The 72,089-nt window shown below is 34.5% G+C and overlaps 2 protein-coding genes across 2 annotated transcripts; one reads left to right on the top strand and one right to left on the bottom strand.

Annotated features, from left to right (window-relative positions):
- The first annotated feature begins 21,744 nt into the window (after nt 1-21,744).
- On the top strand, nt 21,745-46,944 carry LOC150095274 (putative 3',5'-cyclic phosphodiesterase pde-5). Its single transcript, XM_090410635.1, has 21 exons — nt 21,745-21,955; nt 22,062-22,099; nt 22,177-22,338; nt 22,742-22,779; nt 23,397-23,499; nt 23,902-23,960; nt 24,843-24,894; nt 29,060-29,202; nt 29,720-29,812; nt 31,040-31,108; nt 31,468-31,582; nt 31,692-31,831; nt 32,512-32,598; nt 33,477-33,627; nt 33,946-34,101; nt 34,185-34,235; nt 39,491-39,612; nt 42,470-42,581; nt 42,671-42,751; nt 44,931-45,019; nt 46,801-46,944. The coding sequence occupies exons 1-21, from the start codon at nt 21,745-21,747 to the stop codon at nt 46,868-46,870; spliced, it is 2,142 nt and encodes a 713-aa protein (XP_090266761.1). The 3' UTR covers nt 46,871-46,944.
- A 3,953-nt stretch (nt 46,945-50,897) lies between these two features.
- Nucleotides 50,898-71,616, bottom strand: LOC150095273 (acid-sensing ion channel 4-A-like). Its single transcript, XM_090410634.1, has 8 exons — nt 71,225-71,616; nt 69,818-69,884; nt 69,436-69,587; nt 67,975-68,090; nt 67,731-67,891; nt 58,899-58,991; nt 54,923-55,049; nt 50,898-50,914 (listed from the first exon to the last, which is right to left on the bottom strand). The coding sequence occupies exons 1-8, from the start codon at nt 71,614-71,616 to the stop codon at nt 50,898-50,900; spliced, it is 1,125 nt and encodes a 374-aa protein (XP_090266760.1).
- Nucleotides 71,617-72,089: the final 473 nt, after the last annotated feature.

Below are 72,089 nucleotides of genomic sequence, written 5' to 3'. Positions count from 1 at the left end.
AATATTTTTAATAAAGCAATTTTTTAATATGTAAATTTATTTATTAATGAATTGGTTACTGATTAGGAAAAAAATAATTTTTTTATTTTGTATATGCAGCACCCCCACTTAAAATTTTCACAGGCCGCTACATGTCTAGACAGACATTGGAGAAGAAACAGTCTCTCTCTCTCTCTCTCTCTCTTTCCCTCCCTCCATATGTGCGCTATTTCTCTAGAGCGTTCAATTAATTTGCATATCGGAGACTCTAGATTAAAAGCTCTGCGCAGCAATATTAAAATATACTAAAAGCAGCATAAGATGAGTAGACGGCATTCATTGATTTCCATATTGCGATATTCTGCAACGCTATAAGCCACAGTGTTAAACACTTACTTTTGCCCATTATTATCTTCATCTTTGGTGTTGTTGTTATCGATTTTTATAGACACTGTACTGGCTGAATATTGATGAAGATCCTCAGAGTTTTCTATTATTTTGTAATATAATGGCAGCGAGATTATTATTATTATTATTATTTTACGGTATCTCCATGGAGTCTGGAGACTCACTGTGGAAGACCCAAATCATACACACAAATCCTATCACAGCTCTCCTTGAATCCACTCATCATCAAAGAACCAACCAATTCTGGCAAATCATTCCACTCACTCACCACTTTCCATGCAAAAAATCTGGTCCGCATACCCCTACTGACCCCACTCTTACACAACTTCCACGGTTGGCCCCTAGTTCTCTGACTATTTGTCATATATTGAAAAATTTCACTTGCATAAATTTTATAAAATCCCTTTAATATCTTAAAAGTTTCTATCATATTCCCTCTCCATCAAACTTTGTAACTCACAAGCCTTCAACCAATCTTCATAAGGAGTATTCCACAGACTTGTCACCATCTTGGTCACTCGTCTTTGAATCTTTTCGACCACCTCCTGGACCCAAGAAATCCAGGTAACCAAATCTGTGAGCAATAGTCAAGATGTGACCGAATGATATCCCTATAAAGAGGGATAACTCCTTCCTTATCTTTACTTGTTAGCGTGTTTTTCAACATCCAAATAATTCGGTGAACTATTATATCAACTTTTGCAATACGCCCTCCGAACTTTGTCCGCCATTATCCCCAAGTCCCTGGTCTTATCAATTTCCTGCAGTCCACTACCATCAACATTATACACCATATGCAATCTTTACAACCCGAAGTGCATAACATTGCATTTTGTAACATTAAATTGACAATCATTATCCTTTGCCCACAATGACAATTTATTTAAATAATCCTGCATATGTACACCACCTTTATCAACCATTGCTCTCCAGAGTTTTGCATCACCAGTAAACGACTAAATATCTTCTCTTAAATCTCTCCTTATGTTATTGATATACAAATTAAAAAGTAGTGGCCCTAGTACTGAACCCTGAGGTACTCCACTAGTCACTATCATTCTCCTAGACTCCGATCCATCATATACTACTGTCTCATGTCTGTCCGTCAGCCACCCACTATTCATGCTACTATCCTATATCCTCTTTTGAATTATATCATGCTCATATAATTCTGATATAATGTTAATGACTGGAAACTTTTTGAGGATTGGAATATCCCATTTTTTCCCTTATTAGTTTGTTATCCGCTAATCTTCGAGAACTAGAAGCATTGTTTTCTGCCAATACTAAGCTAGTTATTCTTGGAAATCGAGAACTCGCTTTACTGTCATTGAGTTTTCTTGGACGAATAGATGTGGGCAGCATTTTGTTGCCCCACTTTGTTGATTTATTTATTAACGTCTTAACAGCGAAATTAAACCAGCAATTATGTGATACGAACGGAAATCTACTTACACACCTCATTCGTACACATCTCATCGACTAGCTGCCTACCAGCTTCTTCCCTAAGTGGAAAAAGCTGCTATTATCTTTTTCAATGTACAGAACGATAAAATTAATTAATATCCTTAAGAAAGACGATATTATTGTTAATATCTCCCTAGATGATAATCTAGGGATCAATAATGCCGAAGATTAAATCAGTTGTAATACGTTCTTGGTACTGATTACCAGGCACTGGTAATCATAGGCACTGCGGAACTGCAGCACCCCCAATTTTTCTCGATATATAAATATATTTATTTATCCTTGGTTCTAATATTTAATTTTATCATCAACAATCCTATACAATTCTCTTATTTTGTACAAAAAATAATAAAAATCCATCTTGTAGCACTTAGGAGGGCAAAGGACGCTAGCAGCATTGTGTTTACCACAGTGTCATATTACTACGCACATCATAGTGAGATGCGAGCTATTAGCGTAATGCGGCACTGTCCGTCGCGCAGTTCCACTGTTGTTTATACGCAGTTTGCGTCAGTAGTAGAATGTTCGTAGTGCTTACCGTGTTTACTCCGTCTTTTTAAATATTTGGACATAACAAACATTTGTTATAGTTTTTATTTTAGAACATTATTGGGGTTATTGACAATTTTGATATCAGAATTTTTAAGTAATTTTGAATTATACTAAACTGCATAATTTTATCGATAATAAACAATATTTTTTCATGTTTAATTTTTTTTTAAATTTTTACCATAATTTTGATTTTTTATCCAAATATATATATATATATATAACAATGAGGTAGCTATTTCACCGAATATTTCATTGCTGTTGGTAGTAAACTGAAAAGAAATACAATTAGATAAATTATCGTTTTCAATTAATAAGTGCTTGCAATGATATTTTCATATTTATGTCAAGTATTGTAATGTTACCTTGACATTTAAATAAATTATGATACCTTCAAATTTAGAAAAGTTTTCCGCATTGTGTGTGAGAGTGCGAAGGCACGCCAATAAGACACTACGAAGGCGACATTTCATGAATTGAAATGTCAAGCAAAATTAAACCCAAATAGAAAAGAAAGAAATCTGATTAACTTTCCTTTCGGAGCATTCCCTTGTGATAATAAGATAATACCAATATCATTCCATTGCTTGAGTGACATTTAAACTATGGCTCCTGAAAAAATAACTTAATTGGCAAAGTTTGGATTCGGCAAATAAGCTGTGCTGCAAGAAATTATAAAACGTACCGAATAGTATAAGTTTAATATAAAATTAAAATAAATATAAATTTTAATATAAAATTTAAAATTAAAGTTGATCCGGCACGTGAGTGCTGCACGCGGTTCAGTTGAGTTTGGGTCTTTGTTGGTTTGTTTTGAATTATGGCCAAAGCAACTAAATCTACTCGTAAAAAAACAGGCCAGTATATTATGTCGATTAATAGCATGCAGGGGCGAATGCTGGTCTTGAAATTCTCGCTTGCTCTTGTTATCATTCAGGGAGTGAGAGGTGTGATTGAAGTCTGATTAGCGGAATAATGAATTACTGACCATTTAAAACTATATATTTAGGAATTTATGTACATTTAATCATACAAATACAACATTTATTTTACAAATGATATTCTATCTTTTTCAATTTAGCTACTTGAATACAAATTCTACTGTACGGTTCTTCTTTATGAACTGGTCAATAACATCGTCATAAAAAGTTGGTTGTAACTTGATTTTCACGAGCAACACGCACACTTGTAAAGGCTGGTTGAAGCTAACTGGCTTAAAGCTACTTTCACTGTGTATGGCCTTATGTTTGAGCAACAGAGTGAGACGACGTGAAATGGCTATGTGCGCGCATGAAATCACATACTGCAGCAAGGACCTGAAAGCTCCTACAACCGAGCAACCCAAGGTAGCTTTGACTAGACGAGCAAGCATCGGCCTTCGATACACAACGCAAAGCTCAATTATTGCCGCGCAAGCTTAAGACGTTTTCTCTCTACAAAAATAAAAGCCTAAATGGAATGCTTATAAATGCATGCATTTGTTAACAAATAAATATTACTTCTTTCTCAATTAAAGAACTTGCGCTGCAAGCATAGCAAACATGGAGAATTCGCCCCTGATAGCATGTGTTCTTTAGGCGGTTCAGTTATTTTGTGGGAACTAAGAAAAGAGATTGTCAGGATTTTTATTTCATTAATACCTGGAATCGAATACCTTCTAGAATGATACGCACATGGCTGGGAAAGGGACAATATTTCTCGTAATTTTTAAATCCTTTCGAGACTAAGATTTCTAACTTAGAAGAGTTGAGACAAATAATTAACTTCTAATTTTCTCATCTTCGTAATAATGTGTTGCAGTGGTCTACTCATCACAGAACCTGTTGGAGTTGTAAATACGCAGTTTTCCTTTTTGCAGGGGAGGGGGTGTATTATATGAGACCTATGAACCCTGTTTTTCGGTCTCCCAGGAATTTTTTTTTTTTTTTTTGGTGTGGGGGGGGGGGGTTGGTGGTTTCAAATTAAGAATGGAAAACAATCCGCAGTTTTTGATCTTGCTATTTATGCCACTGTAAATAATGTGCCGCCATTCAAGTACAAATAAATACAACCCCGGAAGTGATTGTGTTGTTCAACAGAGAAGGTTTTAGTAACACTATATTTCAGTACGAGTATCGTTTACTCGATTAATAGCGTATTCCAATAATAAAATAACTTATTGTCGTTCCACCATACATGAGGTCTTTCCTCCTCTCATCACTTGCATAAGAAAGAGACCAAAGTTCAAACTTCACCTTTGACGTGAGAGATTTTTTTTACAGGCCTTTATCAGAGAGACTGTGAAGTAGCCAGTCTTTGCTGGACACGGAAATTTGTTTTCGGCGATTCATTTCTAGTTTTGCAAAATGCAGTGCAGGTTCATTTTTCAGTAATTATTCGAGATGAAAGGAGATCTTTAGTGTTATTTTAAGGCTTATTTAGATACGGTTAAGATTATGAGGAAAGCGTTCTCAGTACTGTGCATGTCTTTGAGCTGGTATTGGTTTGGATGAACTATCCCTCGGGAGGGAAATAACATGAGTTCCCAGGAGAAAAATGTTTGCCACGACTGCAATGGATTAAGCCGCTTTCAGTTGAAAAGCCCTTATAAATGTTACTCCTTTTTTTTACCTGCGTTTCGGGGGTGGGGGACTTCTTACTGCTTGACACTTAAAGCAGAGATAACCCTCCAGATTAGTAGTTTGAACACTGGTGTTCAAGTTTAAAAATAATGGATTCAACCATTTGGCCTCTATTGAATATTATACTTAATTAAATAAATAAATATTTTAACGCGTCTTTATTCTCCAAAGGGAGAAGGAAGATCACCTCTAACCCTAAGTTATCTTTTTTTTTTTTTGAAATTAGCTGTCACTAGTAGTTCAGTTCAGGACTTGAACTGAACTACTACTGAACTACTTGATAGTCCAGTTTTCTGAATTGCTGAGTAAAAATCCGAATTTCCGAGAAAAAAAAAATATACGTTTTTTTTTTTTTTTGTGCTAAAGGTCGAACTCGGGAGCTGGCTGAGAAAGGGAAGAAGAAAGGTTTCTCTAGCTAGCGACTAGAATCTAACTTATAATTGGCTGCCTGACACAATACGGAAACTGAAGCATTATCAGAAGGCTACGTACCTGAACATATTTAACCCAAGAAGCTCTGAAACGATGTGCTAAATAAATGGCAAATGAAATACTATATGAGCTCATTGTTTGAGTAAGATTTGGAGGAGTTGGCTATGGTAAAGCGATAAGTAAGACCTTGAAGCGAGTGCATTATGTCTCTTAATGTGTGTATTCTTCGACCGGTTTGTTTGTCCATTTTTGCAGGAAAACCTGAGTTTACGGAATGACAATTTTTGATAATTCCACATGCTTCTGTAAGATTGAAGAATAGTGTATCTACTTAAAATAGAGCATCTTTATTTTGTGCCACTCTTCTTTTATAATAAATACTTGTATATAATTTATTGATTATCAGTAGATATGAGTATTATATTACCTGATGTGGTAGATTTTGATCATCATCGTTACCATGTTGTTGAAGGGGAAACGGTCGCAAACAATTTGCGATTTTGAGAGCAGGTCGCTGAAAGCAAACATTGGATAGAAAGATTATCTAGATAATGGGCATCTTGATATGGTTTGTGTTAGAAGAGAGATGAGCTCTGTCGAGTCGTGGGAAGTAGACACATAAAGTAGTATCAGATGTATAAAAACAGATTGAATTGAGGCTAGATTTTTTTTTTTTTTCTCTTCTTATTTCGTGACAGTTATCCTAGGCCGAGCTCTTGTTCGAAAGAAAATTGGTTCGCGTGTCTGCGAATGTCTTCTCCTTCTTTGGCAATGACGTCATATCTTCTTGCAGTTGCTATGGTTACTGCACATAACAACCTTTCCCTCATCTGTTGCTGGCACTAACAGGAGTTGTCGAATGTAGTGGGATGCGAAGAGGAAGTCGCAGGCCACGAGCGTGTGTTTCGTGCAAGTAGAAACTTCTCATCTCAGGTAAGATAAGTTCGCACTAGTTTTCATTTTATTAACCTCGCCGATAGAATACGACGCCCTAAAAACCAACACTTCTTTAAGAATGATTCATATGACATTTCGAATCAGGAATATGACAAACGTATGACGACTTCAACACATTTCCTGCACTAAAATTATTCCCAATTCCAGAAAAAGAAACTCTTCAACATTTATTGCTTTATTCATTCAATTTTTTATTTGCATGTAGCACTAGGTGTCAGTGACATGTGTGGGATGAGTTTTGCCGTCTGCAGATTTGTTCTGTATTCCAACTGCAGGACACTTCCTCCTCACATATACGGATCTTGTACTATTTCATTAACGATAAAAAGCCTAATTACAGCAGAACGATGCCTCCACCAAGTCAAGTCCTTTCATCATGAAATACTTGATGGAAACACACTTGGGTTCAAATTTATCGTATAACAGGAAGAATTTTGTAAGCATTTTAGGGAAAACTAAATTATCCAAGCTTTCAATGAACGACAGTTTCTTCCTCTTTCAGTGAAACGGATTTATCCTCTCACAAAATACAGATTGACTTGGGAATCATCACCTCATGTAGCATCACTTCAGAACAGTGATGCTTCATGAGCATAGTTGCTACAGTCAAGCAACAAAGCAGTATGGACTGCAATTGTCCTGATTTAGTACAGTGCTCTGATTTATAATACAGTTGTCTCTTCTTAATTATCAAAATATGTGCACTTTCGAAAGCGAGGAAGTATTACTGTATTATTATGCACAAAAGCATTATTATCATTCGATCCATAGCCATGAGGAAACTATGAACCAAATGCCCACATCGTACACAGCTGTAGTACACTTCTCTATAACGAATGGTTATATGGGGAGGGCTGGAAAGTTCGAATAAATACCTAGAACAAAAATGATCTTCAAGCAACTGATGATCACAAGAAAGAACATACTACTAGCAAAGTTATGAAGATAATATAATATGTTCTTATATCCTCATATGTTCTTTCTTGTGATTATATCAGTTGCTTTAAGATCATTTTTGTTCTAGGTGTTTATCAGAACTTTCCAGCCCCCCCCCCCCTTGTATAACAAACTATATAACTGAACGAACCATTATACAATAAAGTGTATAATCGTTCCTTCATAATTACGTAATACCTTTTTTGGGAAGGAATAATGATTAAATTACATTTTTTGATAACATGTCAAATAACAGAAACCTTTTCTCTCATTTTGTGGTATTAAAATTTCACGTGATTGTTTTTCTAGCACAGCTTGTTAACATATAAAATACATTGAACAATAATCATATAATCAAGGAATAATTACTTTTGTTTTGTTCTGCATTTTTTAAGTGTATTATTAAATGAATATTCATCTTCCTTCTCATCCATGTAAGGCAGCAAAATAATTTTCTAGTACTGATTACCCCCAACTAGCTTATTTAAATTTTTGTAGTTCACCTGTGTTCTTGATATTTGCTTTCCGTCTTTCATTTTCTTCTCTACCAATGTCTCAATCTTTATTAAAGTATAATTTTTCACGAATTTTCCAACATCATAATCATTTTTAGATTTTTGATGTTCATAATGTCTAAAGCAGTGGTTTTTAACCGGTGTTCCACGAACTGGTTACAAGTGTTACCAGTTTTCCGTCGATGAAAGATGTCACGACACAGTTCTGAGTGTAATTGGCTACTCTAAATAAAAGTGTCGAGGGAATTATTTCCGTTATAACAGAGAACAATTAACAATATTGGAAGAAAAGATTTCAAGTTACTTTCCTTCCTTAAATACACACAATTATGACTGGATACGAAATCCATTTGGCACCGTTAATACATCGAGTTGTGAATTTTCGTTACAAGAAGAAGAAGAACAATTAGTTACCTTGTCAACGGATCGTACTCTAAAAATGAAATTCTCTGAAATAACCCTCGAGGAATTTAGGATTTCTAGCCAAGTCCAATTCCCAGCTCTCTCCACAAGGGCACTGAAAATTTTGTTACAGTTCAACATCCTATTTGTGTGAGCTCGGTTTCTCAGTATTAACCAATATAAAAACTAAAAAGCATGAACAACTTATTAATATAGACAAAGAGATGAGGGTGGCTATATCACATATTAGACCTGATATTGCTGAAATCTGCTAAAGCCGACAAACTCAAGTATTGAATTAAAATCAGCTCCAGTTTTATAAAAGGCAAATCCATGCATATGTTTATTGTTAGTTTTATGACCCTAATGGTGTTCCCCAAATTTTCTTATAATCAAAAGTGTTCCGTGACTTTGAAAAAGTTAAGAACCACTGGTCTAAACCAGTGCACTCTAATGCTTAACAAGAAAATGTGTAATTAGAAACACATAAGAAATCACGATATAAAACCTTATTATTATTGTTGTTGTTATTTAGGTCTTTACCATACTCTGCCACCTTAAATAGACAAAACGTTATAGCATACCTACATACTAAACTCCTCATTGCAACGAAACTTTTCCAAGTAAAGGACATGATTCCATATAACTCATAAATCACGGTATTTGTGAATCACTACTCAGGTACGGTATACATCGTACGGTATACAGCTGTATACCGTACAAATCTGTACGGTATACAGCTGTATACCATACAGATTTAGAAACATTACATAGAAAAATTGTTTCAACAGTGATTTGGAGGCTTCACATACAACATCCAATAACCGAATCCTTTATGGCGACGCACAAAATCCTGCGCATTAAAAACCTGAAACACTAAGTAATGTTGCTAAGAAATTTCTTCAACGGCACCTATCATAACAACAAAGACACATCGCATAACACGACCCACCACAACTCTACATCCCTAGAACCTTAAACAACTCATACAGTTCTGCAGTGAGATCACATCTCATACCCACACTAGTCAACAACATACCGCAAAAACGAAAACACAGATAATTACAGAACATTAAAACACGAACTGTGGAAGCTATACCAACACAGTTAATATAGAATTAACACCTACGTACACTTCATAAATCACAAAACTGCAGCATCCTAACGTCTACATTCCACTTATAAAAAGTACCAAACAACATAAAAAGGGTATGCTAATCCCACTCTCTTCATAAAAGCTAACCCTAACTTCGAAGTCGATGGAATTAGCCCTCCTCAGACGTCATAATCACCATTGTCATAGTTGTTATTAATACTGCTATTATTCACTTAGCACTGACACTGAACTTTTCGAACAGACAATGTGATAACCGTGAAACTGAAAATATCCTGAATGATAATAATAATAATCCCTCTGTGAAATGTATATTTATTCATTGCATATAGCGTAAGCAAGATGATAATAAAGATAATGGTTTTTAAATAGGATTATGATTATAAAAAATATTTGTTTGCACATATGTGCAATGTTTAAATTGTACGTATATATACGCCCTAGCCTACCGGCAAGGACGTATATATACGTCCAAGTTGCCATGGATGCGAAGTGCATATTAAAATTGTAATACCATTGATATAACATTGAAATATATGATGGGTACGAAGCGTACGAGGATGCGTATTTAATCCATAATGGCCGGTAAGGTGGATAGTACGTATGAATCGCGAAGATTAAATAACTATTAAAAAAACTATTATTAATACTATTAATAATAATTACATGTATTAATCCTACTTACTGTAACAAAAACGAAGTATTTATCAATGAAACTTTTGTATCATGGTGTTTAAAAAATTTTAACTATTCTTGAAGACAATAAGATTATTATTATTATTATTATTATTATTATTATTATTATTATTGTTATTAAAATTATTACAGATATTATGTGAAAATACGTATGATAATGATAATTATGAGGCAATATGTATGTAATCTATGTATGTACTCGTACTTTATGTGCACATGTATATATTTGATTGATTTGAAAAAAATTATTATTGTTGTGGTGGTGGTGGTCTTGCAGCAGCAACAACACTTAAACAAAAAGAGAGTGGGAAATAAAAGTGAAAAAAAAAATAGCGTTAAATAATTTTTGGACGAGACTATATTCTATCTGATTTCTTGCACGTCGGACTTTCACAATTTTAATTATTGCAATCAATGGTGGTTGAGTAATACTTTTCAAGAAATGACCTTTCTTACATGGAAGTCTTTGACTGACCCATTTTAAGGATCCTATAAAACAGTAAAAATGATCGAAACGAGATATGTACTCGCCACTTACGTCCATTAACCCCTGCTTCCTTGTTCACTTTCGAATGCCGACTAATCGGGGAACAAATATGGAAATAATAAGTAAATAAATAATTGCATTTGACTCTCTCAAAACTAATATAATCACATCTTTATCATGTTTAGGGTCTGTGTTTATCAGAACACAACCGAAAACTGAGAAACTGGTTCACTGATATGCCACCGTCTCGCACCAGTCACCCTAACAATCGAAGACTTCCGCCAATTCTGAGTGTCAATAGTCATTCCTCGCCAAACATACAAGCCCTTCGCTCTCCTCAGCATCAGGTGACCAGTCCTTCTAGCCGTTACCATAGAAACTGCTGCAACCCCAAAAGAGGTGTGTCGTCAGGTGGAGGAGTGCATTCTGACTCGTTTACTATTATTCCAAGGACACCAAAACTTAGCGGTAAATATCCTCAAAGAATGTTGTTATTTTTAAGTCTATCGTGCATGTATGTTCCAGTTAAATTACATAATGCCATTATTCTGTAATAGTGAGGGTCCTTTCAGTACGTATTAGATCTGTAAACATAGACTAGTTCTTTCAGGAATATAGCTGGGTGTGTTCGGTGTATACGTCTCACCTTAGCTAGACGGTATTAAATGTGTTATGAATATGCTATGGGAGGTTTGCGACACGTGCGATTGCATAATATATAATGCAACTGCATAATATCTTATTATATAAATATCTAAATAATGCGCAATGTAATATTTAAATAATTGCACTGCATACATTTATGTAATGAATAATGTCTTTGGGCATTGTGTTTAATAAGTATTTACTGTGATTTGAACAATTTTCTATAGGAAAGTATAAATTACCCCTTGGTTTAGTTTTTAATTAGGGAATAGACTACTCAAGGCAACTTCCTCGTTTTCTCAACCTACCGTTATTCTATAAAATATCATTTGTATATTTACGGTCATGTCACTGCATCCCCGTCGAAAGAATGATACGTGTCCTTGGTGGAAAGCACCTGCGTTTAATTCCCAAAGACGCAAAAAACATTTATATTTTTTTTCTTTCCTTTTAATAGAAGAGGAGTTTCCATTTTCATATGTCATTTGGGAATGGAAGGAAATTTCCTCCATCCCGAAATGAAAAGACGGAATTAAAACTCAGATTTCATCGCTCCTTTCATCGTAAAAGAGGCAGACCTGATTTGGAACTTGATGCGCACACGCATCCATAGATAGAGCACACTCTATCTAGGGTTAACTGCTCTATTTTAGAAAAAAAAAAAGGCATTTATTCTAATTCTGACAGGATAGCCTGTGTGACCCCAAAAAAGGTCATTGTAGTCTAATACATTAATTGAAGGGAAGACACGTTATTTTATATCGATCGCACATGAGAGCTGTATTTGATGCATTTTAGCACAATGTAGTTGATAATACAACATGCAATATGCTTGTCTAAGTGAAACAGTTTTCTCTTTGTAATATTATTTGATAACAATCTGGAATGCTAATGAAGAGCTACATTTAAACTAGTGACGCATATCCTCTGGCTGAATTAACGACCTGAGTTCACATTTAAAGGATATGTGAAACATTTTTAAGTGTTTTTAATTGCGGTGTGTGTGAGCGCGTACGCATAAATTTATGGGGATACATGATAACCCCTATTTGAAGAAATGAAAGTACCACTAAGTGACTTTTCCTTCTACGACTATGGTCTAAATTTATTTAATTTGGGCCATAATTTAATTGTTTTTTTTTCTTAACTTTAAATTTGTTACTGCTCAAATCATGAGGCTTAAAATTATATATTATTATTATTAAGAGAGACCTGCAAGGAGGCGGGAACTCATCGAGGGAGGCCATACTATTCGCATCAGCTGTCACACCTGTTCTTGAATTCATTCACGCTACTTGCACACACAACATCCAAAGGCAATCCATTCCAATCACCACTACTCTATGAGAGAAAAATATAGCCTTGGCGCTCTTCTCGACAGCATTCATTCTCATCTTCCATAAAATTAAAAATTCCATCTACTTAAATTCTGTATAACCTTTTTAGAAGTTTGTAAGTCTCAATCATATCAGTCCTTTTTCTCCTGTTTGCTGATATCTGCAGTCTACAAATTCTCAATCTGTCTTTATAATCTGTATTCCACAATCTTTTTTAACACTCTCCTTTGTACTCTGTATCAGAATCACCACGGAAACCGGGAGACCAGACCTGCGCACAATAGTCCAAGTGAGGTCTTATCAAGGCCTTGTAAAGAGGCAAAATGACTTCCTTATTTTTACATGTCAAGGTTCGTTTCAGCATTGCAATTATTCTCTTAGTTGTATTTATAATTTTTACTATATGACCCTTGAATTTCAACTTCCTGTATACTAACATTCCAAGATCCCTTGCCTGATGAGTTTCTTCAAGCAAGCATAATCCCACCAATATAACACTACATTGGACATTTAACCAAATGAAAGAGACGTGATGTTAGTTCGATAAGTTTTGGATCGAAGACTGTATGGGTGTTGACCAGTGACTGCTCTTGTAGTTACATGATTGGAAAAAAGCGGAGGAATGGTATTAGCCAATTTGGTAGAATAATATCCATGAACTGGCCTATTAAAACGCGTCTCTGAGAAAGTGACTGCCTGCAGTCACTGAGATGCCGAGTCATTTATTAAACGGATTGCCTTCTTCTTCTTTTCCATCTAAGACGGGTTGAGTCTTCTCTTGAGCAGGATCTTCCAGTCTTCTCTATTCCTTGCTGTTAGAAAAAGTTCCTTATATGCATCCCGAGATGTTCTTTATTAATTTCAGCCAGGTAATTCTTAGTCTTCCGGGTCTTTTTTTTTCAGTTGGAAAAGTATTGATTAGGACGTTAGGAAGTCTGTCTGCGTCCATGCGTACAGTGTGGCCAAACCATCTCAGTTGTTGTTTTCAATTGCTTTTCTATTATTGTATTTTTATACAATAATTCTTGTCTGACTATGCTGTTTGTTTTCTTTTCTATCCAACTTGTTCTATTTATTTTTCTTAAGCATTTCATTTCAAATGCCAGCAGTTTTTTCCTCCTCGCTTTTCTTAACTGCCCACGCTTCTGCTCCATAGATGACTGTTGGGATAATTATTGATTCATATAATTTGATTTTGGCTTGCTTAGATATCGTGTTTGTTTTCCAGATTTTCTGTAATTTTCTCATGGTGGTCCATCCTATCGCTATTCTGTGTTTGATTGTTTTGAGTTCATCTAATTTTTCTGTTTGATCCAAGATATATGAAGTTGTCTACTTGCTCTATTTGTTCTCCATTTAGGGTGGCTGAGATGGTAGTTCTGTTCCTCCCTATTTTCATCACTTTTGTCTTTTGTATATTTATTGTCATGTCATATGTCATATGTTTTACAGGTTTCGTTTAGCTTGTTTATCAACCTATATACTATAGTACATCTATGCCTATATACCTCTATGCTTATATATACTATAGTACCATTTGGGGTGCTTGCAATAAGGACGAGATCATCCGCATATTTGATATTATTTATGTTTAAACTATTGACATTGATTCCAGGCTCATTGATTATTGCCTTCTTTACAACTTCATCTAGATATATGTTGAATAGGCATGGGGATAATGGGCATCCTTGCATTATTCCTTTTTCGATCTCTATGGGTTCTGTTGTGAGTGTGTCCTTTTTAATTATTGCATTTGTAGAGTGATATTTTATCAGGAACTGTATTATATATTTTTATACTGCTTTTTCTAGCTACACTTTACGAAGTATTTCTCTGTTGATGCTATGGAAAGCTTGTTTAGAGTCCACAAAACAACAATATAGTTCAATAAATTAAGGGGATATATGAGACAACATCAAGAATAATGAGGGATCTTACTCCACCTTTGCATCGAATTGCCTTAGTGTGGTACTACCAAGTGGTCACTTACGCTTGGATTAGCCGATAGTTCGTCGGCATGAAATGCTTAGATCGTAGTTTTCGATCTTAGAGTTTCGCATACTGGCTGAAAAACAATAAGGGATTTTTATCCCCTTAATTTATCAACTTCGCCAGAAAAAAATAGCCGTTTGGATTTTCTTCTTAACAATATAGTTCTTTATGGTCTTCACAGCTGAGATCAGTTAGTTAGTGCAATGTGAACATCTGGTCTATTGTTGAATAGTTTACTCGGAAACCAGCTTCTTCTATGCCTATCAGTTCTTCATAGGTGTTTTTTAATCTATTTTGTATAATTCGTACGAATATTGTATGGGTGGGAGAGTAAATTGATTGGTCTTCTGTAATTTCTGCAGGTCTGTTCTGTATCCTTTCTTGTATATTGGGATGATCTTTCCAGTTCTCCAGTCATCTGGGATCTCTCCTGTTTGTAATATTTTACTGAATAGGGTTGTTAAATATTCTATTGATGTGCTGCCTCCATATGTCAGTAGGGACAATATTGGTGCTTTATTGTTTTTCATTTGTTTTATTGCGTGTCTAACTTCTTCTTGTAAAATTTTTGGGTGGTCATTATTTTCTTCTATTGGTGGTATTGTAGTTTTGTTTCCTTGGTGAAAGATAGTCTTAAAATGGTTTGACCAGATTTTTCTTATATTTCCAATATTCCCGTTTCAGTCATCTTGTTGTTTATCATTGTTACTGCTTTTGCTGAGAATTCCTTTGTAATTTCTCTTATAGTGTCATGGAAGACTCTTAGGTTGTTTTGTTGGTATGCTTCTTGGCATTTCTTAGCTTTTCCTTCTAACCATTTTTCTTTGGCATTTTTTGCATAGGTTATGAACTTTATTTTTTAGTGCTCTGTATTTTTCTCTATTCTCTTCATTGTTTTGTTGGTTTACAAGGTATCTTGGCCTCTCTTTTCTCTTCTATTGTAGCTACGATTTCTTCGTTTATCCACTGTTTGTTAAGTTTGGATTTGGTACCAGTATCTTTTGCAATTGATAATACTGTTTCTTTTCCTTCTTCCCAGTATTTTACGCTGTTCTGGAAGATGGAGGGTTTTAATTTCAAGCACATCTGTTATAAAAATCGATTTCTGCTTGAGCTATCTTTTAGTTTTGATAGGTTGACGTTTTCTTCTTTTCTGATATTGTTTTTCCTGTTGATTTTTATCTTCACTTTAGCAGTTAATATTTCGTGGTCAGTGTCGAAATCAAAGCTTTTTAATGTTCGCACATTATTTACTGATCTTTTCCATTGTTTGTTTATGATGACATAGTCTATGCAGTTCTTTATATTACCATCTGGGGATGTCCATGTATATTTGTTATTAGGGCGTTGATAGAACAACGTGTTTGCAATCAAGCTGAGACTTTACATCTCAACTGAGATCAAGAGAAAGAAAAAAAAATCCATTTATTACATTGAAATGTTGTAGTTGCAGCGCTTAAATACATCAAAAGCAAAAAATTGTGTAACGGTATTTATTGTTATACTATAAAACTGTTAAAAATGTAATATTATTCAACTTCAACTATAAATTACCATCTACAGTAACTATTATTAATACATTATACAAAAAAAAAAAAGAAAAATTTATATGAAATTCATTCTTCAAAAACAAACAAACTAGAACAACATGTTTGTAAATGCATAATATATAATCATAATATTAATAATAAAATACATTGAATTTAAAAATGCTCTTATTATTATATGTATGTAATTTTTATAATTTTTAAATTTGGTTATTTCTATAATTTTATAACGTAATTATTATATGTATACAAGACATAATAAAGTGTTAAAAATTAGCTATGATATTGATATTGAAAAAATATTACGTATATTTGAACAGAAAATGCAATAGTATGCTTTATTGTATACATGTAAATACTCTGTATGATGATAAATAAAATGTTATTACAGTTAAAAAAATTATTATTATTATTATCACAGTTGAAGTTTTTTCTTTGTCGCACTTTATACATTAAGTATATTTCAACGTGGAGTTCCTGGAAAATAATTAATACTATGGCTTCGGACTTTCAAAACGAGATTCATATATGAAAGTGTTGTAGAAGAAAATATATCGTAGGCGAAACTGACAGTTTTAATGCACGCTGGTAACTGTTATACCAGTTACTGTACATAGTAAACATATTAACATTTTCAAATATAAAAATATTTCAGTATTAATTCATTTTATTCAAAATTTCTATGCATGATATACATTCATATTGTGAATAATAAAGGACTACAAAATCAATAATAGTTACCATAGTTTAGTCTTTGCTTATAATTAAAGAGAATGATTAAGAGTAGCAGACAACGTTTAAAATATTACATATTCTAATAAAGAAATATTCAACTACATTATTATTAATGAACTTATTATATAAGTTCATTATTAGACTGAAGTTCTAAGATAGGTTCAACTGAACTGCAGAAATTGTAAAGAAATTGCGAACGAAAATATGAGCATACTCCCTAATTCGAGGAGAATGTATGAAAAGAAGTTAAGATAGGAATGAGATCTACATGGGATACTTCGAAATTATTTAAAATGCCAAACAAGATAGTTTGGCATTTTAAATGAAATTGGAAATGGTGTAATTGTAACGTAAAATATAATACATCGTGTACAAAAGAAAACCATATACAAATGTACAGTATACTGGTGTCCAAAACCAAAGTACAAACACTATTTTTGAAGATTACAACCGCAAATTCAGACGAATCAGCTTGTGGTAATTTGTATAACTGACGATTTTGACTAGAAAGCGGGTACACATTCGCATTTTCGAATCGCACGCAAAAGAGTCACGTGGTAGCACTCAACAGAATAAAAGACAAATAGGCCAATTATTTTTGAAGGAAGCGCCCTTTTCATGAAGTAATAAAGTTGCAAACTTGGATTGACACATCTTGTAATGTCTCAAAGACATCAACCAGATGATTTCACGCTGGGAAGAATTATCGGAAAGCTTGAAGAAGGTTGTAGAATTACTGATATTGCCACAGAGTTTGGAATCTCGCACAGCGCTGTGTCCAGGTCCTGGGTAGAGTTTCAAAACAATGGTATGTGTTCCAGATATTTGCTAAGAGGTTGTCCTCGCTTTACCAGGAAGCATGAAGACAGATTTTTGGTTATAACAGCAAAATGTAATCGACGCACCACGACAGGTCAGCTTGTAAGTCGGCTCCATTCAAGCAGCACAGGTATGGGAATATCTCGGCATACTGTGGCAAGATGTCTGCGACAAGTAGGCCTATACACTTGAAGGCTAGTAGTCTGCGTCACTTTACCCACAGTTCATTGTAGAGCACATTTTCAATGGTGTTGTATCCATATGAATTGGACAAGACATCAATGTCTTGTCCAATTTATATTGTTCTTGAAAGGGATAGATACGGTGATGCTAGGTTTAGGGTGTGGGAAGGCATTATGCGTAACTGACCCACCAAGTTACAAGTGCTGGAAAAAGGATCTATGGCTGGTGAACAATATTGCAACGAAGTTCTTCAACGTGATGTTCGATTGTTCCGTGGTGCTGTAGGCGAAGAATTCATTTTTATGGATGACAATGCCATGCCACTGTGCCTGTACGATGTGGCATGGCATTGTCATGCCATGCCACGTCGTACACGCGCAGTGGAGATGTTTCTGGAGACCGAGGATATTAATCGATTCGAAAGGGCAGAACGCTCGGCAATCTCAACCCCCTAGAACATTGGGAGACGCATTGCTACTCGAAATTCCCCTCCAGAAAACAAATAAGGCATTATCCTTGCTTTGAAGGGTGGACCAGTTTTCCTTGAGAACTCTTGAATCACTTGGTGCTAAGTATGGTACGACGTTGTGAGAGCTGCCTCGCAGTTCGAGGTGGACATGTTCCAAACTGAAATGTCTCTCTGATAGTGTTCAGTAAGCACTGTGCATTAATTCCTTAACTACGTCCTTAGGAAATTTGTAACTTTTGCCAAAAACGTATTGCAATTTAATTTGTACGAAATTTATAACACGTTTTGTGTAATACAATTTATTAGTATGCTGGCAATTAATTTATGCCCACATTTAGTCATGAAAATATTTTCATATACATGTAAAAATGTTGTTAATCCTTTTTGGACACCAGTGTATAAGTTTTATTACATACAAGCCAGGAATGCGGGACCTCTTTAATAATCGAGTCATTATTCTCAAGAGAAAACAAGATTTCTGTAAGGCCAAGAGATTAATTACTTCGCGCTTCCAACTGCTTAACCTTTCCCTATATATCTTTTCCCAAACACATAATGTAAAACTTTCCTGGCACTAATAGCATAGTGGGCAGGTGCTTCATCCTCATAAATGAGCAATCTGCTAGAAGATTTAACTTTTGGCGCTCTGGAACAATCCACTCCTTCCAGATTCACAACATGCAGTGGATTGTGTTTTAACTCTTCAGAATTAATGCTACACACTTAGAAAAAAAAATAGCATCGCGAAAATTAGCTTCCGCTTTGCTGGTAGTAAGCTCGAGCTTTCAATGAACCAAGGCTTTTCGAGAGAGAGAGAGAGAGAATGGGAGAATATGGTCAGAACTGCCGAAATTTCGTATCCCTAAATCCAAACATTTGTATTACGTGTGAATTCTACAGGCATTTTTCTGAAATTAGGGTGCTAAAAACCCAAGTTTCTTGAAGAGGAAAACCCTAAATACCGGTGCCAAAGATCGACTAATTCTAGAATTGGTTATAAAAAAATCCAGAAGAAGTTTCTTTATTTGGGACTACAATCGAACCTACTACGGTCTTTCGTCGAAATCCTTGAACAGCCTGGCATATGGCAGCAAATGCAATTTCCGTAGAGCCAAACAGATACCTTGTTTAAAATATTGATTTTGACAATTAAGTCACTTGGATAGCAAAATATACCTCTGCTTGTCTCTGATTCATTCTGTTCTCTATCAAACTTTCGCTAGTGCACGCATTTCCTGTAGATACTTCTCTGTGCAATATTCATACGAAAAACTATCGTCTCTAGTTCCTCTATTTTTTTCTAAATTTGTTGGATTACACGATAGCAATCTACCATTCATCAACCTTGCAGTCGAACTAGAAATTTGAAAAGAAACTTTTCTTCCTGTAAATCAATATTATAACTTTTATTTATATACTGAAATTCAGTATTCGTAAGTTTCTTTTCAACACATTCAGGCCCACGATCTCCCTAGATTGGCGTTAAACCGTAATATTAGTATAGGGTGGTTACTCTAAGGCCTAAAACATCATCTTTACTTGAAATCTCTGATAAAGATTCTTAGCCTAATATACAATACAGGATTCAAAGCCCTCCCCCCCCTCCCCCAAGCAAAAAGCTTCCTCAAAATCCATTGAGCCAAGGAAGCTCTCTTCGAACCATTCAGAGTAGTGTGTATGAGACTGTTGTATTACAATGTTAATTGAATTACCTTTAATATTTTGAATTACCTTAAATAATTTTTTTCCCTGAAATATTCGAATTAAGGTTTTTCTTTTTATAAATTTTTTTCAGGTTCCGAAAGAAATTTAAGAGCAACATCACACAAAGGCATGAGAAGCTGTGCTCACGATGCTAATCGTTCGGGTGAGTATATTTCTTTGATTGATTGATTGACTTCAAAAGCTTAAAAAGTCCCATCTTTCGCATCTTAAGTTTCATGCATTTAGTGCATGAAACTTAAGATGTGAAAATTTCATATTTTTCATAAGAACTATTATGAAAATTTTCTTCTTTCACGGGTTAATAACGTTTCAGTGTGTGTGTGTGTGTGTGTGTGTGTGTGTGTGTGTGTGTGTGTGTGTGTGAAAAAGCCTAATAAAACTTCGCATTTTTTATACTCATATAGGTTTTTTAATATTATTCTTGCGATGGATAATAACGTTTCCAGTATTATGTGAAATTAGTTTGCTATTAAAAAACAATTATTATTGTGAATATAGTTGTATTTTATCAGATTTTTAAATTAAATTAGATATTTGATTATTAAAATTGAATAAAAATGAATAACCCAATTGTAAAGATATTTGTATTTGATTTTTAAATGAATTGGTTAAATGCATTAATTAGATATTTCATTATTAAAAGTTAATAAAAATGGATTAAGTAATAATATTTTTGTTTCTAATTCTAAAGGATTTTTTGTTTCTAATTTTAGAACTGAAATAGAATTCATGAAGACCGAGTCGAATATGTTAAAAATTGCTTACGAAAAGTAGTTTCTTTTTTTTTTTTGTGCATGAAACTTAAGATGTGAAAATTTCATAATATTTTTCATAAGAACTATTATGAAAATTTCTTCTTTCACGGGTTAATAACGTTTCAGTGTGTGTGTGTGTGTGCTCTTGAAAGTTGGGAAATGAATTTGTTAATTTTCTTAAAAACACGAAAAAGATCTTCGTAAAAATAAAAAAAAAAGAAAAAAGAAAGAAAATAACATTTGTCACTAAAACATGTTTCAATATTATCCTATTTTTTATTTTTATTTTTTTTAACTCATTACAAACTGCGAGAAACTGCAAAGCGCCTCTGCCTGGGTGGCAGTGGTGGTTGTGGTGTGTGTGTGGTGGTGGTGGGGGGGGGGGGGGGATAGTTCTCCCGTCGTTGGTAAGATCGCGCTAAAGAGTCAAGCAAGACTAAAGTGCTTGACTGAAGTCCAAATAGGACACGTATACACCTGGGAAACACTTACAGAGAATTCCAAACTTTTAAATTTTTTGTTTTCAATAAGCCTTCGTATTTGGCTGTTTCCTTCTAAAATGCTCTAAAAGGCTTTTTTCTTCATCTCAACGCTATTTTTCTTCTCAGCATTAAGGTTGTCCATTGGCGTCAGTTCCCAAACACGCTTCGGAGAAAGAAAAAAAAAATCGATGTTAAGTGCTACATTATCAACAGTTATCCTGTCAAGTAATTCTTCGAAATGGTATTCGCGATGTAGATCGAAGATAACGTACGATGTGACCTCTTTACCGTATCGTTTATGGAATGGCTAATATACGACATGAAGTTTCTGAGCGTTCGCTCGTGGTCAGCAGTTATCGAAGACAATTCATTAATCATTAAGAAAGAGAGAGAGAGAGAGAGAGAGAGAGAGAGAGAGAGAGAGAGAGAGAGCAACAGTCATTTTTCAAAGTTATCATGCTTCATTCAGACTAAGCCATTAAAGTTTCAAACATGGTCAGAAGCGATCGAATTGTGAATGTTAATTTGTACACGTGCATTAAAAAAGGAATTTTAACTGCAGGTGTGAGGTCCAAACAAGTGGCGGACTTCCTGCAAAATCATCATGAGTTCCTGGAAGAGTACGTCATGAATAATGTAGAGCTGGATTTGCTGGAAAGATGGATGATTCGCAAAACTCAGAGGATTCAAATATCAGACAATGGTAAAATTTATTATCTTAAATGTTTTTATAAAAATTTTAGTTTTATTTACCATTACATGTTTTACCGTGTGAATACTGAGCACTTTTTTTTTCTTCTTTCTTTTAGAATCTAGTGAACAGAATTCCAATGTTCAAAGGTGGAAGGTAAGTTGAAGTCCTGAAACCTTTTGATTTAAAACCGATGAGCATTATTTGATATTCATAAAACTCTAAATTTTCAGTTCTCTCTTCATGCTGACAAGCGCCAAATGTTACAAGATCTTACCAATACGTTGTACCTGAGACCCAGCAAGGCGCATGTGCTCTCGGAACTGTCACGAACGATAGCATCAGCTGTTAACGCCGATTCTTGGAATCTTTATTTGTATGACAAAGACACAGAGGTAATTATAGAAAAGTTTTAGACTTTTTGTTTTTCCAAATTAAAAGAAAATGCGCATAAAATACTCATCCTGATTGGAAAAACTTTTGTAGTATTTATTTTTATTTTTCATATCATTTTCTTCCTTATTATCCTTATAACAATATTTATTTATTTTTATCTAACAACTTAGTCGCATTCAACTTTCAAATTCAGAAACTTCATATCATGCAAACAAACTTATTACGACATGATTATTATGTTTCATATTCTAATTTACTCTAAGATATTCCTAAGCAATCAGGGGAATAATCAATTAATTATTCAAGCTTTTGAATATTGTTCAATGTTTTGATTAAAGAACACTTTATGAATATAAAACCATAATCTAAACAAAGATGTCAGCACATTCTGTTATTTTCTAGGAAATATACACATTTGGACAAGAAGACAACAGACCCGAGTAAGTGCTAAAATCTGAAATTAATACACACACACATCATTGTTTTAAAAAACATAATGCATGCTGACCATTTATTATAAAATTACATAATAATTAAAATAAAAATGCTTTTAAAATGAATTATCAGTAGTTATTTTATTTTAACGTTTCTTTATAACCAATTTGTCATTTTCATAAAATATTTAAATGGCTTAATGCCTTTTAATTTCGCACAAGAAGTAGGCGACACCGTCTTTTATTTTTTAAATCGGCAAACAGCTGGTTCGCATCTATAATCATTGCCAAGACTATTTAATTCCTACTAAATAAAAAGCAGTGCGCTCCAAATATCAACTAGTGATTTTATCTTAAGCTTACGATAAAATTATGATTATAATTTACAATCAATTTATTATTAATTATATATAAAATTTATTAATAAATGTGTTATTTCCCTCCTTCACTTTTTAGTTTTGCGTATTAAAATTAAGACATTCGTTTTCATTAAAAAATAACGCAGAAAGATATTTATAGAAATATAAATATTAAATATTTTGCAAGTAAGTTATTAAAATTAATAATTATCTAAAAAAAAGATTCTCTCTCTCTTTCTCTCTCTCTCTCTCTTGCCTTGGCAGTTCAGAAACAAGTATCGAGTCTTTTCCGGTAGAAGATGGAAGTTCCGTAGCCACTTACGTTGCAAAAACAAAGGAAATCGTGAGAATTACTGCAAAAGATTCGGTAGGTCTTATATGATAAATATAAGCTTTGAATCTCTTAAAAGAAAATTGTTATCTTTGCTTTGAAATTGTTTGTAGAGGTATAAGTGATGTCACACACGTACAAGTAATATTGCTTACAAAGAATAAATAAATAAATAAGTATAAAATAAATATCTCCAAAGCGTTTTGGTGTTATGGTCAAAAATGATTTACGATTTATTTTAGGATTCTCGATTTCCTGACGGATTTCCATCCACCCAAAATCTTGTGGGGTCACTTCTTTGCCAGCCAATTTTTCTTCCCCACGGAGAATTGTCAGGCAAGTTATTGGAAGTTCGTATTGCCATTTAGTAATGTAACTTTTAAGCTTCTTTGCAGATATTTTCATTATTATCATAATTATTAATTGATTAATCTGCAGGCGTCCTGGAACTTTATAGAAAAGACGATGACAAGGAGTTCTACGAAGCAGATGAAGAGGTAGATTTTTTTTTATTTGCGTTGCGCTATTCACAAGCTCATTTTAAAATTTAATGAGAGTTAAATGAATAAATTTGCTACAAAGACAAACCTTTTTTTAAAAATTCATTTTCACGCTTTTCTCTTTCAGATTGTCAATAGTTACTTGGTATGGGGAGGAATTGCATTACACTATGCAGAGGTTGGTTTTTATTTGAAATAAATAAATAAAAATAGTATGCATTTTCAATAATTATTTAACAGAAAATTAAATAATTATTGTATCAAATTTAGTCACACTAAATTTATTTTCAATAAATAAAGATTTTAAATATTTAATTTCACCTTCAAAAATTAACTTACACAGGTCCGTTACTTTAGAAAGCAATGAGTAATTCTCAAATTATTAATTCTAATTAAATAAAACTCTCGTAAATGAGATTAAATTAAAGGGTTACAAACAAACTGAATTGATTCAATTATAGTGAAAGAGAATTTAATGTTAGACGTTTATAATGACTGTTAATAGATAGCCACTTTGTTTCTCATAGCTATATACCAGCATGCTAAGACAACGCAAGCTCCATGGATTCTTACTAAATGTGGTGAAGTAAGCTCGAAATCTTGATGTAAAATATTACCTACATATTATACGCACTTAATTTATTTTACAAACGGAGCGCTAATATCTGGGCATAACACAATACGTTGACAAAAATAGGAAAAAATTATATCTGCCTTACGAAAGCGCAGCATATGCCCACATATCAGAACTTTGTTGGATATTGACATGCTTTTAATTATGCATAGATTATAAAGTTTAAGAAAAATTTTATACAGAAGTAGAAATGAGGGTTAGATAATTGTTAACTTATACTTAAGCATTTTTTTTTTCTTTTCCAGGTCTATATTTCAGGACATGGTTAGCATGGATTCAGTCATCGTAAAGATAATGGTAAATAAAAGTTTTGGATGATTTACATAACTATAGTAGAGTGGAGTGCGCCGTAAAAATTCTACGGGAACGAACGCAGAGTCTTGTCTGTAGTAGTAGTTCTCAAAACTTTTTCAGACTAAAGTATTATTTTATTATTATTATTATTATTATTATTATTATTATATAAGGTGCCTCCATGGAGTCAAAAGACTCATCGCGGGAGACCCAACATTGACATACTAACCGTTATTTACACAATAACCTATCATACTTCCCCTTAAACTCATTCACAGATGAAGCATTCACAACCACCTCTGGCAACACATTCCACCCATTTACAACCCTCCAAGCAAAAAATCTAGTCCTAACACCCTTGTTAACCACACTCTTACACAATCTCCAAGATGACCCCTCGTTCTCTCCCTTCCTGCACTGGTCTTAAAAAGGTCATCAGTATCACTCCTATAAAACCGTTTTAATAATTTATATGTCTCTATCATATCTACGTCTATCAACTAGTTTTTGAAGCTCACAGACCTTCAATCTATCCTCGTATGAGACATCCCACAGGCCTGCAACAATTTTCGTAACCCGTCTCTGAATCCTCTCCACCATTTCCACATCACCAAGAAATTCAGGTTTACCAGATCTGTACATAATAGTCCAAATGAGGTCTTATTAATGTTTATAAAGTGGGACAATGACTTCCTTATCCCTGCTCGTCAGTGTGTTCCTCAATAACCATGTAATCTGATGTGAAGTTTTGGCAACCTTTGGAGGTTGATGAGGCGAGTCCCAGGCCTCATCAACCTCCTGCAGTTCAGTTCCATCGATACAGTAAACAGCATGTGATCTCATCCTTCCGAAGTGCATCACTTTACACTTGGCCACATTAAACTGGCAGTCATTTATTTAGCCCAAACCATCAGCATATTTAAGTCATCCTGCAAGATATCCACATCATCTGATTAACTATCGCTCTTTCTAGTTTTGCATAATCAGCAACAAGTGGATATCTCCTTTCAAACTATTCCCAATATCATTGATGTACAATTAAATAATAGAGGACCAAGCACTGAGCCCTGAGGCACACCACTAGTCACCTGCGTTCTACTGGACCACTGAAAAAGGATTTCCTTTATCCAACTTCATTTTTACTTCATTATAGAAAGTGAGCAAATTTCTAAGGCAAGATTTACCCTTCACAAAACCATGTTGCCCCTTATAAAGTATCATATTGCTGTCCACCCAGTCCTAAATTCTAATTTTTATCAATTTCTCCAGAACCTTAACCACCACTTGCGATATACTGATTGGTCTATAATTTGCTACTTCAGTCCTGGAGTCCCCTCCCCCTTATGTAGTGGAATAATTTCCCCCTCTTTCCACTCAACTGAGACTTTGCCAGAACTGAGGCTTAAATTAAACAGCCAAGTTAGAGGAGATGCTAATTCTCTTGCGCATTCCCTTAAAACATGGGTCGATATGCCACCTAATCCAATGGCAGTGTTAGCATTAAGGTTCTGTAACATACTAAGCACCGCAAATTCTTCAATCACTAGACGCTCACCAGTCAATTACTCATCCAAGTTTAACATCCAATCATAGGTAGTACGTTTTCTTTTCTGACAGAAAAATGAATATTCAAATTCGATATATATTTTTATAGTTTCATATCAACCCAAACAGCTCGCGGTACTTGATGACGTAATAACCGTTGTATTACTGGTGATTTATTGGTGGCGTATTAGTTTAGCATTTGCAGCAAAATAACCAATGTTACATAAACTTTTTGCTGGCGAAAATTTTTATACAAATATAATTGTATAAATAGGCGGTGCGCTGTAATTTAGACGAATATATTTTTTACTCCCTAAATTTGACGGCACACCTGCTCTTTTTGCCGCACACAGTTTGAGAAACATTGGCCTGTAGTACGTTATTTGAATAGAATGAAAGATCTGACAGAAATGCATGCATCCACGTTTTATACTTAACTGAGTTTTGTAACACACAGAGTTCTCGTTATAATAGATGGTGTGTTGGGGGGGGGGAAATGAATACTGATAGTGAATCCACTTATAGCGGGTAACAAATGTAATGAAGGTTTAACGGTGCAGTGGTGTATGAAATGGCATACCAGTGGAAAACATATGATAAATATGCTGTATAATCCTGTTTAGTATAAATCACTATAAGAAAGGCGATGGAATAGAATGTAAATATGTTTACAACACCAAGATGAATATATCATATATATCGAAAATAACTATTTAAATTGTTTTAGGATTAGTTGTAGGATTGATTAGGATTAGTTGTAAAATGAAGGAGAAGTAGAAAACGCAAAGGATTATTCCATTTAATCACATTATGTTCCACCATAATGTTAATGTCTGTAGAATAGAACATCCTAGTTGAGAGTTACTGAACTCTTTTCCCATGAGGGCTAAGCATATGGGAATTTTTCGGCTATAAAGATCATTTATCCATGTTACTAGCCCGCTTTCAAAAAGCTTTACCTGTCTTCGTGTAAATTTGTGTTAGAATGCCTCAACATATCATAATCATTAGCATTCTTATGAACAGTATAAACTGGCTTCTCAGGGCACACCGAGCGCAGAACAACATCTCTCATTCGCTAACCACTCTTTGCTTACGCTTAATCGTTTTGTTGTCTTTGTGTGACACCAGTCTTGCTTCTTGGAGACCTAAAATGACTTGATAAAGTTCCATGTTTGGTTTCCAGATTATGTAAAAATAAATAAAAAATATAGAAATATATAAAATTAATAAAAAAACAGAAAAATTCATTATCTTGCCCACTGTATTAATGTACTACACTTTTACAGGGCAGGGATCACATAAAAAAAATCATATCTATTTTAACATCCAATCATGGGTAGTACGTTTTCTTTTCTGAACAGGTGTTACCTTACTAATTCTTTTAAGGTTTATAGACATAGTTGCAATATAATATATCCAAACACAAAACAAAGCACTGTAAATCCAAACGAAACCGCGATGAGGTTGGTTACCAATTTAAACAGAAACAAAGAGATTATGTGATTCAAGTGAGCAGTATTTGGAGAAGAGGCGAGAATATATTGGATATAAGCAGGGATATATTGGATATAATCTCAATTCTGCTTTATCACTGATGCTCAGAGTTTGAATAAGTTTTGTATTCCTTTCAGCAAATTTTTGTTGTTCTTGTTGTCAATGATGCGTTTGATAAGTACGTCACTTCAGTAGAAAACTTGTGAAGGGTAAAGAAGCATTTTCCGCAGAAGTCTGAAGGGTTCTTATCAGCACTGTATGGGAGAAGAAGCATTGCACATTCTTTTCATTAGGATTAAATACTTCAAGAGAAACGTGTGGCTTCGCATTGTCATACAAAATGCGCGTTATCGTCAAAATGGACGAAGAATCTATACATTAGATTCTTCATCCATTTTGAAGTTTTATTTCTCGAAACAGTTAGGTTTTAGTTACGTTCTGTTTTGAAAATAGGTTCTGTTGCGGGGTTTTAAAAATTATTTGCAACAATCCAGCGTCAGAGTTGATCCATTATAGATATTTAAATGAAATAATTACATTTTTTATTAGATTTCACATATGTAAAGTCTGCTCATGCATTCTGTATTACAATGTATACCTCAAAATTTGCTTTAAAAGGAAAAGTTAAAAGTATCAAATTTGTTTAAATGGGAATTTTTAGAATCAATGAAACGAATGCTGAATTTTTTCACCAAAACTTCATATTGATTTCTGGACTGTCTCGTGGTCATCTTGGATTAATATTATAACAAATAATTGTCCCACTAAAAATAGTTCGATTAAAACTAATATTAAGGTCGCTGATTTCGCTGATAATCCCTAGTAATACCAAATTTAATCCTTACTATCAGAGGGAAGCATTTAAATACGAATACAAGGTGATCGTAACGAACATTTGTTGTAAAACGCATCCAAGATCGATCTAAATGAGAATGGACTTCCTTTGGTTACGCTGTGGCGAAAATGTGTGTTTTATATATACTAGTATAACAAAAAGCATCCCATACAAGCGTGCGTATCAGTGTCGTACTGATATCCAATCACACAAGCTGATACTTGAACATGATGTTAAAGGAATTGGAATTATTCCATGAAGAAACGTTACTGATAATTTTTATTCTTTCAGACTTTTGCTCAGAAACTCGTGAATGCTGATCGGGCATCTTTATTTCTGGTGGATGGGCGTTCGAAGGAATTGTATGCAAGAATATTTGATGTCAGTGGAATTACAGGGACGAACGAACAGCAGGACACCCCAATGGAAATCAGGTATGATCATTTCTGTGTCCTCCATCTCTCTTCAGTCAATAGCATGCACACTCCTGCTTTAAGCGAGCGGTGAGATAAAGGATGATTACATGCGATAGGTAATAATTAACTTGTGTGCTCTGCTCTGTATTATTTTTGTTCCATCTCTTCTCCGAAAGCGAGGGGTTCTTCCCCTAAACTATTAGAACATTTTTAGAAACATATAAAATCGATAAAAATAGGAAAACGTCCTTATCCAATCCATAGTACTAATGCACCATAGGCTTCCAACTTTTCGTGGGTCGGAATCACATAAAAAATATCTTTTTAGGTTCTTGTCAGCAAAATAGGCGACCTTAATATTAGTTTTAATCGAGCTATTTTAATGGGAAAATTATTCGTTATAATATTAATCTAAGATGCCTACCCGAGACAGTCTGAGTGCTCGTCTGACATGCCAGCAGATTTAACAAATTGAGGTTTCAGTTGGTACATTTTTAGATTTCAAAGTCTAGATTTATGTTTTCCTTATTTTCAGGTTTCCTATTGGCACTGGGATAGCAGGATATGTCGCCTTAACTGGAGAGTCTTTGAATATTCCTGACGTATACAACGATGACAGATTTAACAGGTAGATATTTTCAGTTAAGATTATAAAAATATACTTTAACTGTTATGCGGGATGACGCTTAGGAAACGACCGGTACAAAAATTATCGGCTACCAGCACACTACATAAGCCTATCTTCATGGGAGCGCAATCTTATCGTCAGTTGCTGACCATAGATTTAGTCATTCATGATCAGTGATTATAAAAACATCGAACAAAGTACAGCCACGTGATGGAAATTTTGATCGAGATATAAAGTTCTTATAACCTTTTAGTTTTCAAACTTTCAGTTTATATTAGTAAGGATAAAATTCGTTCCCAGCCGTCGGAAACCAAACCCTAGTTTTCACAGGCTCAGTGCCTGAGATAGAAGAGATAGCTGAATATGTTTCTAGAAAAAAAATTGTGTCCCGCCATATTTTTTGCCTTACAGTAATTATTAATGATTTCCAGACATTATTAGGGATAATAATGTCTGGAATTAACGTATTAATAACATATTAATGTTATTAATACGTTAATTCTACTAATATTAATAACATATTAATGTTATTAATATTAGTAGTATTTTTCAGTCTTCCATGGAGTCACATGACTCGTCACAAGGGACAAAACTTTCTACAGACCACGATGTGCATCATATCTTGTTTCGAATATAGTTAATATTGTTGCATTCGCCATTCACTCCAATTAATGTGTTCCACCCATTCATTTACTCCCCTCCAAAAAAACCATACTTCTCACTGCATTATTCGCATGATCCTTCCACAGCTTCCAGGAATGATCTCCTCTTTCCTCCACCACTTATTATTCTGTGCAATTAAGGATAATAGGTGCTAATTTTTATTAGAGATATTAATGAATTATTTATAATTTCTCAGTGTATCCAACATTACCAAACATGAATTGAGCTTCAACAAAAAATAAAAACCAACAAAGAAATATATATCAGTAATCAAATATTTTTATAAAACAAAAATTCCATAAACACAGATTTGCATTTTTGCATTTCCTTCAAATTTTATCCATTTATCCAAATATCTTTCTTTTTTGACATAGAAAGAAATTCAAAAGAAAGGAGTTAACTGAGTATTTAATATTAAATTAATTAATATTAGGCATACAATACAAACTAACCTTACGCTTTTTAGCATCATTTCATTAATTAGTGATCAGTAATTATATAAGCAGAACTATTATGTTTTATTTAAAAGATGTGTTTAGTCTTACCGACTGTTGATTTATGCAGATCCGTCGATCAACAAACTGGCTATACTACTCGAACTCTTCTTTGCATGCCGATCTTCATTCGGGGAAAGTAAGTAAACATATCAGAGGAGCAATTTCAAATGATCTAACAAAAAAAAAAAAAAAACATTCCTTGGATAACTATTCGATGACGAAACTTTATATTAGCATATTAAAATTGGTACATTAAAAGTAAAAGTACGTGTTGATTAAAATAGTTTATCTTTTTAACAGATTATATTTAAAGGCTCAAATTTATTTAAATGTAATTATTTAGCAGAACAAAATTATTAGCAGATAGTTTAATTAAAATGATTTCATGTAAAAAGTGGTCTGTAGTTAAGTGCGGAAAAATTTTCAGTATTTATATTACATACTATAGGTCTAAGAACTATCGTTCTATTATTTCACCCTCCCCCCAACCAACAGCGTCATTGGAGTGGTTCAGATGGTTAATAAACTTAACGGATGTTTTACAAAGACGGATGAAGAATCTTTTGCAGTGTTTGCTATTTACTGCGGACTTGCCCTTCATCATGCCAAGGTAAAGGAAATATTATTAACCCTCAAATAGTTTATGCAATCTCCTTTCTGTCAAATAGTTGTTATAACCTTCCTTCCAACGAGATGACCATTTGTTCTTTTGTTGACAGCTTTACGACAAAATCCGAAGGTCAGAGCAAAAATACAAAGTGGCGCTTGAAGTTCTGGCTTACCACAACACTTGCACAGAAGAGGAAGTTAAGAACATGGAGGAAACAGAACCGTCCGTCAACACCGAAACATTGATGGAGTAAGTATCACATTATGATTGATTAACTCTATTGAATATATTAGAAGGTAAGCAGCTACATTTGCAGCAGAAAAATAGGAAAGTTTGTGTTCTAAAACCGCTTAATGAAAATATAAGAATCCATGAATTATCTCTCTGTCGAGTTTTAGACAAGCAACCAACTAAGCGATCACCGTTAGAAGAATAAAACAGTTTCTTTCTTAAGACCGAATCTAAAAAATAAATAAATAAATAAATAACCTTTGAACTACTTTTTTTTCTTTATTTGATTCAAAACATTCTTATTGACGTTAAATGAAGAATTCAAATCCAAATGAAAATGCTGAGTAGCTCCGATCTTGAGCAACAATTTCTATTTCCACTATCAATATGATTTTAAACAAGTAACTTACCTCTTCTTTCCAATCAGTGCGTGAAAAATTGGACAAATTTGATATTCTAGACATTCCTTGATTATAGTCTGAGCAACATTTCTTCTTTAGTTTAACATTAAGAAATACATCAATGTGTATTTCTCAAATCAGAAGTTTATATATATATAGTTTGTTTCAAGCAAGTAAATTCAAATGTAAGAATAGTTAAGTTTGGTTAAAATTCAGCACTTCATTTCTTTAAAGAGCATGTAAAGATATTCTATTTTATTGCAATTTTTATCTATTTTTAAAACATTTCAATTTCAGTTTCTGTTATGCCACTTATGATCTATGTATGAATGAAAAATCTGTAGCAGCCATGTTTATGTTTCAAGATCTATTTGGCACGAAACGGTAAGCTGAGAGAGATTAATATATCTGTAATAGTCCATAATTTGTTTGCATAAATAGATTTGTAGGTAATATACATAAATTGAAACTTTGCTTGATACATGCATTTCTTCTTCTTCTAATGAAAACAATAATCTACTATTAATCTATAATACAAAAATTCTTTCCTAATGTTAATATAATATCTTATCCATTGCAAAATAAAGTAGTTAATGTAGCATTTGACTTCTAAATGACAGCAATGCGATTAACGAATCCGAATGCATAAAAAGGCCCGATGTTAATGCTGTTTCTTGTAATCCAAACTTTCTTAGACATTTGTGGAGATTATTTCTTTGGAATTGTTTATAGGAGTTGAAGAAGATCTACCTCTTATAAGGTCCTTTGGAATAGAAAAGGTGGTATCACCACGGTTTCTTCCTCCATTTATGGTAATCAGGAATGCTACGTAACCAACAGAATTCGCCAGCTTATATAACCACAAGAAGGAGCATATCTTAAAACGCCTTAACTCCCGTGTTTCATCAAATTGTAATAATTTGTTCTTTTAGGATATATAATAGGACATGCAGAGGTTTTGATTATCACATGGGGATTATCTCATCTCTTCAGCACACCCTCGTGTTAATGCTAAACTAAAATTATCCTCAGATCCTATCCCGTAAAGGCTTGTAAAAGCACGCGAATTATTATTGTTATACTTCATTTGTTCCAGTTTAGTGAACTATTGGGCATATACTGAATAGGAACAGTGATGGAGATTTCTATTTCACCGCAAAAATAAATAAATAAATAAATAATAAAAGCTGCCGGAATAACATCTAGAAATTCACCCTTAAAACACTGTATATTACTACTCAGTTGATCTCTATAACTTTTAGGTTTGACCAGGAATGTCTCAAGAGATTCGTCATCACTGTCCGAAAGAATTATCGACGGGTGCCTTATCACAACTGGACCCATGGATTCAGTGTAGCTAATGCTGTTTACGCCATTATCAAAAATGCCAAAGGACTTTTTAGACCACTGGAGGTAAAAAAATGTTTGGAAATTTAATTTAATTCAATAAAAATATCCATTAAAATATTCATCCACAGCCAACTGGGAAACATTTAAGCACTTGAATGTTAAAATTTTTATACTTAAATACCGTTCAACATTTTAGAATAACAAAAATTGATTTTGGATTCTTTATAATTAGTTGGTTCTTTGATTATTATGATATCAACACAGAATTATAAATATAAAATTGGAATTTTTTACATTTATTTTGCGAAAATAATTGAATACACAGCGTTTTTATATTTAAGTGTGTTATTTGCTTCTTATTGAGTTTCAAGATTATTTCAGGAACTATCGTTATTCGTTGCTTGCCTTTGTCATGATTTGGATCATCGAGGAAAAACGAACAAGTTTTTGGTGAATTCTGCTGCGCCACTAGCGGCTATTTATAGCACCTCGACATTGGAGCACCATCACTTCAATATGACTGTATCTATCTTACAGGTAAATATAATTAAAAATTTTTCATAACAATTTAATTATTTGAATTTAACAAAACTGAAATTAATAATTGACTAATTTTACAGCAAGACGGTCATAATATATTCAAGAATTTATCATCAGAAGAATACAAGCAGGTAAGTGAGCATTTTTCATTTTATTATAACTAAAAACTACTTAAAGATGGTTGATATTAGCAATATAAAGATAAATATGATTTGGACTATAAGAAATTAGTTTATTTTAGAGACCATTACAGATAACAAACAAACAAACAAAAAAAAAAAGGATTGGGTGGGTTGAAATTAGTCATAGCTCTAAGGCTATGAGGCAGCGTAAAACGGCTAGTTGTCTGTTAGTTGTTTTGGGCCCTTTTTTACCTATTTCGTGATGAAAAACTCGAGTTTATGGATAGGGACCATTAACTCATTTCATTAAAAAAGTCCAAGACAGAATTCGAATGCAAGTCTTTCCAAATAAAGAGCACCATCGATATAAACAGAACTGTGTAGGCTCGTAGTAAAACCAACTAACGTTCTCAGGCCAGTTTATTATTTTTGTTAATTCCATGTGTTGTTTCAGGGTTTGGCCATTCTGCAATAGTAAAAATCTAGCATTTCAGTATAAGGCAGATTAACTCAGCGTCAGTGGAAAGATCCAAATGTGTATATATATATATATATATATATATATATATATACACACACACATTTATATATCTCAGTCAGTATATAAAAAGCATGAACATATCCCAATTCCGAGTCAACACTACAAGTCATCATATATATATATATATATTTGAAAAAAATAGATTTAATGACTCCAAGACCGAGATAACATATAAAGATTTTAATGATAAATACTAATAGTTTCGGCATATAGCAGCCTTCTTCAGGTATTCACAAAGGAAAGGAATACTAATAAACATTGAAGTATCTAAAAAAACTGGAAATTACAGGTAAAAATTGCCACACATAATTGATATATAAAAAACGTGTTGTATTTCTTCAAGTTGTTCTAACAGGCGTGCCATTGTTTATTGCAAGTGTGCGTGCAGGTTCACGTGAACGCCAATATTGAATAACTGCAGCATGGCTATCTGGGATGTTATAACTCAAATTGTTTAAATGGACAGGGTTCAGCAGGATTTCCTTTGATTCTACAATTTTTCTTTCAAACTCATCATCACAGCGAAAATATTTTCTGATCTATCCCAGCAAACGGAGTGGCTCTGTTGATCATCATTAGGATTATTTGAAAAAAGAACATGACTGGATAACGCAGTTGCATGAGATCTTTTGTAAGAGATGTCTCTCTTATGCTCTTCTATGCGTTGTTCAATAGATTTGTTAGTTTGTTCAAAATAAGGGATATTGCAATCGCACCATAATTTATATACTTAAGGTTGTGATGAGTAGGTTTTGGATGGCTGATTAGAGAACGGATTTTTGGAAGTGTGGTGAAGAAGGTCCTGATATTATAATTTTTAAGGACTTTAGACATCTCTTACAAAATATCTCATGCAACTGCGTTATCCAGTCATGTTCTTTTTTCAAATAATCCTAATGATGACCAACAAAGCCACTCCGTTTGCTGGAATAGATCAGAAAATATCTTTCGCTGCGAAGATGAGTTTGAAAGGAAAATCGTAGAATCAAGGGAAATCCTACTGAACCCGGTCCACTTAAACAACAATTTAAGTTATAACATCCCAGATAGCCATGCTGCAGTTATTCAATATTGGCGTTCACGTGAACCTGCACGCACAATTGCAACAAACAATGGCACGCCAGTTGGAACAACTTGAAAAAATACAACGTTTTTATGTATCGATTATGTGAGGCAATTTGTACCTGTAATTTCCAGTTTGTTTAAATAATTCAATGTTTATTAGTATTCCTTTCCTTTATAAATACCTGAAGAAGGCTGCTATATGCCGAAACTAGTAGTATTTATCATTAAAATCTTTATATGTTATCTCGGTCTTGGAGTCATTAAATCTATTTTTTTCAAATGTATAACAACCGAGTAAAAGCTGATCGCCATATATATATATATATATATATATACTGTATATATATATATGATGAATTATTGACTCGGTTGAAATACATATTGTGAGTTGAATGACTTAAACCGAGAGTTAGGTAAAAGGGGGTTTAATAGTAAAACACGACTAGTTTCTGCTTATAACAGCCTTCATCAGGTGACATTATAAAAGAAAAAACACTAAACACTGAAGGTTAAAAAAGTATGAACAACATAGAGAGTCTCTATACATAATTAGTATGAAAACGTTGTAGTTGTATTTAAAGCTGTTCTTTCGTTTGCTGCATTGTTAGGAGAGTGCGTGCTTGCAGCATCACGTGAACGTAAGTACATGATTACAGTGGAATGACTATCTGGGAGGTTGTAGCTCAAGTTATTATTTAGATGTTCAGGGTTGAGGATGATTTCGCTAGATTCTACGATTTTTCTCTCCAATTCATCATGGCAATGAAAAATGTTAGTAAAAGATCTGCCCCAGCGGACTGTATGACTTGGGGTTTCATCATTAGGATTAGCCGAGAAAAGGATATGGCTTGATAAGACACAGGCTCGCGGTCTCTTGTAAGCAATGTCCCCCATGTGTTTCTCCATGCGTAATTCAATACATCTGTCTGGCCAAAATAAGGAATATTACAATCACACCATATTTTGTATACACACCAGGAAATTTAAGATGATGATGATGACATGGTTTTAGGTGACTTATTAAGGAGCGGATTTTTGGAAGTGGAGTGAACAAAGTTCTGATATTGTATTTTTTTAGAACCTTGGCTAATTTTTGTGAAACTGAACTTATGTAAGGAATAGATATATTGGCTTTAAATGTATTTATTTCTGCTGTGTGATGACTAGGAGGATTAAGAGGGAATTTTTCAATAATTCTTTTAGAATATCCATTAAGTACGAAAGTAGTTTTGAGATAGTTGATTTCTTTTTGAAGTTCATTTGGGTCATCAAGAAGAGAGCGGGCTCTATGTCCCAAGGTAGAAATTCTTCCAAGTTTTTGGGGAGGGAAGTGATGGGACTGACTATGAAGATATCTGTTGGTATGTGTAGGCTTTCTATACATCGAAATTTTAAGTTTATCAGAAGACCGGGTCAGTTTTACATCTAGGAAAGGCAGGGAACTATCAGTTTCAAGCTCTGCTGTGAACTTTATACTTGGATGTCGACTTTGCTGTGAACTTTATACATTTGGAACAATCTCTAAAACAAATTCATTTCTTATAATTCTTGGTTGTACAAAACAAATATATGTGTATATATGCAGGTGCTCCTATAGAAATTTCCTCCAATTTGCTCTAATTACTGAATGATCTCATTTGCTTAGCGCAGAAAATTATAGGCTATTTATGTGCATTCTTTTCTCGTTTTCATTAGCCGACATTACATTTCACTGCGTATTCTAGCTACAACGAGCAATCTATTTTTAGCCTTGCTGTTCTAGCAACACTTATTCCATAAGGCTTCATAAATTAATCAATGATAACACAAGGGAAAGAGATACTAATATACACTACATGCAATTTTATTTAAAAGCCATGATTTCAACCTAAAATTACAGGTCATCATCAGTGAATCAGGCAGTTGAATACAATAAAACACGAACAGTAGATTATTTAAAACAGTAATAGAGGCGTGGTGTTATACATAGAACAACACAGAGGAATAACTGAGGAAACATAGTATCATCAAAAAATCAACGATGTGTGATTAGAATAAGACTTCCCATATCTTCAATAGTGAGAGGTAGTCGTTCCGATTCAGGTTCGGACGATGTAGTAATGCTTTGGCGCTTTCTTTAAATAAACATTCGAATTGGCGGCAATGATGAAGTAAGGATATTGTGGCGGTATCTATTCCATGTTCTCCAAGGGCAGATTTCTTATATTTACTAATAATGATAAGATTAGTGTTCTTACATTCTTTTATCCACCGAACTTCCAGTTTCTCAAAAGTAAGAAAGGTGACCGTCACACGGAACTTGGTAAAGGCCAGGAAAAGCGAGACAAAATGCAAAAACACCAATTTGCATGAAATAGATACCGACAACAATCCTCTATGGTCTGAAACGCGCTTACTCCATCTTTGCCATAATTTCGAAAACTTATCCTGATGATAACCTGTAATTTTCAGATTGAAATATATGGCTTTTTGATAAAGTATATTATTCACTCTTTTCCTTGTGTTATCAAGTTAATTTATGAGATTTTAGTCTTTACCAATTGTTGTAAATCTACAGCACATTCATTGCATTGGGAGGGTGGGCCAAGGGTCAGATAATCACTAATCCAGCTCTAGAGTTCGACATATTTGAAGTTTCCACACTTAATCAAGACTTGGCCATTAAATTTTAACGCCATTGACACGTAATGTTTTTTCTATGATTTAAAACTGCTCTCACTCTTCTTGCTATTAACAACTTATAGTTCTGTCTCATAGTGCTCGTCTTGTGCACTTACTTCTGCAGCTCTTCTGAATTTGTCCAAATCACCACATCATTTGCAATATATGTTTCGCCTTTACGGTCGTTAACAGTATATAGGACACTGTTCATATCAAAAGTAAAAAGTTAAGACGATGTTGCCAAATTTATGTCAAGTACAGTCCTTACACTTGACAAATTGCTGTATTTCTCCCTACCTCTAGGAGATTTGTTCAGAGATCAGCACCGTAATGATTCTTCTTAATTCTAACACTTGAGATAGAAAGCAGATAATTCTCAGAATCATGCATTTTCCTTTCCTGTATGTTACTTGCTCCACAACTGGCAGTAGAACACGTTTATATGATATTTACTCGCGTATCGAAGGTTGTTAATTTATGTTTTTTAACACGAACATCTCTTCTATGATTTAAAACTATGCTTTCACTCTTCTTGCTACTAATATTCAGCTTATAAGTCGTATAATGATGGTGTTTTTTCTCGTCAGTTTTCCGTCAACATTTATATAATTTAATTTTTTGAAGTTATTATGTACATGACTTAATTTACTTGAGTAGGAAATTGCATCATACTTCGTTGCTTGACCAATAGTTAATATTTCTTTTTTTCTTTTCCTTTTGCTTTTTCCGATGAAGAGAGATAAAAATTGCATCAATTCACTTAATAACTCAAAAGAACAACGAGTAACCTGTAAATGAAGACAGGTGCCACGAGACGTTCATTTTTCTCCCTTACAAATTGAAGACTACAAAATATATGTATATTCTTAAAAGTTCTTTACCAACACATGATTAATGCTTAATGAATTTTAATTGATTAACACAACGTTTAATTGACGTAAAATGTTTGCCTTAGTTTCGTGTATATTTTCAAGTAAAGCAGATTGTTTTTCTTTAGGTTCTAGGCAACATAAAACATTGTATTCTGGCAACCGATCTGGCTTTGTTTTTCCCTAATAAGGCGAAGATGAAGTCTATTTTAGATGAAGACAGCTTTGACTGGAAAAACAATGATCACAGGTAAGTAAACGTTTACAATGAAAAGTTTCGCTGAAGGAAAAAGCTAACTAACTTAAATGTTTTCATAGCTGGTATAACTCCTTTGTGTTATATTGAAGCTCTAGTAAAGTGTGAAATGTGGTAGAATTTTCTAAACTAACCACTGAGTGCTATTATTGCTGTTAGCATAAAGGTCAGCCTCTACGAGGGGAGGGCTGAAAAGTTATGATCAACACCTAGAACAAAAATTATATTAAATCAACTGATATAACCCCAAGAAAGAGCATATCTTAAAACTCTTTAACCCCATTGTTTCATTAAATTGTAATAATTTGTTCTTTTTCTTTTAGGGTATATAAGAAGACATGTCAGAGGTTTTGAAGAAATTCAAAGACATAGAGGTGCGAGCCGTCATCAAGTTTTTCGTGCTGCAAGAAAAGTTCGCAACTGAGATTCACCAAACGTTGTGTGAGACTTTAGGGGACTATGCCCCAGAATATCAAACATTTGCCAGATGGGTGGGCAAGTGGAAACTGGGTATCCTGAGACAACAGATGTCCACAGATCAGGAAGACCTTCCACAGCGATCACTCCTGAAAACATGGATGCAGTGCATGCCATGATCTTTGATAATGGACGAATACCAGCCAAAAACATCGCAAAGACTCTGGACATATCCAGGCGATGGATTGGGGTCATTATCCACCAACATATGGATATGTAGAAGCTCTCAGCGAAGTGGGTCGCTAAATGTATGAATGCCGATTGACAGCGAGAACGTGTGCTGTCATCTCAAGGGATGGATTTTGGGTCATTTTGAGAAATCAGGTGCAAATGTTTTGGTTCGTATTGGGACTGTTGATGAAACATGGCTTCATCACTGAGACAGAAAACATACAACGGTCAATGGAATGGAGATACAAAGGTTCTCAACGGCGAAAGAAGTTCCAAGCCCAAACGTCAGCATGAAAGGTTCTTGCTATTGTCTTTTGGGATATGGATGGTGTAATCCTTGCCTAGTACCTCACAAAAGGTGAAACTGTTACATCAGAAGTTTATCCAAAAGCTATGACGGAATTGAACTACGAAGGGAAAAGGCCGCCAGAAACTGAAAAGAGGCGTGTTGCTTTTGCAGGGCAATGCACCTGCTCATACTGCTCATGAAATCCAACAGATAATATACAACTTGGGCTTTCAATGTTTGCCTCACCCACCCTATTCGCCAGCCATGGTTCTGTTCCCGAATTTAAAGAAACATTTGAAAGGAACAAAATTTACCACAGATGATGAAGTCATATCTGTTGCTAAGGGTTGTGCAACAAAGGAAAGACTTCTTTCCTCATAGGATTGCAAATGATACAGCAGTGTTGTAACAAGTGTATAATACTTCAAGGGGGAAATGTAGAATAACATGTAAGTTGCATGGCTCTACCTCAATTCCTTCATGGTGATTATCACAAGTTTTTAGCACACCCTCGTATGTGTAAGTAGGGTGCAATTTTTTGGGTCATTGTCAATTTTCAAAGCTGTAACTCGAAATCGCGACCATATACTTAACTTAAATACTCTTTTACACTTAAATACTTAAATACCATCAAAGCTGAGTCTTGTCTTACTTCTCGAAAAAAGAAATCTTTTATTAAGTGTCTTTAGATACTATCGCAATCCTAGTTGAAAGTTTAACCTCCAATCGTTCTTGACAAAATTACAAGTGTCCAAAAAACCAAGTTCGTTTGCTTTTTTAAACCTATATAAATCACATATAAATCACCCCAGCCATTTGAATACTGTTATTACTTCTGGAGCGGTGTTCCTTAAAAGCTGGCTATAATTCTTGAATACTCTCTTCTGCGCGTATTACGATGCGTAATATGCTCTCTTATGCTTAAATTGGACAGTGATATCACTTTCTCTCTCTCGTTCACACACACATGAACATATACCTTCTTCCATATCGCTTAGTTTCTGTAGAATGCATTTCTGCATATATTTCCACAACAATTAGAATTAGCATCGGTAATTCCCTTAAATCTTCTTGTATATCAGCTAGTTATCACCTTTTCATAAGAAACTCTCCAGTCTGTTAGTTTCTAACATTGAAAAGTTCACCTTTTTTTTCATCTTTCCATTGATCGTTTCTGGTGTACTATAGGTCGAACAGCTTCTTGTGTCTGGGATGCAATGCAAAAAATACTTTTTTTTTGAGGAATCTTTGAAATAAAAAGGGACGAAATGACGTATATATACATATGTAAATGGGAGAGAAGCGGCAACCTTTTAAAAGCCTTCTATTCTCCTTCTGTATTCCACCTTTTCACCTGCAAGAAATAGGAGGAGAGTAGTCGAAGGTTTCGCTCTGTTAGCGCAATCAAAGCCTTATCTAATCATTAACCACAGCTGCGTGAAGGCGTGCGTATCCCCATTCATGCTTTCTACAATTACATTATCGATAACGTGATCATTTATCTTTAGTTTAAATAATAAATAACCTCAAGATTCACATGCTTCACCAAAACTGCTCAATAGCAATTCAAACACTACAATTTTATTATCTACAATATGGCGTACATTCTTGATTTTACACCTTAACGACCCATTCATTTTACTTAATAGTTGTACAGCATCCACCATAATAAGCAGCGCACCGAAAAATGTATAAAATATTACTTATTCTGAAAAAAAATATTAATTTGCTTAAATATGTGACATTCTAATTTGATACTTTTAAAATTACTCCGTCTTTTTTTTTTTTTTTAATAGAATGCTGACTAGGTTTAGGGAAGTCTATTATCATAAAACTGAACAAGATTAATCCAGTTTATAAAATATCACATATTTGTCTAATTCAACTTTTTTTTTCTATTCCATTTTCGTTTAGATTGTTGTTGGAAGCCATTACCATGACGGCATGCGATCTGTGTGCCAGCACGAAACCATGGGAATACCAGATTGCGACCGTTTCAGTGATTTTTGAAGAGTTTTATGACGAGGTATGCGAAATGTTGGTTTCTTTATATAAATATACAGAAGACTTCAAAGGAAGGACGCTCACTACTTAAAATATGTCTTTGTGATTTAGGGAGACGCAGAGAAAGCCCAAGGACGGGAACCCATTCCAATGATGGATCGTATGCGAACAGACGAACAGCCTGCATCTCAGGTTAAAATAATTAATATATATATATTTTAATTCGTGTCTGTTTGTTTTTTTTTTCTTTTTTAATTCTTGCCTGTTAAAGTTTCTATTTGTTTTGAATAACTGCACTCTGTAATTTCTAGGGAATGCAGGGAAAATAAATTTGTTTCGTAGGGTAGAGATTTCATGGATGAATGAATAGGAATAGTTTGGAAAGTTTACATAGCGGATTGGATGATGAGCACTTGTACTGAACTTTTAGATGTTTGGAGAAGAGAAAAAGGTGGAATAATAGAAACAAGTTTAAATGTGCAGTACTTGTGGAAATAAAAGAAGCCCAGAGAAAATCACTGAAGATTGGAGGGAGGAAGTAAAACGATTATTAGTCAGATTGCTTTGGCTGGTATTTTACAAATCCTGAATATATTCAAGTACCTGTCAATGAGTTTTTCATTGATTTGAAAGGGACTGGGTGAGAGAAATGTATATAATTGGATATTATAGATCTCTCTCTGTGTGTGTGTGTGTGGTAGGAATGAGCTAACTTTCAGACTGCATAGTATATGAATGGTTGTGAACGCTGGAGTATGTATGCTTTGAAAAAATAAAAAAATTTAAACAGCACCCTCAAAATTGAAATACTATTTTGTCATGATTCACTAAGTAAATGAGCTCACACCAAAAGTTTTTTTTTTTTTTACTTTTGCTCTTTTCATGTTATGATTTTGTGTTTTACTATAGATAGCGGAAAGCAGAGGATTTTGAGCCAAATTGTGATATTTTTATCTCGTTTGTCAAATCTCTTGGCTCATCCTGGAAAAGAAAGCTAATTTTTGAATGAAGAGAAAATGCCTAAATAGAAATAATTTTACTTATGCTGTAAGAATTATTTCGGTATCATGTTCAGAGCAAGTGTTGAGATAAATAAAATTGAAAAAATCGTTTGAATGGATAGCGAAGAATAGAAAATATAAAGCCAATTCTTTTATCATTATTATGGTGCTAAGAGACACTAGGTCGAGGATCGCGGAGAATGTATATCAAGCACGGGATATTTATATCAAGTTGTGATACAAAGTGGCAGTGAGAGTGATGATACGAAAAATGGGATGTTCTCAAATTAGGTAAGCTTAGTGAACGTACTGATAAACTTCGCGTGTATTACTTAGGTAAGGACGTTGCCAACAGAAAATCGCCCCGTTAAATCTGCGGAAGAGAAAAAGCGAACTAGTTAGTATTCCGCACGGCAGATTCACTGAAAAAAAACAGGATTGCACTGCTGAAGAATATAATCCGTAGGAAGTCTGAAACAAAGTTAAAAAATATAAATGGTCTGTCTCTGGTTAGGGAAGAACGAGTAGCAAATACGAGGGGGATATGGAAAGTTCTGATAAACTCCTAGAACAAAAATGATATTAAAGCAACTGATATAACCACAAGAAAGAACACATCTTAAAACTCTTTAACCCCCATGTTTCATCAGATTGTAATAAATTTGTTCTTTTTCTTTTAGGATACATAAGAAAACATAAAATTAATTAATTTTTGTTCTAGGTGATTATCAGAACTTTCCAGACCCCCCCCCCCTCTCGTATTTATGAGTATGCATTTCAACTAACATAAATACATTAATACCACTCTGATTATATTTTTTATGGTATTTAAAATATTATAAGAACAGTTAAATACTCTCAGTATTTAAAACTTAATAGCACTGGAAAACTAATAAAATACAATGATTTATATTGAAAATATTTAATAATAAAAATAGGTTGATGAGATTCAGTTATGGCTGCATAAGTAGCAAGTGAGACATGAAAGGGAGAGGAAGAGAGATTATCATAAGTTGTTAAATAAATTTAAAATTTTTAGAATAAATGGACGACAGGATTGGCACATAAATATAAAATAAAAGTTGCAACATCAAGAAATTTTAAAATTAATTATTCAATAAATAATTACTGCCAATAAATAACTTCAGTAACCTGAATAAATAATTTGGCCCTAAAAAGGACATTTCAAGTTAAATAAATAATTCTTGTTTTTTTTCAAATATTTCTAATAGTAAGTAGAAAATAACACAAATATTTAATAAGCTACCACGTTAGTTCCGTTATCTCTCAATATGACCATACTAATGTGGAAACAGAGAAAAAAAAAGGTAAGACACAGAAAAATAGATGGGAATTCCTTTATTTTCTAGGTTGGCTTCCTCAGAGGAATTTGTGTTCCTTGTTATCAACTGCTGGCACAACTAATACCAGAGACACAACCTATGCTGGATGGCTGCATGTAAGCAGTTTTAAATGCATGATTTCATATTTGTTTAATTCATTTTATAGAATTTAATGGGCTAAATTGAAATTCGCTTTTGAATTTGTATGTACACGTGCGTGCGTGCGTCTGTGCGTGTGTGTGTGTGTGTGTGTATAATTACTTGTGTATATTGAATTTTGAAAGCTAACGTAAACATGTAGTCAAACTCATATAATAATATTCATTTAGTTAACTGGAATATTATGTGACAACAACAACAGAAGCCATGTAACAATGAACCATCGTTGCAAGTTTTTTTTTTTTTGTTGTGTTTTCAACCATAACTCAACCACAAAAGGTTTGTAAAGCAATTCCTCATCTGATACTGTTGATGAGATACTGGTAGAATAATTTCGTTCGTTAGCCATAGAGACTGAATATTTATTTATGTATTTGTACTTATGGTAAAAGGAATACAAAGCAGCTGAAGGTCAATGTTCAGTCCAGAAAGCCAATCCAGGGCCTCATTCGTCATCTCGTGAATGTCCCTTAAGGCCACCATCATGAAATTGGTGCCTTGGAGAGTCATTCACAATATGAGTGATTATGTGGGCCACGGGAAAACAGTCACAATAAGGGTGGTATGACAGTCTCCATTTATGTAAAAGGTAGCCACATCTGCCCTGGTTAGTTCTAACGCTGTCGATAGATGACCAAATCTTCCTAGGAAGAACAAAACCAAGGCTATTGAGCACAGGGATCTTCAATCAGGAAGCCATTTGTTGGAAGATTGTTGGACCAGTGTTCTCTCCACATGTCAGGTGTTGATAGTAAGGCAGCTGAAGAGAGTTCATCCATGGACCAGAAAGGGTTTCTTGATTTTAGGCGAAGACTAGGTGGATTTATTAGAGTCTGGTGCAGAGGCAGGAGTGGATTGCTGATTACTTTATTAAATTCTCATTATAGACTCGGTCAGATATTTCTTTGTTTCTGGGATTATTGAATGCAGTCTTACCAAAGCAGTAGCGTAGCTACCGAAACAACGCAAACAGAAGAATCTTGAGAGCTCAGGTGGGAATCTTGTAAATAGCACATTGAAAGCGAAACCTATTAAAGCTGTTTTGGGCTTTTCAGATCGAAATATCGGATATTGAATTCTCAGTAACTGTTAAAATATTTCATAAGAAGATTGTTTAGTGCAAATATAAAGCAGAATATCAATCCAGCATTCCTTATATCCTTATAAGGACTGGCTTAAAGGGGCGAAGCAAGAATGCTTTTCATATTCCCCGTTATCTGTAAAGGACAGTGTAGGGAGAAGGTGTTATTGAGCTATTAAAGCTCTGATCATGGCAGGAGAGTAACAGCAATATAGCCGAGCCTCAGTTAGAACTTCACTGGCTACAGCATCGCCATCCATTACCCTCCAAGGGTATAGGATTGAATGAATCCACAATCCAGCATTGCAGAATTGATTATTATTATGTGTGCTGTATACGATATTCTAAATGGTGAATTAAAAGGAAGCTGAGTTATTATTATTATTATTATTTTTTTAATTTTAATACCAAGGACAAACTTTTGAAGTCAGCCAACTCAATTCTTATTCTTCCTTTTGGGAATATAAGGTATTAAGGATTAAAAAAAAAGGACTAGAAATTTGTTTGTGAAATGTTTTTTCCTCAAAATTTATTAAATTAGTTCAGTATGTAATACTTTTTTTTTTTGTAATCACCAATAAAATATTTTTCATTGAACCATTTAGCTAGTACTTTAAAGTTTCGGAATAAAATTTTAGCTTTTTTTATATATTTCAGGGCGAATCTTGAGAGATGGGAAAAACTGAAGGATAAACAGCAGGAAGAGAATGAGGAATCATCGTTATAGGTTTGAGAAATTAGCGCTCTTTTGAGGAAAAAAATCATGAAAATAGTCACCGATACCAAAAATATCCCCATCATGCAAAAATTATTTCTGTTTATTATAACTGAACAGTACCCAAGAGTATCTAAGAGGAAAAAAGAAAAAAAATTGAATGCCATTCATTAATATATATAGGTCAATAATCTGAAATGTTATCTTGTTCATCTTCTCCTACTAACGTGCACAGTTTGTCATGAGGGATTTTATCTAGACCAGTATGTGGGAGATGACAAAAAATATGTTCTATAATGCATTCGAATCTCAGGGACAAAAGAAAACTCTCGAATTATAGAAGCATTTTTAATGTATATACCCAAGTTTACTACTGGCATGAAATTAATATATCTCAAAGTTTAGTTATTTATTAAATGTCTGTACAATAATTGAAAAAAAAAATAATATTTGGTAGAATTTCGTGTGCTTTAATGATTTCTGAATTCATTTCCAATAATATTCCTTTGCAATAGCTTTTGGTGAGTTTAAATATTACAATTCACACATCAAAGTGGAATTGTAATTATGGATGTAATTAGTTGGTTCTTAACTAGTAAACTAGTACTTGTTGTATGAAACAAGTATCTAAATGGGATAACATTCGAAGCTTCACCTTTTAAATCGTATTTTGTAATAATTATCACAACAGTTAGTTACAGACTAAATAAAAATTTCCAGAAACAAATTACATATCCGTTCCATTTAAGATTTGGAATGTGTGGGAAGAGTTATAGATAACTAATTTAAATACTTCTCAACCATCAATAAGAATATTTTAAGAGGTGAGACATTGTTTTACAACGATTAGTCTGGCGGTCTCTCTCAACGAATCAAATTAAAAATGAATCAAGTGATAAATCACGTCACTTTTTTTTTTTGTTCAATGGTGTGCCCAGATTGGCAAGGCTGACACTTTTTTTTTTTTTAATTTTAAATTCTCGCTGGGAAATGATAATTACGACAGAAATTAGTTTCAATTCTATTCTAACTGCAATGCTAGCAATTGGCCTGCGATTTGTGAAACTAGTTACAATGAAATCAATTAGACCGACTGTGCAATGAATCTTCTTTAATTCAAAATACCAACTATATACAGAAACACAGCTACATATGATTATAATGATTTTAATTCCTTGAGCGATTCCACACAGACTCGATGTAACTTTCATCAAGCTAGATTTGCAGGCAACTTACAATTCTATTCTAATACAGGCTGGTCATTTCTTATATAAATCAGTATTCGTACCATATAATGCATATCTATGTAGCAGTAGACCGAAAGCGAATTTTATTTATTGCAGTGTTAAAAGATATAAATTTATCTCTACTTAAAAAAGCACTAAAAAGAAATGGCAAAATTTTTTCTTGTAATAAATATTTGATATTATTATGACACCATAATAAAGTTCGCATTAAGAGACTCACAAAAAAAATAAAGAATTTAACTGGAAATAAAATTCATCATATTATGCATAAAATTACTTATAATAGTTTAATTAAAACATTAGCTGTAATTTGCAAAGTGAGTAGAACATAAACATATGCGCTACTAACGTTATTAGTGCTAATTATAAAAACGAAAACAATAAACTATCATACCTCACATTATACAGAAGCTACTTGCCATATTCACATTGATCACGTGACATGAAACTATTTAAGGCAATCATCTCGAATTTCTTTAAAACTTAGTCGTTTGGACAGACCGTCGAATATATCGCAAACAAAATATTGTGAAAAATACAAACCATATAAATAAATATAAATAAATTCATATTAATTTCTTTGAATTTCATTAATTAATAATTACTTTATTCAGATATTAATGAAGCGTAGTATCGAGTGCCAGAATAAAGATTTCAAGTAGTTCGTTTGGTACAGTTACTAAGCTGTTTATTTTATTAAGTTGCATACTAACTTCCCCCTAGCGCCAAACTTATGTATTAATTAACTTATAATATAAATTAATATATTATTAATAATATAATATATTATTAACAGTATATTAACAATATATTATATTAAATTCAATTCAATAATATAAGCTACATTATTATGCTATGATGATAAATGTTTTTTTTTTTTTTTTTATATCTTATCATGAAATAACAGTTCTCATGTTTTTGTTGCTTTAGGCCTCTGCCGTGATATATGGTTTTGCTTTCTCTTTAAGACACACACACACACACACACACACACACACACACACACACACACACACACACACACACACACACACACAATCTATCCACTTATAGTCGTACTGCACTCGGCAGCATATTCGTTGGTTAGAATGACTAGAGTATGAATCGTGTCTAGGAATAAATGTCTCTTAAGATGTCTGGGTTTTCCCCCTTTTGCAAAATAGACAAAACGGTCAGAGAAACCACACATCTGAAGATATAGCAGACTACGTGAGTAAGATTAACCTCCTTATCTTAGCTTAATTTAAATTTTGGAAAAGCCAAGTTATTTGATTGTGAAAGGGCTTATTGCATTAATTGAAAATGGGATAGAACATCCAGCCTGTCTGGTTGGTTGAATGGCAGCTCCTTTAACTTGTCATCAGCAACAATAAGTTGGATTAAATGGTTACCATGCAATTCGGGTTGATGAGGTTGTTTAGAATTATGACCGGCGGAATTAAGGCTATGTTCTGCCTGTTAATTACGTGTATTCATCTGGATGAATAAACGTAAAGTTCATCATCTTGCGTTGTTGCAAGATGATGAACTTTGACATTTACATAGAGATCGCTTAATCTTTTTTTAATGTAATTCACATCCACAAAAGGCTGTTAACCTATATTATACAATAGTATTGTTATCGTACTTGTAATAAAGATTATACAATAAGAAAATCCTTATAGATACTAAACATGGAGTTTTTTCAAGCTAACTAAGGCCTCCAGCATGGTGGTTTCACACCAGACGATGAAATTCGTCTCTCACTTAAATACATTCACAAAACATCCGCGCCCATGTTATAATTTTAATCCATAGCCAGTCGGTTGATGAGCGGATATGCCAGCCACTCGGTAATCTTCGTTTGAAAACTCGTATAAAGGTTCTTTATCCTAGATGGAATTGAGACATATCTTTCAGACTGTGGAGCAAATATCGCGAACTACTGGCAACTTAGCAATGGAGGCGTCTTGATGAGATATTGCACTTTTGTACACTAAATGCCTGCTATCACTCAGTTTCTTCATTTACTGAAGATATCAGCTAGTGTGCCGGAGTTACTTAAGAACAAATTAATTCTCGTATGTCAACTTTGGCATTTTTATGTGTAGTGCAATCTGGTTGAAATTGACGCCACATTCAACATATTCATACTGAAAACCTACGATTGATACTAGTGTTCACAAATTCTTTCTATATAAAAAATTATAATAGATTTCCTAATTATCCGCTTTCCTTGGTGAGGGATCGTTCATGTGCTCAATTAGTGCAACACAATAATAGTTTATTTTTTATTCGAACATCTTAGCGTTTAAATTTTTTAAAGTTTAAAATGAATTTGTAAGAGAGTGCTATTTATTTATAAAGTTTAACAACAAAAAATCACTACATATTGTAATTGAATTAGAGTATTAAATCCAATCTCAATTTACAATTACTGAGGGGACTGCAAATGCAGGATATTTAGAGATGGTCAGATTTTTGTTGAATAAAGACAGAGTTAGCGATATAATATTTACGGTAAAAAATATTAGTGCTAAAAAAAATTCTCTCCACTTAGACAAGTGCCCATTTCGCCAAATACAGGTGATCTTCGAGATAAAGCACTTTAAAAGGAAGTAATCGAGTATCTTTTCGCAGATATCCGTCCTGTCTTGAACATTTTTCGTTTTATGTTCCTGATATTTTTTTGCTTCATCTTTCTTTGACGTCCTCGTAACCAAAATTTCAGTCCCAGAACAACGATTTCCAGAAATTCATACGCATTGAGCAACGACATGCCAAGCCAGACACCACTATAACCTCCTAAGATACTAAAGATTTCCATACTCTAAAGGAAAAACAAAAATAATCATTAAAGAAATAAATTTCAATAGAGAGGTAATGATAGTTTATACAGCTAAAATATTTTTTATAATTTTGAGTAATATAAGCAAAAATAGCATTTTCTGGTGATTCTCGAATTCATTATAATTCGACTTTCCAAAAATTCGTACAATAATTAAACAAATGTGTTAAAAAGAGAAACTCGTACATTGAATCTTGGCTGATGACGATATATCTTGTGGTCCACGGTCTGGTACTTGATATGGACTTGTACAATATTCGCACTGAAATAAATATAGATCTCAGAAGGAAACCAGAGATTAAAATAATAATAAGTAAATTAAAAAAGAATGCCGAATCGCTTTTTATTTTGTTTTTAATTTTTATTAATAGCATTATTTATTAAATGTTGACGATTTTTTGCTCCCAACATTTAATAAAATGACGTCTAGTTTTAGAGAAATCTTACTGATTCCATGTGACCTTAATTAATTATTGTTATTATTTGATATTGTTCTCATCCACAGAAGAAACAATAAAGGACTACTTACTCAATAACATCCCAGCTGAGCTCATTCTTAAATTTACCGAACTCTTCCATTTGGGAGAGCTGCAGAAAAGAAGATAATTTGAATAAATCTCGCTGAATTCTGCAGAAGTCTGGTACATACAGTGCTCAATAATAAACATTTTCAATAATTTATTAATCTACATCCATCTTAAAAATAGCTATTTATAAAATCTAGTTTATCCATCTAATGCATTACACGAAAGCAGAACATATTTAAATTGGAATTAGAAGTATTCGACTTCATAACAGAAATGTTTTTCCCTTATGCAGCCAAAGTAGTAGCAGTTACGGATTTATTAACTTTTAATGATACCAATTTATTATAAATTAAAAGCCAAAGAATAAAAAATATCGAAATATTGTTGGTTGTTAATACATATAAATACACAGTTTTATATAAAGATTTTTTTTATAATTAAACCGTCTTAATTCAAAGATATCTTGAGCACTTTTCTGCTGAGATCGAAGTCAAATTTTGTTCACAAACGAGGTGGGGGGGCTGAAAAGTTCTCATAAATACCTAGAACAAAACTGATATAACCACAAGAAAGAACATATCTTAAAACCCTTTAACCCCCATGTTTCATCAAATTGTAATAATTTGTTCTCTTTGTTTTAGGATACATAAGATGACATGCCAGACATCTCGATTCCTTCATGGTGATTATCACAACTTTTTAGCACACCTTCGTACATATAGTCCAATAAACATTGACAAAATTATATGTATACCACCAGGAATAAATGGTACTGTTATCTGAGGAAGCCAAAGATGTTTTGCTGGGCCATCATTACAAGAAAAAAACAAAAAAAACTGTTCAATGGATATGCATTGGTAAATACGATGTGTTCAATTAAAAATATAATGTCTTCAACGGTCTCCAAAAAGTTAGAGAGCGATGATAATTGTGATACTATCATTCTGGTAAACAAGAGTAAGAACCGTGTAATGGTACATTATGGTCTTAGGTTCCCATAGCCAGTAACTACAGAAAGGGGGGTGTCGGGGGGGGGACGGAGTTGCACATTGTTGGCCAAGATCAAGTGATCAACCTCTTATCAATAAGAGGATGATCGAGTCATTATCCTGCTATCGGTGATATGCCTTGGCAACAGGTCTTGCACAACAAATCGAGTCATGTGATATGTGCTTGGGCATAATCGATCTGAGCATGCTTTCTGATGAACTGCATGAATAACCATGATTTCCATCATGGTCCATTATCTTGGTCCAACAGAGGCAAGACTTTCAGAGTGGATATCTTCAAAGAAGAATAACTTATGGATATTCACAAAGCAGGTGTTGTCTCTCCACAGGATATTTCACGTCCACTGGTCATTTATTTCTGTGAGTTCGAATGTCCTTCCACCTTTCACGGAATGTGGTTTTAGCTTCCACGTGAATTCTGTATGGATAATACCGAAGTATTTTCCGTAAAGCCTTCCATACTGTGCAAGAAGTTATATCCAGTTATCTTGCTTAGCACTTACACTAACGCTGTCCCGTAATGTTAGCAATAAGTCCTCTACTGATTTGGCAACTTTCTGCACATGTGCAGAGTTGTAGTTTCAACTGAATTAGATCCTGATTTTGCACACTGAAGTCATATAGTTTAAGCTAAAATTGGGGCGAATCAACAAATTTTACTGGAATTCCAAAATAAAACAAAATCACACTCTTCCTTGTGGTTTATTATTATTTTGTTATCATTGTGTTTTAGGAAGAGTAATCACATTTTGGATTTATATTTAATATGTGATTACTCTGCGATTTTATATGTGATAAGATGTGATTTTATATTTAATATGTGATTACTCTGGTATAATTTGCTAAATACGATATTTACTATTACTTACTTCTTTGTGCTTGGAAAAAAGTGCCGATTCTATAGTAACATCAAAGTAGGTGTCTCTGGCAAAATAAAGAAAAAGAAAGTATTTTAATAACACACACACACACACACACACACACACACACACACACACACACACAATGCTAATTTAACATCAACTAGTTTGTCAAACATCAAAATTTGATGTTGAGAGATGTGCTAAATTTAAAATGCTCTATTACATTAAAATATACCTTATTTGCAGAAAGGTTATTCTTGAAATGCTATTAAATTACTGTAATTTTCACTGAGTTCTGTTCTTTAGTGAAATACCTAATGAATTTGAAAAGATGTAGTAATTTTCCCCTTCGTGTCAAACAAACTGAGCATTCCAGTGTGATTGAAAGATGATGCTGTAGAAGGGAGTGAATGCAGTAATTATGAGAAACTCTAGCGAGCCAAGAAAAATTGGCAGATAGCAATCAATGAACACAGGAAAAGGGTTATTTATACTTGTCTCTACAGACAACTAGTGTGAGATATTGATAGAATAAAGTGATAACTTCTTCACTACGTTTCATTACAACCAATTCCAGTTTGCAAAGTTGTGAAGATGAATTTAATGAACGGTCAAAAATATACAAAATAAATCCTCTAATGTATTTTCATTCCTTGAAGGAACTTTTGGAAATCAGCAAGTAGCCAGCCTCGGCTCTTCGTCATCCGGTAGCTGAGTTTGCATGAATAACATAAAAAGAGTATTTTATCATGTTTGTCTAAAAGGACTATGCATATATTATTGTATGAAATATAATGTGAATTATACATCACATTTATAAGTTGTGGGATTAAAACTCCGAGTATGTTGGAGAAAACCATACTTGCACCAAAGATCGACCAACTTGGCAACTGGTTTAAAATAAGGCTAGAAAAAAAGTGCTCTACTCCGTTTCGAACACAGAACCTATAAAGGTCTTTCTTTGTTTTCCTTTTCCATTTTTTATATAACAGCATATTTGAGATTACACTCCACAGAGCAATTGGATAGTGGAATGGGCATCACATATTTATATTTTAACAAGGCCGTCTATAATGTAGCACAGAATCGTGCAACGGCCATCCCCATAGACATTTAAAAAAATATATCTCATTAACCTGAGAATTCTCATATCTAATGCATAGAAGAACATCGCAAGAATATCGCTTACGATGACCAATATAAAAACACAAATTTAGTTGGAAAGCCTCAGATATCTGACACAGATGTCCAATATTAGGATTCGCAAAAATTATATCCAATCCTATTAATATATACATATTGTATCAGATGTTCTTACTTGCATGGGAGCCCACAGGTTTTCCTGCAGTATTCTTTAGTCTCTTCGCCAATCCTTTTAGCACATTCCTTCATATCTATAAAAGCAATCAAAATTTTATTATCCATATTCAACCGCATGTTTGTTACAGTATTATATTGATAATCTTAAAGTAAAAACGAGATACCATCTATACTTAATGATTACATTAAATTTCCTATAAATTAAAACATTCAGACCATTACCACTTAATGAACCCGCAACTATATAATCCATGACAGTGGCATTATTACCTTTTGTGACTGACTCAGCAGTCCAACGTTCTCCATAATGTGAAGTGTCATAGAATGCAGCAACATCTGGCGTGACATATTTGCAATCCTTCCACTGAAAATAATCTGAGCACTCGACTGTGCACATCTATAAAAATAACAAAAATATGAATGCAATCATTTTGTTAAAATCTAAAGAAAACTGGAAGAGGCATCCTTAAATGATATCATTCTCTCAGGGGAAAGATGGGAAAAGTTCAGCTTACACACAGAAACACATGCAGTACCGACTCAACAGATTCTGGCATCCGGTCTGTATACAAAGGGATGCTGCACTTGATTTTTTTTTTTTTTTTTTAAAAAAAAGGTTTTTGTGGTTATTTAATAAACTGTAATTTTTTCGAAGTTACCTGTATTTTGTTAAAAGTAAACAATATTTATTAAAACAATGTTTATTGAGAAAGCACAAACAAAAAAAATTAAAATTTGTAAATGTTTTCATTAAAAAAATCATGCAAGCTATGTAATGTTAATACCGTATGCTTCCAAGAATGAGATTTGTTAGTAATTTGGTATTTGGACTTCGACAGCAGAAACATTCTGTTTTGCATTATTTTTGATCGAATAAGGATTTTCTTCTAATTTTTTGTAAAATAAAAGCTAGTTATTTTGTTTTTAAAAAAGATTTTTCTAAAAATAAATACCTTACAAACCCATTAAATGCTTTTAGGTGCGTTTCACAAAATGCACCAGTTAGGCCTCTCTCTTCCAGTCTTTCGGTCATCACATTAAGCAATCCTCCATATGGACAGGTTTTAATAAAACTTTGTAACTTTAACTTGTGGAAACAATGAAAGAAATTTAGCCAACATCGATATGAACTTAATGTTATTATTGCTGGTCTTGTTATTATTATTGACAATAAGGGTTACCCAGGGGTGCTTAAGGGTCAAAGCTGTATAACTAAAAGGAGACCTCCACATAGCCTTTAAAGGAATGTGGAGAACTGACCAGGGCTTCGAACCTAATGTCCAATCCTCACCTTCTCGTGGTGCACCCTGTTAGGTATCCACCTGGATACTGAATGGATAAGGATGGGCTGGAAATTTGAGATTTAGCCGACCAAATTGTATTATTATTGGCTTAAACCAAAATACAAAATGATGGTACAACATGACAGAATTTCATGCCGGCTGGGGCGTCTCCCGGTAAACAAGGGCCCCAGTTGTTTTCGCCAGGGAACCAGGACAAACAGCGAAAAGTCAGCTACTGGAACAAAACCTAAAACACATCCCAACTCAACGTCACAAGAGTTCAAGATCGGTACTATCAACATAAGCATCCTGAATGACGAAGAAATGGAGCTAGCTGAGGAATTAGATAAGTACCAGATCGACATAATAGGGGTGACTGAAATAAAAAAGACAAAAACTGGTGAAATCTTTCTGAGCAATAAATATAAAATGTTATTCAGGCAATGACAATCAAGGAAAAGAAGAAATAGCCATAGTATTCAACACTAAATAGGAGGCTAATCTTCTTGAATGGCAGGCAGTCTCAAGTAGAGTAATGTGGGCAAATATGAGAATGGGGAACTGGACAATGAGACTTATTTGTGCCTATGGTCCCACAGAAGGTTCTACTAAGGTAGAAGTGGAGGAATTTTTTGATGCTTTAGAAAAAGCAACTGGCACAATGAAAAAGGAAAAGTTGATCCTTGTTGGGGATCTAAATAGCAGAGTAGGAAATGATTGTCAGACATACAAAAATATTTGGGGAAAATTTGGAGAAAATAGCAGGGCTAACAATAATGGCAAATACCTGTTGGATGTCTGCTCAGGACATGGACTGGTTATTATTAACACCATGTTCCAACATAAAAATGTGCACAAATTCACATGGAGAGAAGAGGCAAGGAATAAGAAAAGTCTCATTGACGATGTTAATGTTGATAGTGATGTTTTCTCCCTGGTGCAGGACACTAGAGTATACAGAGGATTTGAAATTGGAAGTGATCACCGTTTAGTCTTGAGCAGGATACAATTGAATTTCATGTTGAAAAGAAGAACATGTAAGAAAGTTTAAAGCGAATGAAAGTTGAGCAGCTCTCAGCTGTGAACTATAGACTGAAATACACAAACATTATTGAAGAAAATATAAACAGTTTGATAACAGGAACCAAACCTTGGAGATTCAGTGGCAAGCCCTGAAGAAAACACTGATTGATTCAGTTCAGAGAGGCATGTGGTAAGGTTGTCTGCAAGGATAGAAAAATCAGAACTCCATGATGGACACAGGAAGTTAAAGAGACAGTGAAGCAAAAGAAGAAAGCATATCAAAAGTTCCTGGGAAATAAGTCAGCTTGTGCTCTTAGAGATAAAAAGAGGCAAATGTAAGAAAACTAAACATTCTATAAAACTAGCTAAACAAAAGTCATGGGAAGACTTTTGTAAGAACATAAAAAATGAATATCAAGAAGGTGGCAAGATATTCTGGAGGCTATTGAAAAAGCTCAGAAATGGGAAAGAATGCTGTAAAAGGAATTAAAGATGACAAGGGTGACATGAAAACTAGAGAAAAAGATATCCTTGAAGTATGAAGTAATTACTTTGAAAAATTGCTAAATGAAGCAATTAGTGATATCACAGTGGTAAAAAACACTCAATCTGCATGCAGTCAGGAATACATATCCATACTTGAAGTAAAAAAATCATGAAAGGCTTCAAGTGTGTTTAAAGAACCAGGAATAGATGATATTCGACCAGAAATGCTGAAGTATGGAGGTATAAAAGTCTCACAGTGGCTGCACTGCATAGTTCAGAAGGCCTGGACAGAGGGACGAATTCCGGATGATTGGAGTAGAGCTCTCAATAATAATTCTGTCACTCTGAACAGCAATAAATCTCAACTCATCATCTTTATAAACCCTCGGATGGAAGCAGATTTTTTTATGTGTATCCCAACCGTGTACAGTTGTAAACCTATAATACACAAATATCGTTGGCGGTTAAGGATATTTTTGTAATTTTATTTTTATAGGATTTTATAGGATACAATTACGAATATCTAGTTAATTATCCCCAAGTACTAGAAAAGTCATCTACAAATCCCTAGGTGAATCTACAGAGAAATGGTATATCTTTCTGTGGTTCTACACCATATATCCAATGAAAAAAAAATTAAACTCACTGCAAAAAAGTTTCTGGTGAGAACATCTCTGGAGATCCGAAATAGCACTCCCCTTTTCCAACCATCAATATATGCCAACCATTGTCTTTTGCTGTTCCAAATCTTACACTACCATAATAAGACACTATTCTTAAATAAATAAAATAAAATAAAATAAAATAGCGAACAATAACTATCACATATGAAATCAGACCTCAGTAATTATAAGTACAAGTAATTATAATAATGCATATTATAAAGCAACCAAGACCTATTCCATAAACATAAAGAACCTACTTCACATGCAATATAAAGACGAATTGTGGTTCCTGTACTCAACATCTGGCAATAACAATGCTTCATATTATTAACTTAGCAGCATGACAACAAATTATTTTATTTTACTAATAAAATGATCCATTATTCTTTAAACTTTTGATACACGGTAACTCACTTTTCAGTTGAAATTCCCTAATAAGTTTTCTCGCATGCGATTCCAACAGAGGCCTTGCAGCCAATAGATGTCATTCGCTACTAAAGCGTGAGTATACCGTTGAGTGTCAAACTTTTGACTGTAAGCTCTCGAATCATTTTCTTCAACATTTAAAAAAATTCTGAGCCGTAACGGGGAAACCATTCATAGTCAGAGACCTAACCTATGATTACAAGGTTTTTTAAATTCTAAAATTCCTATCATAATCCCTTGAAGTTTTCGTGTTCCATGTAAAATGAACTACAATATCTAGTTAATTATACCATTTACTGGGTATGCATTTCTGAATAGAATAAAAGAAAATTTAAAATCGATTTTGGCATTAAAATACATTACCCTAGGAGTCTTTTGTTTCCTAGAAGACCACGGGAGTTCTTCCATCTTGGTACAGTTTGTTAAATAAGGAAGAGGAAGTAGCTCAACAGTCACCTACAAAAAGATATATTGTACATAGCAATGAGAATGCTTTACAGTTTAAAATACAGAATTTAGAAATCTTAAAAGAATTGTGATGCTTCAATACTTCAATGGATTCTAAAATTAAACCAAAATATGTTTCAAAAATACTAAATGTCATATTGTACAACGCAAGATTCATTGTTTTTCTTTCACATAAAATACACATTTTCACAATTAATTTGCTATGTGTCCTTGAATAAGACCGTTGAATCTTCTATCCTGACGGTCACCTCTCGACGTGGTCAATTTGAATGTTCAAAATGTCCAAGATAATCTTTAACAAGTAAGGAAATTATAAACAATGATAAAAAGGTGCGATTTTTAATCACGTTATTGTAATAGCGACGTCGTCCATTAGGAAGTTGAATCATTTATTTAAATAAATTAAATTAAACTTCCAAAGAAATTATATTATTGTTTAATCCGTTATCCAAATATAAGCAAACTTTGTTCGCGCATGAAGTAACTCTCGACAAAGTGTGACACCATTTTTAAAGGATGTGCGCTTTGCATTATATATATATATATATATATATATATATATATATATATATATATATATATATATATATATATATATATATATATATATATATATATATATATATATATATATATATGTTAAAGATACCAAGCTTATTAAATTAAAATTTATTAAATTAAATATTAAACCTAGATTATACATTTTTATAAGCTAGGTTTAATCCTTTTTTCCCAAGTAAGCAAACAGACAAGTAAGTCAAGTTTGCGCCTGCACGTAGTGCAAGTCTGAGGCAACTCGTGGTAAAGGTGGAATAAGCTCCGATCACGTTCCTTAGTATTTTCGATGTAAGAAGATGCGGAGATGTATGAAACTATGCATTAAAGGCAAGGGCTACTACCCAGACCGGTTTCGACCTTTATTGAGGTTTCGTCAGTGGGAGCCAGACATAAAAATGCCAAGGTTGAAGTAATGCAGAGCTTATAAATTTTATTAAATAAAAATCTCAGGATAAAAGCAAGATGTAGAAAGTTTTTTACCTTGCGTATATACTACGTTAACCATACTTGGTTACTATGTTAAAGATATTTGCTTGGTAGAATGCACCAAAACAGCGTTCTAAAATTAGAAATAATCGATTCCTGGGTGTGCAATATATGCACTCATCACAACTCAGACAGGAAAGAAAATATATATCATTAACATATACATCCCACAAAATGAACAGCTTGCAGTGTAGGTACTAGGGTTTGTCCGAAACCACCTCAGCAAGGTCAATGACCACATCATACTGGCAGGGGATTTCAACTGCACTTTGGGTCCTGCAATAGACAGACCGCAATGCCAAGAACATCGACACTCACCAGCTCAGCTTCTCCAAGATGTAATAAATGACTACGAGCTGACTGACTCCTTCAGACACTTGCACCCACATGAGAAAGTATTCTCCTAGCGAACCAAAGGTGGTCCTACCAGCGTCCTATACCAGGCACGGCTCGACAGATACTACACATCGATGCACACTATACCATACATCAGGAAAATCACATACCATCCATCTCATGCATCAGACCATGATTCCATCCTTCTTAGCATTTGCATTCCTGGACACACCAAACACAAAGGAGGAGCATACTGGATATTTAACAACAGCCTACTAATGGATACAGAATATCTGAGAACATCCAAAATCTATATCGAAATTCTCATCAGAGAGATAACTACTTCCCAATCAATTTCCGAGTGGTGGTAACTCTTTAAATCTAAAGTTAGGGTATTTACCTAAAAATATAGTCACCAGAGAAATTTGAATAAGTATTCAGTTCTTAAAAATCTGCAACAACAGCAGCAATTGCATCATCCAGAATCTGAGGAATACCAGTCCCGCACTCTGCAAGAGAAGCACTAATGAGAGCACGATGCAAACACATTAACTTCGCAGATGCACCCGCAAAGTATTTCTTCTCACTAGAAAAACGCCAACAAGAGTGCACCACTATATCTGCTATTAAACCAGATAGTGGAAACATCATAGAAAATCATGACGAAATATACCTTGCAGTACTACAAAAATTTATACCAAGCCAACTGAACATCTATGGAGGCCATGAATATAATTCTCTCCGATGTGAAAAGACTCTCACTAACAACAAGGTGTAACACAGAACTCCCCATCACGTTACACGATCTGACAACTGCCTGCACCTCTTTACCTAAAGATAAATCTCCTGGCATAGACGGGCTAACCACTGAATTTTACCAGTCCTTCTGTGAACAGAAGGACTGGTAAAATCCACAGCGTATTTGTCGACTCGAATACCAATGGCTTCCTACTCAATATGACAACATCTGTTATTAAACTCATTCCAAAGAAAGGAGACGTGACGAAATTAGGAAACCGGAGACCCATCTCTATCATAAACACCGACTGTAAAATTATATCAAAAGCCATTGCCAACAAACTTAAACCCGCTCTGAGCGAAATAATAAATAGGCATCAGAGCTATTCCATCCCTGGAAGATCTATCCACGAAAACTTACACCTCATAAGGGATCTCATAAGTATAGCCAACAACAACAACAGTGAAACAATGGGTCTTGTGACGCTAGACCAAGAAAAAGATTTCAACCGCATTGAACACCTATACCTCTTCAGCTGCTTGAAAGCCTTTGGCTTTGGCTCAGGCATCATTCATTCTATGAAGATGTTGTATGCCAAGGCACACTTTTGCATGAAAATAAACAACAGGCTTACCATAACTGTACCATACAGAAGAGATATTAAACAAGGCTGTCCACTTTCTGGTTCTCTTTACACAATTGTCATTGAACCCTTTTTGTGTAGACTCAGCATGCTGCTTAGGGCATCCTGTCCTAAACTTCCCTACCAAACCATAACCCTGACAGCATATGCTGATGATGTTACAATCATAGCCCGCAAAGAAAAGGACTTCCATAACATACAAACTACATACCAACAATATCAGGCAGCCTCAGGAGCCAAACTAAACACACATAAAACCAGAGGACTGTGGTGTGGCAAATGGACAAACCGAACGGATTCCCCGATGTCTGGTGCCTGGTACGCAGAGGGAAACAAATACCTGGGGATTTACCAAGGAAGCACGCCCTCTTATGTGGATAAGAACTGGGAAACACTAAACAAACGTTTCAAGCAAGTACTAGGAAAGTAGGCAGCAATACGAGCCTCTGCCTCCACACAAGGGAGAAAGGTAATCGTTAACCAAATAGCCACCAGTGTCCTTTGGCATACACTAAAGATTCTCATGCCACCAGTGCAATTCATCAAACAAATAAAGTCAACCATATATCGATTCATATGAAACGAAACAAACTTGCTTTTTTCTCCAAGCTATGTACTTCTCTCAAAGATGGAGGACAAAATTTGACCTCCATTGACAACAGGATAACAACGTTCCGCGCTCGATTTCTCTTTAATACCCTACAACAGGAAATATTACACAAATGCACCACTGAATATATTTTCACTTCTGCCACTAGAGGTCTCTCTCTTTTCTCTTTCTCTCCACAACCTTAAGAATGACAACAGCTCACGTGCTAGAAAATCTAACAAACTTCTACAAAAATGCCCTTCGACGATGGAAGAAGCTAAACCTCCAGCACACAGTGAAGACAGCATCCCTACCTGAAATCCTCATGGAACTCATCTTCCACAACACGATGGTAAGAAGCCCGATCACTCAGAAAGATATTTTCTTTCCTCCATGGAGCTGGCGAAGCGTGAGGATCTTGGGTGACATTCTTTCTCCAAGCCTCACCTGGCGCTTTCCAAAATCGCTCGAACACTTGGAATATGGAAATCAGTCTGAACAGACACACATTGTAAAGGCCGCTTTTCAAGCCTCTATACCTGATAGCATAACTGAAGAGGGGCTTAGCCCTCCAAACTCAGAAGATCTGGCGCCTATCTTTCTGATAAAACCAATACCTCATGGGAGAAACTTACACCCAGCAACACCAACAAAATCTACAGCACTCTAACACAACAGTCGAACCAAAGCACTTTACTGGAAAATCCTGCATCATCTGATCAAACATTATTTCAATGGTACCTGCCATATCGCACAAGAGCCATCAAACCTGACGCAGATATTCAGTGGAGAATGTGGCACAATGTATTACCCACTCCAACTATATTACGAAACTTTAACTCAAACGGTCTCAGATAACTGCCTGTTCTGCTACCAATTAGGAACAGTCAGGCATATCTACTTCGAATGCCCAGTCAACACTCAATTAATCAGTTTGTCTCGGGAAATGGCAGCTCTCACCTGTGGTAGTCTTCACAGAGGAGGAGTATTTCAATTTCGTCCATGCGGAGTCAAAATAATCATTCATTCTGCAATTACCTCTTCATCACCGCTAAAGCGGTAATATACAACTTCTACCTCAGACATACAAGACCAGACAGCTCAGCAACTTCACAGAGAGAGGCAGCTGACCAACTCCTTGTAGCCTTCAAACAAAAGGTGAGAAGTCGGATCCTACACAAGCATCACCACCATAGGCAAAACAACACCTTAGATCTTTTCCACCAAGACTGGAATCCAAAGAATCAATTCCTGGCTGAGCAGGGCGACTGCATTATAATCCACTTTCCAGCATAGAAGTGACATCTTCACCCCCACAAAGAAAGGGGGAAGAAGGATTGTTGTGCTACAGTGCGAAAATTAATCAGCTGGCACTCTCATGTAAATAGATAATATTTTGCTATAGTAACTCCTGTGTTCTTCACATGCATGTCAGATTTTATGTTCTTATACAGTATCATGTCCAAATATCTCTTAATGGCTTTAATCTAAAAATATATATATGTAATTCACCTTATAAGTGACATCGACGTAACATACCTCAACCAGAGTATGAGAGTCTAACTTCTCTGCCTGACTGCAGTGAACCAAAAACCGGTTAATCCTGTATATATAAGATTGTTATGTTCACAATAAAAAAAAAAAAAAAAATATATATATATATATATATATATATATATATATATATATATATATATATATGTGTGTGTGTGTGTGTGTGTGTGTAGAAAGGTTTTTTTTATCTTGGGTGTAATATACGTTACAGATACCAAGAAATTTTATACTTGGTTTTAATCCTTTTCCAAGTAAGCAAAACAAAGTTTTGCGCGTGAAATATATTCACCTCTGAGCTACTTGTATATAGTGGTTGATGACTTCATATCACTTGCCTTAGTACGTATCCATAATGCAAAGCACACCCCCTTTCAGGCGTGTATAATGCAATGCATAATGGGAAGGGCCACTACCCAGACCGGTTTCGACCTTTATTGAGGTCTCTTCAGTGGGAGCCAGATCCGGGATCCGGGAGAGATACCAAGTTGAAGTAATGCGGAAGTCATATATAACTCATATACAAGTAGACAAAAGGTGCTTGACCTTCTTAATAAATATCTGTGGATGAGAGAAAAATGTAGAGAGTTTCTTTTACCTTGGGTGTAATATACGTTAAAGATACCAAGAAATTAAAAAAAAATTATTTTATTTTAATTTTTTTAGCCCATACACGAGAGGTTGGTAGATCAACCAATAGTACATTATTACCGTGTATGGGTCGGGAAAGAAGGAAAGAAATCAATTGTTCACATTAGATTTGAATGACTGTAGATTGTATTCCCTAGGGAACACATCAAGGGAAGACTCTTCCATGGTATAGCGGTTGCAGGGACGAAGGAGGAGGAGAAGAAACTTGTCCTGTGGGTTTCAAAATGCACTGTGTAGGGATGTTGAGCAGCAGCAGCAGCTGCACGTGTTCTAATGAGCTTAGAACTAAGTGGGGGAATTATTGATGCTCTTTCGGATGAACATTTTCCATGGAAATATTTGTAGAAAACACATGGTGCGGAGACCGACCGTCTGTGCAAAAGTGGGGGGGGGGGAGTGAGTTGGTAAGAGATGGGTCATTAATAAGTCTAATTGCTCTCCTCTGTATTGAGTGGAGCTTTTTGAGGGAGCTTTTGGGGGATCCACCCCATATGTGGGAGCAGTATTCGATGGTTGGGCGGATTTGTGATTTCTATAAGGTTAACAGCTGTTCAGGGGTGAAGTAACGTCTTGAGTGAAAGAGAAATCCTAGTTTTTTATAAGCTGAGGATGCAATGTTTGTTATGTGTTCATGCCAGGAGTGGTTTGATAGGATAACTCTAAGAAGAGAAATCTCAAACTGTCTGGAAATTTGGGTATCGTCAAAACGAATACTGGGAAAATGGTTCCTTTTTATGGGAAATAGGACACAACTGGGTTTTACTAGCGTTGAAGTTGACGAGGTTATCTGAACCCCATTGGAGGATGGCTTAGAGGTCTGAATTGAGGGCAGTGGTGGTTGCTGATTTGTAGGTTGAGATGAGTTGTGTGGAGTAAGGTTTATCAAAAGAAAGGGAGGCGTGCAATGCGCTGTCATCTGAAAAACTGTGTATTGGGTTGGAAGTAAGCTGAAGTAGGTCATTGATATATAGTAGGAAGAGGGTTGGTGAGAGGACAGAACCTTGAGGAACCCCAGCATTAGTTGAATGGTGGGGTTCAACTAATGCTGGGGTTCCTCAGCATTAGTTGAATGGTGAGAGGATAAGGAGCCATCCACCACCACCCATAGTCAGCGTCCAGACAGAAAGCTGGCAATCCAATTACAGAGGTCTTAAGATAGACCAAACTATGGCAGTTTTGCTTAGTAAGCCCTTGTGCAAGACCCGGTCAAACGCCTTGGAAATATCAAGTCCAACCCCTTGAGATTTGCCAAACTTCTCCATGGCATTTGACCAGAAATGGATGACATATATGAGCAGATCTCTTGTTGATCGGCAGCGACGGAATCCATACTGGCGGTCGTTTAGACAGGTAGCTTCAAGATAGTTTAGGAGTTGGGAATTGATGATATTTTCCATTACTTTAGACAAGACTGAGGTGAGCGAGATGGGGCGGTAGTTGGACGGCAGGACTTGTCGCCCTTTTTAGGAATGGGTTGAATATAGGCCAATTTCCAGGCTGTGGGATAGATACCAGTGGAGTAAGACAGTATATATAAGCGACATAAGACAGGAGACAGTTCTGGTGCGCAAATCTTCAGGACAATTGGAGGAATGCCATCAGGGCCGAGAGACATTTTTGTGTCTAATTTACACAGTGTATTGCTGATCTCTTTCTGGCAAAAGGATATAGTGGGCATTGTATGCAGGGCATCTGGAATGGTTGGGAGACATTTGCCATTGTGCGGGAGATTTGCCTTTTCTGTAGGAGATGATGCAATGGAGCCATTTGGATATGACAGAGGTGGGAATAGTGTTAGGCAGAAGTTACGGCCAATTGCTTTGGTGAGAGGCCAAAAGGCTCGGCTGCCATTTGGACAGGCTGATAATTTCCTGCTTTGTGCTCTTTCGAACTCTGTTTTGGAAACATTGATTGTTTTTTGTTTGTATTTATTTCGGGCTTGGCTATAAGTTCTAAAGGAAGATGGGGTTCTTGATCTGAGCCAGTGATGGTATGTTTTTTTTTTTTTATTTGTACTGCCTTGGCACATCTTTTGGAAAACCAGGGTTTAGTTAGTGAATGGCAGGTCAGAGTAATGTGGGGAATGTATGATTCCATGCCAGTGAGGATTAGTTTGGTTATGAGCTCAGTGCATGTGTTTGGGTTGAAAGGTCGGAAGCAATACTCTAACCATGCGAATGAGGCATAGAAGTTGCGGAGACTGTCCCACTTGGCACTGTTATAATGCCAAACTACTCTTGTATGGGAGTGTCTGTGTAAGCGTTGTTGCATGGTGGAGGAGATGAACACTAGGTTGTGGCCAGAATTGCCTAACTGGCCGTCTACATTCACTGTGTATTTGAAATTGTCATTGGTCAGGAAGAGGTCTAGGGTGTTCGGAAAGTGGTTTGGGTTATCAGGTATTCTGGTTGACATCTGAACGAGTTGTGTAAGGTCATTAGTGATGGTGAATGCTTCAGCATCTCTGCCTGCAAGATCTGTACAGCTGGAGGAGGAAAGCCTGTTGGTTTTAATAATTGGTTTTAATCCTTTTCCCAAGTAAGCAAAACAAAGTTTTGCGCGTGAAATATATTCACGTCTGACGTGATAACGTGATTAGTATGGGATACATACTAAGGCAAGTGATATGAAGTCATTAACCTCTATATACAAGTAGCTCAGACGTGAATATAATTCAACCGCAAAACCTTATTATATATATTTTTTTTTTCATCGCTATCAGTTACTGTCACTATCGGCATTATTTGTCATTCTGAATTCAAGAAAATATGTAACATAACATTTGTAGTATTAACATTTGCCGCTCCTAGGCATTGCCATAGCCGCTTAGTGTGTTAGGACAGCCTTAAGAACAGTGTTCTAAGGTTGAATGTATTTGGAATTCATACGAAGCTAGCAGCTGTACAGAAGGCAATTAACATCTAAGCGAGAGAAGATGGCAAAGAAGTTCACATCATAATAGCTGCCGTTTTAGACAGAATTGACAATTTGAGTTACTGTAAAGTGATGTAAATTTCTCGAATGTTATGAAAAGTTATACATAAAATATGATTGATAATATTATGACGCCATTACTACCTACCAATTAAGGGAAATGTCTATTTATGTTCGAATACTTAGTCAAAAATTTTTGCTTACATACAAGGTGATTTTAAATAATTTTAAGGCACTTACTCTTTCAATACCAAGGTCGTATATGTATCCAGGTCGTAACGTTATTCCGTCGAAGAACAAATCAGGAAGAAAGTTTTGAGAATGTACGGTGATGAGTACCGAAGGTTCTCGATGACTTTCCAAATGTTCTTTAGCTTCCACATTTAGCACAAGCTGCAGTTCTGCATGAAAAGAAAATAGAGTTTTAGTAAGTATTAAACTTTGCATAAAATAAATGACCGAGCTTATAAATTCCCGAACTTACCCGTACGTTCCTGCCATAAGTCCGGTTCCCTGGCTTGTATGAGTTCGTTGTATCGATTAACTGGAGGGAGAGTGTAACAATTACCGAAATCTGGATCATAGAAATGTACGAAATTCCTAAAGAAAGAAGCATAAAATTTGAATTAAGTAATTTAAGATAAATTATAAAATTATTGTATACATTTTTATTGAGGCATTACGAAGAAGTTGGTTAAGGAAAAGAGATGAGAAAGCTCATTACAAATTTCAACGTACTGTAGATGATATTTTACGATCATTAGAAGAGGCAATATACTTCCCCTCAGGATGGCAGATAACAGACTGGATCTAGAAAACGATGTTTGGGGTGGGAAGAGAACAAAGACCAATTTTTCCTTCCATGTGTTTTGAAAAATAGGAATTTTTTAAAAACGCAAATGTTTTGTACTTCGGCCAAAGAAAAAATGTGTAAGAAATAATATAAAAATTATTTTCTATTTAACATTTTTCAAAAAAACTAAATTATAATAGGTACATGAAAAGTTTTGACTGAAAAAATGTCCGTGTCAAATACTGATTTAAAATAGCATTACAAAAATACGCACTACAACAAAGTACGGGGATTATTTATTTATTTATTTATTTATTTTTGAATGCTAAACCTACCTAGAAAAGAGTTAAAAATTACAGCACAATCACATTACTATTTTATTTGAAATTTCACTTCGCACTGCTTAATCAAAAACTATAGCTAAAAGTCTATAACATTTCTTTTTTATTCAAAGGACTATTTGAATGTTTATATTAGTAATATTTAGTTAGAAATATTCAAAATATTTACGACACTTTTATCTTATCAGCCAAAAAAACCAAAGAAAAACTTTTAGATTACCAATGCTTCACGTACATAAATTTTCAAAATGCTTCTCACATTTTATCTTATAATAAAAATCATTTGAACCTATTATTTATAAGTTATTTTGATACAGCAAACTTCAAAAAAAAAAGGTCAGGGCGCTAGAGTGACAGAGAAGCCAAATTTGTAATTTGTAAATGGCAAGAGAGCGTAAATAAACTTCACGAAAGCAACCATAAGGTTCATCCTTTTACAAAGCAACACAATTATAATTGTCATTTTATATATTTTTATTTGTAGGATATGTTCACGTTCGATATATAATTTTGATTCTTGTTTCGAATCTAAATTACAGCTCTTCTGGGCATATCAATGGGAGATGTCTTTTTTTTCAACTCTTTTATAAAAGAGGTGAAAATGGATTGATCAGAAATTTAATCAAGAGATTATGGCAATTCTCTTTTAGAAGAATAGAACCCATATATAATTATGAAATTCTTAAACAAATACTACACTTTCACTGCTTCTCTTGATTGATGCAACAACCTTCGTGTGTGGTACTTATATATAAACTGCATTACGAGACTCATTATTAAAATACCATCAAGGATGTTTTATCATACCTACCGTAAACAGTCTTCTGTACCTAGAAGGTCGTACCCATCATATCTGCAGTCAATCACCATGTCTTTGATGACATGGCCTAAATATCGTAGTCTATTAGCACGTCCTTGCATTACAAAGTTCTGTGTAATATTCAAGATTTCTGATTCAGGAATCTGTCCGAAATAGAATAATAACTTATGAAGAGCATTACAAAGCAGTCACAGTTTTATGCATATTTTAAGCATGCACGTTTTTTGCTGTCACCTTACTTCGGACATCATAATGTCTCTCTATATTATGATGTTTTAAGTTTTCTAATACGGACTTTCCACACACGACAATTTTATTCAAATAATGCAAAGCAAGTGTTTTATAACAGAACATTATAAAAAGTAATACTTACTTCGAAATCTGTTCTGTTGTCGGTACAGTTTTGTGGAAAAATCTGGCAATATTCAGTCATTTTGATCCTTTAAAAGTAAAACAAAAACTGGATTATTTCACTAGAAACAAGAGACACAACACTGATTTACTAGAAATGTAATATGTAGTGAACAACAGAAGTATTTTATACGAATCATCAAGTATTACAATAAAGATATTAAATAAACGGTATAATGGAAACGTCAAATCTTCAAACGGCTCTTCAAGGCTTCAACCGAAGCTGAGTTGTCCAGTTGAAGGCGTTAAACTTTTCTTTAGATAGTATAGACCTGTAGATGGAAGCACATCTAATATAATCCATAAGAGAGAGAGAGATAAATCTACTTGAGAGAAGTCGACTCATTGCTTTAGATGTTTTACCATAACTAAACAACAAATCCAAATGCTCGGAAGCACCCTTCCACTCCATCTATCTTTTTTATGTAAAAAAGACAGCTAACCTAACCATACAGTTAGGTTATTTGTCATAAGGAATCAAACAAAATTGGGTTGATATAGCTTTTGCCGTTTAGGAGATTACTCAGTGCGAACAATCACCGATGATACGTATATGGTTATATAAATACAAAACACAGTGAAATAGACTGCCAAACAGTCAGAACGTGAAATTAATGCCGTTGGGCATTAAGTTTTGAATATGTTACAAGACAACATTTCTTCCATTGAAATTTTGAAACTCAGAACATAATCATTTATGATGGAGGAAACAAGACCAGACAGTGAAACACCATTAAAAGAAGTTGCAACAGTTGAGTGCTTTTGTGGCCAACAAAACTCTCTTCAGCAGATTATTCAACACGTCCCTAAAATGCTGAAATGCATATTGTTTCAAAGCTTACAAAATATAAATTCTAGTTATGTCGCTGCTAGAACTCAAATCATCTAATCGATTTTCATAAAAATATAAAGGAAACTATGACTATGTTTTATGTTTTTCCGATTATAGGAAACTCCTGTTTCACATATGATGGTTTTCTTAGTTAGATTATAGAAACAGAAAGATTATTAAGATGAAAAGCCAAACGGCTATTTTCCCTCCCTGGCGAAGTTAATTAAATTAAGGGGATAAAAAAGTGACCACCTGGTAGTACCACACCAAGGCAACTCGAAGCAAAGGTGGAGCAAGCTCCCTCCTAGGGGGGGGGGCTTGCTCCACCTTTGCTTCGAGTTGCCTTGGTGTGGTACTACCAGGTGGTCACTTACGCTTGAATTCGCCGATAGTTCTTCGGCATGAAACTCTTAGATCGTAGTTTTCGATTTTAGAGTTTCGCATACTGGCTGTAAAATAATAAGGGATTTTTATCCCCTTAATTTAATAGAAAGGTTATATCAGAATTTGTTTAGTTAGATTAAAAAGGGAACATACCTGTTGCGGTTGCACAGTGTGACACTGGGCATGACAGTGTCTCCGTCATTATCTACCAAGATGGCTACTACGGTGGGGTACCGGTAGTACTCCATGAGAAATGTAGCAACCTGGTAAGAATAACCCGAAAGACAGACAAAAAATACCACCGTCCACAGAAAGCTTCTACAAATGCTGTCAGAACCAAACATAGATCGGACCCCACTGATTGAAGATGAGGCAAAGGAGTTCTTGAAGTACCTTGGTACTGTGTCCATTCCAGTCTTTCTGTTTTCTCCTTTAGGTGGATAATCCATTTGGCTCCACTTGTTCGGATCATAGGGATAGAGACGCCCTGGAATCATATCATCTGTTTTCAAGTGGAGAACGTCGCCGTTTTCTCTGATGTGCATGCTGGATTAAGAGCCAAAGTCGAGAACAGCAATATCCACCTCATCTCTTTGTCTCCTTCTTTTACCTATGCTTGGCTGCGTCTTGCTGCGTAAAAGAATTCAGATATTAATATAAGCTTTGTGAAAACAAAATACAGAAATTTTTTACGGCAAGCATAACCTATATTCTGAATGCTGAGACAAATCATTCTTAAAAATACTGTAGATAACACTAATGAACAAGGTTTTGGTAACCTGACAGAAAACGAATTTGTACATTAATTCTGGCATGTGTAGATTTGAACTAACACAGTGTAAGAGAAATACCAATCCTTTTTTCCATACAGTTTGTAAAAATTAATTATTGTTTATATTTTGGCAGAACTAATGGTTAAAAAATGAAGATTGGCAGCACCGATAACATGATAAATATAGGTTCACGTAAGATTCCTTTATTCTAAATATGAATAAAACTTAGAGAACAATGACAAAAA

This window comes from Typopeltis vanoorti, chromosome 20 (genome assembly GCF_054136105.1).
Source record: "Typopeltis vanoorti isolate ZY-2024b chromosome 20, IOZ_Tvanoo_1.0, whole genome shotgun sequence".
NCBI classification, from domain to species: domain Eukaryota; kingdom Metazoa; phylum Arthropoda; class Arachnida; order Uropygi; family Thelyphonidae; genus Typopeltis; species Typopeltis vanoorti.
Note: the sequence above shows the minus strand (reverse complement) of the source record. Positions and strands in the feature narration are given on the sequence as shown.

Excerpts from the sequence above, each read along its gene's own strand:
- LOC150095274 (XM_090410635.1), top strand. The coding sequence starts at position 21,745 with ATGGTCAGAAGCGATCGAATTGTGAATGTTAATTTGTACACGTGCATT. Across the intron at positions 22,100-22,176 it reads CCAATGTTCAAAGGTGGAAG|TTCTCTCTTCATGCTGACAA; the intron begins GTAAGTTGAAGT and ends CTAAATTTTCAG. Across the intron at positions 42,582-42,670 it reads TTGAAGAGTTTTATGACGAG|GGAGACGCAGAGAAAGCCCA; the intron begins GTATGCGAAATG and ends TTTGTGATTTAG.
- LOC150095273 (XM_090410634.1), bottom strand. The coding sequence starts at position 71,616 with ATGCACATCAGAGAAAACGGCGACGTTCTCCACTTGAAAACAGATGAT. Across the intron at positions 67,892-67,974 it reads CTTATGGCAGGAACGTACGG|AACTGCAGCTTGTGCTAAAT; the intron begins GTAAGTTCGGGA and ends CTTTTCATGCAG. Across the intron at positions 58,992-67,730 it reads ACGACCTTGGTATTGAAAGA|GTGACTGTTGAGCTACTTCC; the intron begins GTAAGTGCCTTA and ends ATCTTTTTGTAG.